We start from the raw sequence: 61023 nt of genomic DNA, 5'->3' as shown, positions 1-61023 counted from the left end.
TTCCGGGTTCATTCTAAGCATAATCGATCCGTCTTCGGATCTTGAATTATCAAATTTTGGTCTTCGGTCTGGTGCGTATCGGTCCGGTCCGGATTTAGACCGATGAACCCCTAGTTGACACCCCTATTAATGTCACCCAAGAACCGGTAATGAATCCCTTATACACCATTTTTTAGCTTACGTTTTGTAACTCTCATCCAATCGTCCACGATAATAGAAAAGGATAGAAATTCATTTCATTATGTTCAATTCTTCTACAAAAAAGTAAAAGTAAAAAAAAAGGCAAACTAAATAAAAGAAAACGACGCAACAAAAACAAGAAAACGTACTCCAATAGTCAAACGTGGAGTGCAGAAATCCGCGGCCCATTAAAGGCACGTGCCATACGCACGCAACCAATTATCAACCCTACGCTTCGCCTTTTAAACCCACACCCTTATTCTCTCTCATGCCACGCTGGCAACAAATTATCCTACCTGGCATAACTATATGCTGACCTGGCATAACTATATGCTGACATGGCAAAGAATCCACACAAAAAGCGCGCGCCATGCAACCTCCCTCCTTACGCTTGCAGCTTGCCCTTCCGTTTCTCAAATTCTACTCTTTCTTGGAAACCTTCTTTTCCATCCATATAAATTCCCAATTAAAATAAAATCCAGATCTATATATTATCACTAATTACTGGCTTTCTCTCTCCTCTTCTTCTCCGATTATATTACCCAATTCAAGATTCTACCTCCTACCCAGATTATCTCTCCCGATTTTATCTCTACCCATCTGAGTTATTTCTTCTGGGTACGTATTAATTAATTCGGGTTCGGGTTGATTTTTGTATTTTCGGACCCTAATTGATGGCGTGTTTGGGGCTCCGTTCAACCGGAGGAGTGACAATCCGGGCGAACCGAGTTGGAGACTGGGTCAAGATACCAACCCCGAGTCAAGTCCAGGTTGCTTCACAGCCAATAAGGGCGAAACCAATGGTGGCGAAGTGCTCTGCTTCGGCGGCGTCAATAGAGATGACGAGAGGTTCGCCGGAGAAATTCGATCATTGGATACAGGAATCAGTTGGGGAAATCGTGAAGAATCTCAAAGAAGCGCCGTTATTCGTCCACGTGTACGGCGGTGCCGCTAATACGACGGTAAAGACGGAAACAGCGGTGGCGGAAAATTGGGGCCACTTGAAAGGTAAATGGGTAAAAGGGGAGGAGCCGTCACCGGAAGGGATCATACTAGTGGAGGAGTTGAAGGAAGAAGACGATGTTGGGATTTTGGAGGGGCAAAACGGGGATTGCACAAAAGCATGGGGGGTTTTAATTCAAGGGAAAGGTGAAGATGGTGGAGTAGCTTGTTATTTGTTGAAGACGAGTAGAGTTGGGTGTGGTAATTTGGGGTTATTTTGTACACATTATTGTTTGGTTAGAGTTAATAGTTTTAGGGAAACGGCTAGATCACAACTTACTAGTTGTTGGTTGGTATAGTTAAATTTGGATTATATCAATTGTGATTATATTGTAATTAATTAATTAAGTGCGTTTCTTCATCTGGGTATCTGTTAATTTCGTCTTCTTCTTCTTCAGTCAACTAATTCTTTAATTGAAATTTAATTATTGTTCAATTCAATCATCCTGAAAAACGTGGTTGATTGAGAGAAATGGGGTTAGTTTAAGTAACCAACTTTTGATCAATTGTTCTTCCTCATATTTCGTAATTATTGTTTGGTTAGAGTTAATAGTTTATTCATCTGGATATCTGTTCATGGCGCCAATTTCGTCTTCTCCTTCTTCAGTCAAAAAATTCTTTAATTATAATTTAATAATTGTTCAATTCACCAACTTTTGATCAATTGTTCTTCCTCATGGCTCGTAATTTTACCCTTTTATCCTCTGCTTAAAGTTCCTTTTTTCTGTAAAATAATCTTCCCAATCTACTGGAAATTTGAAATTTGAAATTTGAGTCGTGATTATTGCTATTAGGTGAGTTTCTTCATCTGGGTATCTGTTAATGTCAGTGTTTTTCACTTGGAAAATTGTTGGGTTTTCCCCTTACTTTGCAATTGGGTGAATTTTTGCATCTGGGTTTATGTGAATTAGTTTGTAGACTGTGGTGTTTGAATTTGATTGAGTTAGGTTTAATTTGTTTGTTTTGAGAAATTAGTTGAGGCTTTTTCAGCTTGATTTGAGAGTTGTAGCTTGTGGGAATAAATTGATTTCATTAGTTTCTTCAATTAATTCAAACCCATTGATGAATATGTTGGTAATTTTGTCATTGAATGTGCAAAAACTTAGGCATACAGGTAACAATAGGAAAACTTCCATTGAGATGTGGGATCAAAATAGAGTAAGGTACTCTTGTATTGATGAAGCTTTACCAATTGAGATAGGGAACATAATGGAGTAAATTTCAGTTAAAATATTGAAAATTTTTAGATAATTATTGTCGCCGGAGACGTTGACAGCGGTGAATTTTCCGGCTGAACAATGGTCACCGGAATTGCTTCATGTTGTTGGTGGTGTGATATAGTTGATCAATAGAGACTAATTTTCATTAACACACAATTTTAATACACGAATTCAGTTCGAGATCTTAATTAATGAGTCAAGCCTGAGCTATTATTGCCTCGGCTTAAAAGCTCGTCAACAGGCTCAGTTTTTTTTTTTGGGGTCAATTATCTTAGTTGTGTTATTGATAATGCATTATACCCCGTTTTATTTCTCTAATACTTCAAGTCAGTAGTCCCCTTTGGTGCAAATTGTTTGTTTGTTATTAGTAGTTCACAAATTATTTAGACAATTGCTTACTCACCCAATTAGAAGTATGTCAAGTAGGTTAGTACTATCTTTATCTTGTCGGGCCGGCTCGTGCTGAAAAGTTCAAAGCAGGGCCCAGGCTCACGGGCTTTCGTGTTGAGCCGGTCCGTCGTACCTAAGCCTAATTTTACGAAATTTAACGTGTTTTGTCGTGCCTTGTCGAGCTTTTTCCATAAAAATGTGACCAAGGGACCACGACTTTGTGCTTGTGTCGGACAGTTCTTTTTCGTGTCCGTGACGGGCCAAACTTTTTTCGTGTTGGTTCAGCCCAACCCGACCCACAACCATCTTACTACGAACTGCAAGGCCCACGAACTCGCCCACCTACAAAAAAAGAAGTTAAATCTTATTAAATTCGCTTGTTAAAATTGTGTGTTAACAAACGTGAAACTGCATAAGTTGCAACCAATATGGAACGTAAACGCAGCATGTTCTGGTAAGGCTATAAGCAAGAAACCAGCTGAGATCCATTCGGTTAATTGGGCCAGTATGTTAGATGAAACTTAGGCCCATGGAAAATATTTCAGGGCCCCAATATTAAATGTGACAACCGGGTCAATATGGGCCCCCGTATGACTAAGTGGTATAGGATTCATATACTTGCTGCAAGCCCAGAACCAATAAGGAGAAAGAGCATTCCATTCGGTCTACTTATAATCTCAACCAAAGTTATACACTAAAATTAATTGGATTAGTGGAAGTAATAACTCAAGTTTATAAGTTAATATCTTATCTAACATTGAGTTTCAACACTCCATTTCCGGGCTTTTCTACATTGTGGGACAACTCACATGTGGTTAATATTGATTTTCAACGAGTATTTACGTGTTTATTAATCTCTGTTCTATAAAAAAAAACTCTTGCAATCTCCTGATTTGGTGTCTCAGTGAAATATCTATAATATCCTTAATGAGTAATTTCGAATCACGGAGTACCTTTATTACCCTCGTTAGTAATACACATAATTATAAAAGATACTATCATTGAGAATTTCTCCGAAAATTATTTGTTAGTGAACTCTCTAATCACAGACACACACACACACAAAAAATCTTTATGGAAAAATCACAAAGAATCAGACTCAATTATCATTTACATGACTAATAAGTTACTCCCTCCGTCCCGGAATATTTGACCTGTTTTCCTTATCGGGTCGTCCCTTAATACTTGACCTGTTTCTAAAAATGGAAATATTCTAACAATATTATATTATTTCTCACTCCACCTCTATTAACCCACCTACCCCCTACTCCATACAAAAAATAATTAAAAATTCAATCCCTACTCTCCCCCATCCCCACCTCTTAACCCACCTCTACTAACTACATTAAAATAATACCCCACTATCAACTACTACCTATTAAAATAAATAAGTCAATTCAAGTCCCTTAAACTCTATGCCGGTCAAACCGGGTCGAGTATTCCGGGACGGAGGGAGTATAACCACGAATTTTGCACCAAGTATATATTCTTATCTTATGAGTTTTGGCTTATTCCACACAAGAAGTTCTGATATAATTCTTAATGAAGTGTCTATTTTCGTTACAAAAACATCTAAATTTGTACTCCCTTTTATATTTATTAAGGGGGTGTGTTAAGATCTGATCCATGAAACATCACGTGTGAGAGTCCCACATTGATAAAAGAGAAGAGAGTTAAACACTTAATAAGGCCAAGGGGCTACTACGGTCTTGAAACACCATATGGTTTTAAGGTGGAACCTCCTACGGTCTTGTTAAGTGGACTCTCTCTCTTGGTGACGGGCGCGGACCAAGCCCGTATTTAACAGGGTGTTTGGTTATGAGAGGTTTGAGAGAAAAATAGCTTTTTGGGGTGAATTAGAGGTTTGACTTTTAGAAAGAGCTATTTGAAAGTGTTTGGTTAGGCGAGGTTTGGGGTGAAAAAGCTAATTTTGAAAAGTTCAATATAGGAGCTTTTTTCAATTAGAGGTTTGAGAAAGTGGATGAAAATGACTATTTTGTCCTACTATTGCCTATAATTACAATAGAGTGAGTTGATTTTAATAAAGTAAGATACAATTATAATAAAAGATAATGACTAATGAGAGTATTACATATCCAAAGAATGTAAAAGATAAAGACGAAATAATAAAATAGGTGAGATTGGGGCCATGCGGTAATGAGGAACGATAAATAAGAGGAAAAAATACCGTAATATATGAAAATTGCACCATTTATAAAATACGGCACGAATTAAAAAATATCCATTTAATAAAATACGGAGGGAATATTATGTAGTAAACTAAAGACACAAATAATACAAGCTTAATTGTCTCTTCTTTGGGTAAAATATAATTATATTTGAGAGTGAAAACATTATATTTCAAGTAAAAATAAAACGGAGGAAATACTGTATTGTTTTATTCATTTAGTATTAAGTTTCTAATCGCCTCAAATTAAGCATGATATTTTAATTTTTTTATAACTTCTATAGGATCGTAATTCATGATTATAAATCATGGTCTAAATTTCCGACCACTTATTTTTACAATTTCTTTATTTAATGAATTTAGTCATGCGTTTCATAGTGTGATAAGTCATCCAAAATGATGACATAGAAGTATAAAACTCTTTACCACTTTAATTTTGGTTACAAATTAAGTCATGCGTGCACCTACTACTCAAGCAAAAGCCCACATACTTATATTTAAGAAAAGGACAAGTTCATAATTAATTACATAGGGTCGGTATTTTTTTTTTTTTCTCTTTGTCAGAAAATAAAAAATAAAAATATGAAAACCACAAAAAATAGTTTTTCAGTTTATTATTGCCAGTTTCAGAATTAACATGCTTAACTTAGATATGACTGTTTTTTAGTTAATAATTTAATCTAGATCATATACTCCACGAGACTCCGTAACTTTTAAAATAAAATAACTGAAAAATGGCAGTAAAATTAAAAGAGTCTTTTAACATTTTTTAAAAAAAGAAGTCAAAAACGTCAACTCTTATCATCTTACACTATCTTTCTAGCCCCCATATAAGGATTCTTCCTTCCCCACAATCCACAATTCCACAATTCCACATACTATAACACATTCTCTCTCCTCACTAACCTTGATTTTAAGTTAATAAGTAGCTTCCAAAAAAATCTCCCCTCCATACATGCACATCCCTTCTCTCTCCTTCCCCTCTTTATCTATGCACAAAGACAAATACACCATTCCTCGAATCGAGGTCCAGCATCCAAAACTATATTGAATATATCTGTGAGAGTTACCAGTTCAGTAAACTATATTGAACATATCTGTAAGAGGTACCAGTTCAGTAAGTACGTACTTTCACTATCCTTATCATAATCGAATATTTTTTTTTTATATAGTTGTATATATATATATATAAGTTGAAATATCATTTTCCAAATTTAATTTGATTGATATATATTAGTATATTTAGGTTGTGATTGTGAAGGTACCACGTAATAAGTAACGTGATGCAAGGTCCTACAAAAACAGAAGAAGCGTGTACCAAAGAAGCGATAGTAATAACAGGTGGAGCTCTTATTAGTGGCGGTTTAATCACTCCTTCAACTAATCAAAATCACGTCGTTGTTGATGATGAGGTCAGTTTTTTGTTTCTTACACTCTAAATAGTTGTTTTTACTGTATTTTTGATCATGTAAATCTCCTTAATTACTCATTAACACTACAAGAAATTGTACTATTAACGACGGGATTTCCCGTCGCGAAAGGCCAATAATCGTTGATTAACGACGGGATTTCCTGTCGCAAACCCGTCATAAAAGGGGGTCGTCGTTAATGAAAATCTCGTCGTAAATCCGTCGTAAACCCGTCGTAAAAGACATTTGCGACGGTTATTCCCGTCATTGTTTGGTTGTTAGCCCCGTCGCAAAAGGCTTTTGCGACGAGATTTTTGACCCGTCGTAATTAGGTTGTCGTTAAAGATACAAATTCTTGTAATGTAAGAAGCATTTCGATAATTATATTTATAAGGGTTATAAATTTATAATGTACTCCGTAACAGTATGATCACCATGTTAGAAAACCTGACATAAATTACATAAAATTTAGTGAATGTTATGGAGTACTTTGTAGTTTACGACTTCATATAGTGTACATACGATGAATGTAGATTGCAGAATACATGCATATATTCATTTATTTTTTTTATGTATATACCAAAAAGAATGTGCATGAACTACTTCATCCCCAAAAAACTTGCCAATGTAAAGATCACAAACAATGCATACAATTTTCATGATTCTTGATAAATTTGAATAAGCTAGATAAGAATGCATAAAATTTTATAATTCTTTATAACAAATTTTATATGTATCTTGTTCAAATGTGCATTGTATACCAAGAAAGAGCTTTTAGTTCATCAACCCTAATTGCACCTGGACCTGGTAAATTTTCTTGTATAAGTTATTATGTTCGATAACCCAGAATCTTTGATTTCTCATAAGGTGTCAGTGGACAGTGGCGTCTTAAAAGTAGCCCCGCAAGTATTTCGTGTACCCTTTTCCATGGCCGGTTGTTTTTGTTCAAACATTAGTTGTTGAATATAATGAATAATGAAGTAATGAAACAGTTGAATATAATGTATTTGGTCGAGTTTTTAGCAAAGGGAGCCCACAAAATGCACGCTTGTTGTTTATAAGGGCATAAGGCCGTCATAATCAAAATTATTTATAGTAGTATTCGCTGCATGCAGATCTTGAATAGTTTTATTAGGGGAATTAATAGAAAAATCAAGCAATATATCAGTAGTATGTAATTTATATGATTATACATAAATTTTAGGAGGGCGTAATAGAAAATACACTGCGAAATTATCTGCTCTGGGGTTAGGCTAACTTAATCCATAAGGAATATCCGCCGCTATATTTCACAACAAGTTAGTTTTGACATAGTGGCTGATCACTTTGTTTCCTCAATCAGTTGGTTGGGAATTCAAATCTCAACATTTAGAAATGAAAAAGGATCATTGGCCAGCAATATACCTTTAATTTGAGCACGCGTAGCAAGAGGGTTAGCAATTGTTATCAACGTTTCATGTGCACCTTTATACACTAACAAAATAATAATCAATACTTGGCATTCATTAATTATAATGTGGAGAAAAAAAGGAACATCTTTTAACAAAATTAAGCCATCTTTTTAGCTAAGCATGGGATGTGACTTCTTTTTATCACTTTGTTATCATGATTTTTACATGAATTTCAACTCATATAACACACGAGAATTTCTTCCCTTTTTGTCAAAATTTTGATTAATAGTGGGATATTATTAGGAAGTATGTGGGACCCCAAAAGGGAAAAACAACTCCATCTATTTTACGCATGATGCTATTTATTCTTTAGGCACACTATCATTAATTCATTTTATCCTACTTTTGACACTAAAAGGGATACTAATTGCTAAATCCCGACTTTCTCATGCCTTTCAAGAATTAACAACATTCAATAGAAAAAGGGAAAAAGTAATTTGTTAACTCATTGAACAACAATAAAGCAAGAAACACGTCTTTTCTCTCCGTCCAAAATTAGCCAGTCTCAAAACGTATTTTTAGACCAAAGCCCGAAAAATCTCAATTTGGACCGAAAAACTTAAAAGGGAATTTCGGTATGGGGTTGGATCATCAGTCCATGTGATGACTCCCCTTACTAGTAAAGGGATGCTATGGGTACTGACGGGGAAAACGAATCACCATGAAACTAGTATCCACTGGTAGCAGCTAAAGAAACCGCTGAGTTCTACGGTGGATCCCACCGATGCTCGCCCTTCTCATTTGCCAATGAACTGGATCCGCTGCCCGCACCAAATTTATGGGGTTGGATATGAATTTTGGTGTTAAAGCCTGGCCAAATCAATTCTTATTGACTTGATTCCTTTACCCGAATTTACTCTCTTGTAATCTGGTCCTATAAGCCTGGCCCGACCTCTAAATCTGGTCCTATAAGTCAATAAGTTCCAATCAGACCTTATAAGTTCCATTACAAGTTCCAATCAAGTCTTATAAATTTACTCTCTTATAATCAGGTCTGGTCAATTCCAATATGTTTCAAATATGTCTTACCAGGTGATTCAGGTTAATCACGTTATTAGTTCCAATAAGTTCAGATTTCATCCAATAAAGAGAACGCACCATGGTCCACTTTCTAAATTGCGCACCACAAGTGATAAGAGTATTAGTTTGGAATGATGCAATGATTTTCAAACTTGATCTACACGCTTAATATAAACTTTTAGAAACGAAATGATCTAAAATCTAAAAAGTGGTACAATTAACAATTTTGGTCCAAGATTAGCGCGTTGGTTTGTGTTTGGTGTTGTACATGTGGCCCAATTGAGGCCCACAAAAGTTTCGAGAAATAGTTTTAAGGCTGCAACTTTGTGAAACATTTGATGGACCATGTAACCCATTATATTGCCTACATAATTTTCAATATTTTAATTAAATTAAAATCTCATATATTGGTCTAATTACGCATGCTCAAATCCCAACCCTACTCATCTTCACCCTTCACTTTTCCACACGAGATGATCTTTAAGTAATCATCAAAGGAAGAAGAATGCCACAATTTGTGTTAATTCTTTGGTTGCTTTGATGTTACCAAATCTATATATTCTTCCCTTCTTTTGAGGTATAATGATTGGATGATGCGACTTGTATATAAACGTATAAACAAACAACTTTATACATACTCTGCAGTATATAAAATGAGGCTTATACTATATACTCCGTATTAACTAACATAAGTTGGTGGGGAACTCACCTTGTGACTTGGAGGTCACAAGGTTGAGCCCCATCAACTGCGAAATGTTTGGGAGTGATTCAAGCGTTGACTTGCGTAGCTAGACTGGTTAACATGTATTTGTGTTTTCTAAACTGGCGAGTGCCCAAAACATAAGATTAGATATGCAATTATTCGTTTTCAGGGATGATTATGTGTAACTTATTCAAAGTTCGATAAAGATGAGCCTGATTTACATTTGTAGTAAGATATTTTTGCACTCGCACCATTTTATCTACATCGAAAAATTTGCACCCATTTCTCAATGAGAACTTCGTATAGCCAATAGGTGTCCAAAAATAACCTTTTTAAAATGAACTTTCAAAAAAGATATTATAAAGAGTTATAATTAGGTGTTATTCAAGAAAGATACATCAAAATTGATATTATAAATTAGTATTACAAAGTCACAATCAAAGATTAATCACGATATAATTTATAATAAGGTAGACAGAGTACGGAATAGATAATTCGATAAATAGTTACCCTCATTGCCTCATACAATCATCCACGACAATGTGAAGAAATAAAAATTCATTTCATTCCTTCAATTCTTCTACAAAATTAAAATAAAAAATAAAAATAAAAAATAAAAAAAACGTGAACAAAATGAAGAAAGTGACGCCACAAGAACAAGAACAAGAAGATGTACAGCTGCTCAAATAGTCAAATGTGGAGCATGCGTCGATAATAACAACTTATTTCGTCGTCTTCATCTATCAATTCTTTAATTAAAACTTTAATTGATTCTTTAATTCCATTCATCTTGATAAACGTGGATGATCGGGAGAAACACTCATCTGTGAAGTGGGGTTTGTTTAAGTTACCAGCTTTTAATTTTCCAGATGGGATCAATATTTCTTCCTCATGGTTCGTAATTTTACCCTTTTATCTCTGCTTAAAGTTCCTTTTCTTTCTGTTCAATAATCTTCGCAATCTACTGGAAAAATTGAAATTTGAGTCGTGATTATTGCAATTAGGTGAGTTTCTTCATCTGGGTTTCTGTTAATGTCGCTAATTTCGTATATTTATGGCTGTTTATTAGCTCAATACAGTGTTTTTCATTCGGAAAATTGTCGGCGTTTAACCTTATTCATCAATTGGGTGAATGTTTGCATCTGGGTTTGTGTTAATTAGTTTAAATATGCTATAGTTTATGTGATTGAGTTTGATTGATTTAGGTTTATTTTGTTTCTTTTGAGAAATTAGCTGTCGCTTTAATTTCAGTTCAATTCGAGAGGTATAGTTTGTGGGCATACATTGATTTCATTAGTTTTGTGAATATTGGATGAAACCCATTGATGAATATGTTGGAATTTTTGTTATTAAATGTGCAGAAACTTAGGCATACAGTTTGATTGCTTTAGGTTTATTTTAGTCATGGCTTTAATTTCAGCTAAATTCAATAGTTATAAGTTCATCAGCATACATTGATTTCATTACTTTCTTCAATCAAATATTTGATAATTTTGTGAATTATTAGATGAAATGAAACCCAATTGATGAATATGTTGAATTTTTTTATTATCAAATGTGCAGAAACTTAGGCATACAGGTAACAACAATAGGCAAACTTCCATTGAAATGGGGGATCACAATGGAGTAAGATATTCTGGTATTGAAGAAGGTTTACCTTCTTCACCTACAACTGATAAATCCAGAAAAATTTCATTACTTCCCCTTATTTTCCTCATCTTCTACGAGGTTTCCGGTGGTCCGTTTGGGGTAGAAGACAGTGTTGGGGCAGCAGGACCTCTATTAGCTCTTGCCGGTTTCTTAGTTTTCCCCTTCATATGGAGTGTTCCCGAAGCTTTAATCACTGCAGAAATGGGAACAATGTTTCCAGAAAATGGAGGTTATGTAGTTTGGGTTACTGCTGCATTAGGTGAGTATTGGGGTTTCCAACAAGGTTGGATGAAATGGCTTAGTGGTGTCATTGATAACGCGTTATACCCCGTTTTGTTTCTCGATTACTTCAAATCAGTGGTTCCTTTGGTAGGTCATGGTTATCCAAGAACAATAGCAGTGTTAGTTTTAACAGCAGGTCTCACTTTCTTGAACTATAGAGGTATGACTATTGTTGGGAGAGCAGCTGTTCTTTTAGGGGTGGTTTCTATTCTTCCTTTTATAGTTATGGGATTGTTATCAATCCCGAGAATTGAGCCTTCAAGATGGTTAGTAGTTGATCTTCATAATGTAAACTGGGGTTTGTATTTAAACACTCTGTTCTGGAATCTGAACTACTGGGATTCAGTAAGTACACTTGCTGGTGAAGTAGAGAACCCAAAGAAAACACTTCCAAAGGCGTTGTCTTATGCTTTAATCTTTGTTGTTGCTGCTTATTTCTTCCCACTTTTAGCCGGTACCGGTGCGATCCCACTTGACCGTAGTCAATGGTCTGACGGCTATTTCGCTGAGGTGGCGAAAATCATCGGTGGAACGTGGCTATGTTGGTGGGTCCAGGGTGCGGCTGCAATGTCAAACATGGGAATGTTTGTTGCAGAAATGAGCAGTGATTCTTTCCAACTTTTGGGTATGGCAGAACGAGGCATGCTTCCCGAACTCTTTGCAAAGAGATCACGGCATGGAACACCACTAATCGGAATACTCTTCTCAGCTTCTGGTGTAATTTTACTATCTTGGTTGAGTTTCGAAGAGATAATTGCTGCTGAAAATTTCTTGTATTGTTTTGGAATGATCCTCGAATTCATAGCATTTGTGGTGATGCGTATCAAGCAACCGAATACACCCCGACCTCACAAAATCCCGTTCGGGACAGTTGGAGCTGTACTGATCTGTATTCCTCCGACCATTTTGATCTGCGTGGTTTTGGCTCTTGCGTCCGTTAAAGTCATGATTGTGAGCCTCATAGCTGTTTCGATTGGTCTGGTGATGCACCCTGCTCTTAAGTATTGCGAGAAGAAAAGATGGATGAAATTTTCAGTAAGTTCTAATCTTCCTGATTTAGAAACAGAAGTTCATGATAATACTCAATCCTTGGTTCAATAGCAAGTTGCAATGAAGAAGAAAAAGAAAGGCTAACCATATTCTTGAATTTTTAAAGTTGGATTTTAAGAATACAGTGGTGTTTATAGCCTTACAAAGGGTGTCAATGTATGTTGTAGCCTTAATGTGTTTTTGCCTTGCTATTTTAGCTTCTGATCGTGACTGGGTTGCTGTGTAAATCATCTTGTTTTAATACTTTAATAGTGATGATTAGTAGGAATTGCAATTGGAAATTCCTAAATCAGGTTTATAGCTTTCTTTCAGTATTGAGTTGTAAGTTTTTCAGTCGTTTGGTAAATTTCTTTCTGCCGTTTTCTTTAGATTGAAAATTATTCAAGGGATGAACTGTTACTGAGAGTTAGGGAGGAGTAAAGATGGTCGTGGCCCGACCCAGCACGAGCATGAAGTCGTGCTTGGGCCGTATTTTTTTTGGAAAAAACACGACACGGAAAAGCACACTAAATCTAGTAAAATTAAGCTTAGGCCGTGGGCTTGAGCCCCTTTTGAACTTTTCAGCCAGCCTGACCCGATGAAAAGTGATTCTAGTGGGGCTAGGCCCGAATCCTGACCCGGCATGGGCCACTACCATCTTTAGGGGTGAGGGGGCTTGGGCTCCGTTTTAAACTTTTCAGCCCAGCCCGACCCGATGAAGAGTGATTCTGGTGGGCATAGGCCCGAAGCCTGACCCGGGATGGCCCACGGCCATATTTAGGGGTGAAGGGGGAGCTATTTACTGCTATATTTAAGAGGCAAAATAAATAAAGTAGAGACAAATTGAAATTGTAATTCTTTAATAACTAACTGTCACATTACAATACTCGATCTAAAATAAATAAAACACAAAGTACTAATAATAACAATACCTAATACTTCCTCCATTCTTTTTTAAAAAATGACACAATTGTACTTTTGGCACAATTCATATAATATACTTTGACCATCAATTGTGATTTATACTTAACAAAAAATATAGTCATGTGGGATCTTGTTATAATCGTCTCATACTATAGTTTTATAATATCAAACTTTTATAATTTTTAACCATTGATAATAAAAGGTATTAATGGTTAAAATCACCTATCTAGCTCCGCCACTGCCGACGAGGATGGCGGAAAACCATAGACGAAAGGTCCGTACATCTACGGACTTCAACATTGTGATGAAGTCCGTAACTGTAAAGACAGTGGACCAAATCACTTGGATCCACATTGTAATCAACAAGGTCCTTGCAACAACAACAAAAAAAAAATTACAGTAATTAGTGAAGATAAATTTAATAATTATAGGAGTAATATAATTGTGCGAGTTAACTACACTCTGCATACCTAAAGAGTAAAGATTCCTTCTCTTTTTTGAAGGAATTACGTTAAATTACTGCTATTAGAAAGGGAACTAAAACTAGTGGGTTTTGGGCCTGGCCCAACCCATATTTCAAATAAAAAAGGGGGCAGATTTTTAGCAACTCAAAATCACAATTGAGTTAAAAAATTTGGCCCCGTTTGAAAATAGGTCAAAATGCCCACTATTTGTAGACCGAAATAGCAAATAGTAAACACAAAAAAATTGACCCAGAGTTTGGTCCGTCCCAACACATTAGAATCTGGCCCAACCTGACCCGTATTTCAAAAAATCGGACGGGTTTGTAGCAACTTAAAATCACAATTGTTGTTTAAAACGTGGCCCGGTTTGAAAATAGCCCAAGAAGCCTACATCTTTTTTACCGAAAAAGCAAATATTAAGCACACAAAATTGACCCGTACTTTAGCCCGGTTCGAAAATAGCCCAAGAATCCCACTATTTTTAGACCAAAATAGCAAATAGTAAACACACAAAAATTGACCCGGAGTTTGACAAGGCCCAACATATCAGATCTTGGCCCGGCCCGATTACATAAAATAAATAAATAAATAACAGAGGGAGGGAGTATTACGTTAAATTATTTTTATTTTTTTTGGTGCAAATAAGCCACAAGGGCGGGGATGAGAATCGATCCCAGGATCACCTGAAACCGGGATGAAAGCTCTAACCAACTGAGCTATCCATCACTCTCATATTACGTTAAATTATTGCTAGAGAGGGAACTAAAAATAGTGGTTTGGGGGTCGGCCCGACCCAACCCATGTTTCAAAAAAAGGGAGGTTTTTTAGCAACTTAAAATCACAATTGTAGTTGGCCCGTCCCAACATATTAGATCCCAGCCCAGCCCAGCCCGACCCGGCCTAACTTTTTTATCACCTCTTAGTTAAATAGTTACATAAAATAAATCTCTATTACAAAAAAGAGGAAGAGAGTATTACATGAAAGCGAGTGGGTGATTGATTCCAAAATCCCTGCTAATGTTTAGCCAACTGGTAAAAGGTACACCCGGTTGTATGCAGCTATACATGCAACCGGGTAGTTTTTATTTTTAACCCATCAAAAAGCACAATTTTATAGTTTAAAGCACATTTTTATAGCTTAAAAGTAGATACATTTCAAAAGAACACATTGTTAGTACAAACGAACATACGAGTGCGAAAAATTCGAGAGGATATGTAAACTGATGTTGGTTGCTCACCTATTAAACTGAAAATGTGCTATTAAACTGAAAAATGTGCTTTTTTTGAGGGATTAAAAAATACAAAACGATCCGGTTGCATGTAGAGCTACATACAACCGGGTGTATCTAATAATTTGTGATGTTCAGCGCGCTACTTGAAACAGCGGCAAACACCATTTGCAGGGACCTCAGTATGAAACTGATCCCTGTGCCGTACCTTCCCTTACAATCGGTCATCCTAAACAGAGTAATAAAAACTTCGGTAGTTAATTCGCAGATTTAATCGCAAAAATCGACCATTAATTCAAAATTTCGTAGTGGAATAGTAGTAATTAAAAAATAGAAACTAACTATGGAGTACTAGTAATTGAATTTGAGCGAGAAAACTATGACATTGTGATTTGTGAGAAAAATCGAATTCGCAAAACATTTTTAATTTCTAAACAGAGTAATAAACCTTCGGTAGTTAATTCGCAGATTTAATCGCAAAAATCGACCATTAATTCAAAATTTTGTAGTGGAAAAGTAGTAATTAGAAAGTAGAAACTAACTACTCGTAATCGAATTTGAGCTAGAAAACTATGACATTGCGATTTGTGAGAAAAATTGAATTCGCAAAACACTTTTAGTATTATTTTTTTACCAAAATTAGGAAAAAAACGCTTGAATTCATACTGATAAATTGATAATTTTATTTCTCTGATCAACAAACGAAACAATTTTATGACATTGTGATTTGCGAGGAAAATCGAATTAGCAAAAATATTTTTAATTCTTTTACCAAAATTGAAGGGGGGGGGGGGGGGGGGGGAACGATTGAATTCATGTTCTTTCGCTGATAAAACAAACGGAATGAATTGAACACTCACAGCAGCAATATTTTCAAATTTGAATGAAAAAACAGATGAAAATTAACAATTACAAGTAGAATTTAGCAAAGGATTACTTTTTTGATGAAACAGAGTGTTTTGAAAATAGATGAATTATTCAAGTGTTTTGAAACAGAGTACTTTTTTTTTTATGCAAAATAAAAGCAAGAAAATATTTGATGAAACAGAGTACTTTTTTTTTATGCAAAATAAAAGCAAGAAAATATTTGATGAAACAGAGTACTTTTTTTTTTTTTTATTTGAAGGCATGAAACAGAGTACTTATAAACAGGGTACTTATTTATAGACCCAATTAAAAATAGTTGATTTTTGTTTTTCTATTTTTTCACCCAGGGAAGCTACCCTTTCCCCGTCCCTACTTGGTTGCCTAACATGTCAAAAAATTGACCCGAACCGAATTCCGTACTCGAAAATATTGGGCCTTGAACAGATTTTATAACCAGTAGCCTGATTTCTCAGAATCCGAACAATCTAAAAGTAATGTGTGAAAACCCGATCTAAATGACCCTACTGATTGAAAATTGTTGTATTTGTAGCAATAGATGAGATTATGAGGAACTTAAGCACAATAAACAAGTTGTTATTACTCCCTCCGTCCCGGAATACTCGACCCGGTTTGACCGACATAAAGTTTAAGGGACTCGAATTGACTTATTTAATTTAATAGGTAGTTGTTGATAGTATGTATTATTTTAATGTATTTAGTGGGAGGTGGGTTAAGAGGTGGGGTTGGGGGAGAGTAGGGGTTGGATTTTTAATTACTTTTTGTATGGAGTAGGGGGTAGGTGGGTTAGTAGGGGTGGAGTGAGAAATAATATAATATTGTTAGAATATTTTCATTTTTAGAAACATGTCAAGTATTAAGGGACGACCCGATAAGGAAAATAGGTCAAGTATTCCGGGACGGAGGGAGTACTATTTTTGGTTGTAATATGATTTTGATTAAAATTATACGTCATTTTGTGGTTGAATTTGATTAAATATAAACTTGTATATGAAAATTTGTTAATTTGTCGCTAAATATACAAAATAATGAAAGTATAATACACGTTTTAAAATCTCTCAACCCGTTGGATCGACTCAAACCTGCAAATTTTAAATCTTGAACAAACATTTATAAACTCGAAGCCGAAAATGACCCGATTCAAATTAACCAGAATTTCTCGAATGCATCTTGATTTTTAAAGAACTTTTTTTATAACTTGACCCGACCTGACCGGCCCGTTTAACATGTCTACCCATACATTAAAATTTAAATATTTTTTACTAAGAATAGTTTGAGTGAAAATTGAAAAGGGTTAAAAATGTGGGACCAAATACATTTATGTGAGAGTATAGTTGTAGTTTCAATAAATATTTACTGTAATAGGCCAATACTTTAAAGAAGATATAAAAGGATGTTGGGCCCAAAAAAATAAAGGCTGAGGGAGTAACAAAGTGGACTCATAAATTGTATCCTAGAATATTTCATCACTTTGTGTTTGTCTTTGTGGGAATTGATACTCACCTTAGAGGGAATAATGACTACTTAATGAGTCCATCACGGAGTAGTTTTATATGTTTTTTTTTTTACCACCCGGTTTACCCTTAGGGATAATCCGGATTCGGGGAGTTTTGAGTGGATAGGTTTCAGTCTCATCCCAATTATTATTGCTGGGATCGAACACGGGTCCTCCCTACCAAGTTTTATATGTTATGACCCAACGTTTTACTTGTTATGATCCAACGTTATTGGGGTAAACGAACCCGTATGTACCTCAAGTGGCTTGTGACTCAAGTATAGCTACTTTTAGTACTAACACAAAATATTTCAGTACCAAAAACGTAAATGATTTATATTGGTACTTCTTATTAATGTATTGGTATACCAATACAATACCAGTCTTAGTACCAAAACCAAATTAATAGGTACCAATACAAGTCACTTGTGTCCCCATATGAACACAAGCCATTTGAGGCATAGAGTTCCTCGTAGAAGGCATAGTGGTGTAGACACCCAGTAGACCGCCAAGCTACAAGTCTTACAACACAAGAGCCTATGGGAGTTGTCGCCTCGAAAAGTCTTTTTTGGAAAACAAATTACATTAATACGTCTCTTCGGGCCTAAACGGGTCCTCCCACGCTAAACCCACTCTGCATGGTGTCGGACAGTGCCGAAAGTTACAAAACTAGGCCCAGGCCACTGGTTGTCGAGGTGAGTCGTGTTTTTTTCCAAAAAAATGTAGCTCAGGCCCGGCCCACGACTTCATGTTTATGTCGGTTGTACTTTTTTCGTGCTCGTGTTAGTGTCGTGCCTGGATTTTTTCATGTCCGGTCGGGTCGTGCATCAGACTCACATCCATCTTTAGTCTAGACTCTAGACCTTGGTAAAAGTTAGAGAGACTATTATACCACTAATTGTTCTATGGCGTTAGGACATAGGAAAAGGAAAATGTGTGATGTAAAACGGGACATCTATAACTCTATAAGCATAGAGTAATAATCGGATGTGAAATATATGTCTTTAAATCAACTTATATTAAAGTTATTTTGTCAATTGATTATAGAGTGCATGGTTGTTACAAATGAAATTTAATGAAGTAAAATTGTTAGATGTCATATTTGTGATTCTTAATTGTTTCTTCCTTATACAGGATAGAGTTGATAGCATTTACCACATTTGTAATTGTCATCGTAAGCATGGCCATGCTATATGTTCTTGTTATTATAATACTTTGTAACCAATTAGCCATTTAAGTATAATAATTAAGGCTATAAGCCTATAACAATTAATGATTCTACTTTGATATGACCTTTATACCAATCACATCTTAACACCTTTCTTTTCATTTAAGGGAACATCGATCTCTATTTGTTCACTACAAAAATTTGTATCTTTTATGACAAACTAATAACGAAGGGTAAAAATCCTGTCGTAAAAGGGCTTTTGCGACGGGGATAATAACCCAACAAAGACGGGAACAACCGTCGTAAATGTTTTTATGATGGGTTAGCGACGGGATTTTCCATTAAAGACAGCCCCTTTTATAACGGGTTCGCGACGGAAAATCCCGTCGTTAATCAACAATTATTGGCCTTTAGCGACGGAATTTCCAGTCGTTAACAGTACAATTTCTTGTAGTGGTTTAAAGTATCTTTCAACTATATAATTCTATACTCCGTATATGACAAGTTCCCATTGCATCATCATCTGACTATTTTTGTTGTCACTTAATTAGTGAGTACTCAGAGTAACTTTTATGTTCCTACACCTAATGTAATTAAACTCGTTGAAATATGAATTTGGACAGAAAATGGCCCTAAATAGTGGATTTTGGGATGAGAAAACTGCTGAAATTAGGGGTAATTTTTATATGAATGGAGAATGGAGTAATTTTTAATTTTAATTTAATATATAATAATCAATTAAAGAATTGTAACAAATTTCATTACTTTATACGGAGTAGTATATATTTACATCCTTGTTTAGAGGGGTAAAAAACCTTACTCCGTACTTGTATCATGATCACGAATTCACGATCATACCTACTTACACTTTTGGTAAAAGAAATGCATGAATTCTTAGGCAACAAATTAAAGAATGAAAATAAAATGAGTTCACTCGTGCAATCGAAAAAAACTTTGTCTATCCACAAGGTAAATTACTCACCACGTCACTAATATGGAATACATAATGATGTTTTTAGGATTATACTTTTTTTAAGTCTCTTGATTCCTCTCTTCTAGGCAGTGGCGGATCCAGGAATTTAATAATAGGGGTACAAAATTAAAAAAAAAATTCCGAACAAGAAAAAACCTAAGAAATTTTTGGGGGAAAAAGTATATGAAACGTAATTCTCTCCACCAGTTTTTAGTCATTGATGTACTTACTTTTCAACATTGATTTATATATTGACTAGATGTTTAGAGTTGTAAAAATGAATTGTTAATTTACAACCGTTTATTGTGTTACTGATCCATTTTTTGGATAAATATCACAAATTGTTAGGTTAAATGCTTTTTGAATTAACGATTATACCTTTTATAAACAGCTTTTTCATTTAATTATTAAAATTTTTATAATATAGGTTACGAAATAAACATATACTCTATACAATGTACTAAAATATTATATTCCATACACATGAGTAGGAATTATTTTCATAAAAGTAAACTTGTGTCAAAAAAATAATATATATATACCCAGAGAAATAGGGAATGCTACCAAAGTCTAACAATATTATTATTATTATAAATCAAATGCTAACAAATTCAAATATTTTACAAATAATTAGTGGGAAGCCGAGATACAATCTGGGCCCCCACCGAACCATTTCTTTTATAGGTAAGAAAAAGGGACCCCACCGAACCACTACATAGCACATGTTAGTCAGCTCAGTTATGCAAGTCTTCGCTTAAGCCACTCGATCCTAACCATTTCGCAGTTGATGGGGTCGACCCTGCGACCTTCAAGTCGAGTTCCCCACCAACTCCACCATGAGACAGTTTGTCAAATACACGGCTTAAATTAAGTAGTTTTACAAGAACTCATTAGACCGTACTTTTTTATAAAGAAAAATGACCTTAGTACAGCTGTACATACAATCAAATTTATGATTGCTATAGGCCGGCATATAATTCCTGTTCATGGAAGATTCTTAAGAAAAGTCTTTAAGATGTAAACATGGAGCTGTATTAAACCATGCAGTTTGACAAAATTAAAGCCCTTTTAATTCTTTGCCTTCTATTTCTATAGTTGGCTTTTATGTGTTAATTTATGTGTCCTATTCAAGGTCCCATATAACAACAATAACACCTTTCAATTTCAACCCCTTTGGAAAAATTGGACCAATTTCACAATTTGTCTTAGTGATGACATCCATGAAGATTGAAGAACTTTCCATACTTGGTACACGTAAAATTTATGATGTGCTCAAATGTTATTGTCACATATTTTTTGGAGGAAATACCGATAGAGATCTTGTATGGTGTTAAAATTGAGGGAATGTGTATAATAAGTGTCAGATTCGAGTCCACCGACTCCTTTACGCGCGCCCCCACACACAAAATAAACTAGGAAAATACTCATTCTAATTCAGTACGGAGTAATTTGAAGAGGTTGAGACAATTTTCTCAATTGAGTAAAAACTATACACAATTTTGCAAATTCACTTATGTACGGATTAGACAAACCTAAACAAGGTTGTCACCGCGATTTAAGGTAGTAACATGAAGAACAACTTATATTAGTCCAATTAAAATCTTTAACAAAAATTATATATAGGATCGAATATTTAAATTCGTGAAAATCCTAGCAAAACTTGAATAACCAAAGAAAATAATACACATACACCGATCAAATGAAAAAATCAAAAGGAGAAAAACCAAAAACTTTTCACAATCAATTCACAATATTAAACCAGATCAGACCAGACCACGCCAAAATGCAAACAAACTGTTCTTGTGTACTCCTAGAAACCTCTATCTAATCTAAAAATCTCTTATGAAGTTATGAGATTGTTTTCTGAGTTGCAAATTTTATACTTTTATACAAGACTACAACACACAATTTTCCTATCCCTACATGAATTTTTTTCCTGTGATTTATTCTTCTCAAAATTTATCTTTGTCAAAACAGAATTTTTCTCTAAAAATCTTACAAATATCAGATGCAGAAGGCCTTAAACTAGGCAAATGATGCAAACAATCCATAGCAATAAAACCCAAATCCTTAACTTGTTGCCTATCAAAACCCTCTTCATCTTCATCTTCATCTTCTTCAACAATCCTCAAATCCGCCATTTTCACCAACTTCTCAACATCAAAACTATCTTTAGTCCGTACAATCGTTGTCAAAAGCACCTGTTTATCCCCTTCTGGAGAAACAATAAAGGCCTCAAACCCAGTAATAAGCTCCAAAAGTATAACTCCATAACTGTAAACATCGTTCTTCTTTGAAGCAATCCCTGTCATTAGATAGTGCGGGTCAATGTAGCCCGGTGAACCCATCATTGCAATACGGGACGAGGAAGCGGGCTTGATCATGGACGAAAAGCCCATTTTGGCGAACCCGAAATCGCAAAGCTTGATATTGAGGTGTTCGTCTAAAAGTACGTTTGAGGATTTGACGTCACCATGGACTATGTGGACGTCACTACTTTCGTGGAGGTATTCTAGTGATTGGGCTAATTGGTAGGCTATTGAAATCCTCTGTTTCCACGTGAGTTGTTTTGGTTTTGGGTTTTGGCACGTGTTGTTGTGCGGTGATGTAGACGGGATTTGATTACGAGGGTGTAACGCTTCTTGTAGGTTTCCTTTTGGTGCGTATTGGAAAACTAGTACTCCTTCATCTGTTCACATGAATTAGGAAAATATATTAGCAAATGTCAAATTTAGTCTAGAAAATCAAATGAATTGGGAAATTATATTAGCAAATGTCAAATTTAGTTTAGTCTAGAATCAAATCAAACCAATGTGATATGTTGTACTAATAAGAAGTCCTATTTTTTCTTTGCCTAATTCTGATTGTTTATTACTTATTCTTGTTAAAATCAGACTATATAAGAAATATTCAAACCAGACTAGACCAAAAAAAATTAGACCTGGCCAGATCATAAAAGAAAAAATACACTCACAAGAAATATTTAGATTAGACAAGACCAGCAAAATTATGACCGAATAAGAAACTAAGAAAATCAAACAAGATTCCACGAGCAGAAGAGAATAACCAAACAAGATAACCAAAATCTTGTTACATTCTAAATGACTTTTTATATATATATATATATATATATATATATATATATATATATATATATATATATATATATATATATATATATATATATAAGAATCAAGTTTATCATTGTAATTACATAAAACTTTGTAATGATTTTGAAACACGACTAATCAACGTAACTTATGATCTTTTAAAATGATCCGACCCAAAACCGAAATTTTAGTACTTGAACATACCATTTTAGTACTTTTTTTTTTTTTGATCGACATAGGACCATTTTAGTACTTGAACGTATTTCATAACAGAAACCAAGGATTTTGACTATACTAGCATGATGAAGTTTTTTTAAGAAATCTCTATTTCACCCTTAAAGACTAGAAATAGCAAAAAAAAAAAAAAAAAAAAAAAAAACAGATTAAACAGAGCCTAATAACCAAAATTTCGTTACATTCTAAAGGACTTTAATCAAATTTATTTGCACAAAAACTTTGTAATGATATTAAAACAAGACTAATCAATGTACTAACAAATTATTATGTTGAAGAACATACCTCTTTCATCACAGAAACCAAGGAGTTTGACTATATTAGCATGATGAAGCTTTTGAGAAATCTCTAATTCACTCTTAAACACTTGATTAAGCCTCTCACTACTATTATAAATCTTAACAGCACCTAATAATGATGAATTAGGGAACTTAGCAAGGTACACATTACTATAACCTCCTACACCAATCACCTCCTTAAACTTCATAGTCATTCTCTCTATTTCTTCCCATGTAAACCTCTTCACCACCTCATCATCAACCGACACTCTTTCCGGGTTGACCCGGTCATCATTTTTGGCCCGTGAGCCCGATTTACACCCAAAACAACCCATGAGAAAACCCATCTTGTTGAAATGAAGATATCAAGAAATGAATCAACCCTTGTTATATTATTAACACTTATATATAAGTTATGAGTCTTGTAATGATAGTTAGTGAGAGTGACCTAAAAGTAAGGGAAGTATTTTGGTGTGTGTGTATATATATATGTCTAGGAGAAAAGGATAATTAAGAAGATAATTTGAGTAATCATGATTAGTGGGAAAAATGGAGGATTAAGGAAATAGAGTAGAAGGAGAGAAGAAGGAGCTAGAGAGAGCATAAAAATACACAAGGAGACATACTAACCACCATATATACAAAATTACAAATAGACATTTTGACTTGGTTTAAGGGAGGCAATTTTTTGAATAGTTTTGTAATAATATTAATTATTTATAGAAAAATATAATTTAAAAATCAATTTTATATCTTTATAGTTTTTTTTTAATTTTATAAACAAAATATTAAAATATTGATTTCATATCTTTGTGGTGTACGGGTATTTAATTAGAAAGATTTGATTGGAAATATGGGGATATTAATTTTGCTAATATAAATTCTTTTGTCCTACCAAACACCACACGAACATCCCCCCCACCACTATCCTCTCTCTTCGATCACCTCTTTTTTTTTTTTAATATAAATTGCTTTTTGTATTTTTTTAGAAAAGTTGGTGTAGATGAGAAGCAACATCAAAGGATCAAATCACTTTTTATTTTATTTTTGTCACATTTTTTAAATTTAATTAACTTTTTTCTTACTTTTGTTTTTGTTTGTTTTGTTGGCCATCCTAGTGGCTTTGAAGAAATGGTAAGGTTAGACCCACCCGTGTAGAATTAATAATATAAAAATACAAGATTCTCATGTAACATAAGGTTTAATTTGGATTGAAGATAATGCAAATAATTAAAGAAAAACATATTTCAACCAACTAAATACACTCTTTGAGAATTTGACTGGTTTATATGCATGAATGCATACGTGTTGAAACCTTAATCTTGTTTTTGTCTGCCGAATTGTTTCCTACAAGCTAGTTTTACCAACCAACCAAAGATTAGTGAATGTTCATGAAAAAAGATTAAATTATATATATACATATTTCCCATAATTAATAAAAAAAATATTCCCATAATTAAATAAAAGGTTTAATTCCTTGGGTTTTTTCTACCTAAAGAAGCATGGATAGGTATGGTTTGTGTCTTCTTATTAGGGGTGCAAATGAGCTAGGACGTTCGCGAACAACTCGCGAACAAGCTCGGTCAAAGCTCGGTCAAAGCTCGTTCATTAAGCAATTGAACGAGCTCGAGCAAATATTTAAGGCGCGTTTGTTAAACGAGCTTTACTCGAACAACATCCCGTTCGGCTCGTTATTGTTCACGAACAGCCCGTTTATATCTCTTTTGTAACTCGTTAGTAGCCCGTTTATAACTCCGTTATAGCTTGTAAAATATTTTAATAGAATAATACAAATTTAAATATAGAATATGTATTATTTTGTATAATGGTAAAGTCTAAATTTAATATGGTAAAAAGTAAACAAATTTTAGGAATTATATATCTAGAAACTCAATAGTCAATGCATATTTGCTTGAATTTTGTCAATTATACATTCATATTTCCTGCTTCCTCTTTTAGTCTTCTCAATCACGACAATCAACAAGAATTTTGCTGGACTTCCAAATTAGCTACTTCTTCATATTTCGTCAATCTTTATGGCCACTATAAGTACTCTTGAATTGAATAGGTTTTCGATCATTTACTAAAACCCGTTTAAAGCTCGTTAAAATTTGAGCTCGAGCTCGAAATACAAACGAGCAAGCTCAAGCCGAGCCCGAGAAAGTATTTTATTAAACGAGCCTGGCTCGAACAAAAAAAATTAAAGCTCGTTCAAGCTCGAGCCTGCTCGAATACCAATGTTCCTTAACAAGCTTAGCTCGATAAGGTTATTACTCGACTCGGCTCGGCTCATTTGCAGCCCTACTTCTTATTAAGACATGATAAACTAATAAACTACTAGTACAAGATGAAGAAACGGTGCAAAGAATCTATCAATAGGTTTAAGGATCTTATTCAACCATTATATACTTAATTGTTGTGATGTAATTTTCAGATTATTATGTCTAACCATCTCAAAATGGACAAGATCAAAGAAATGAACACGTACTTAAGTCATCTTTATAATTGTAGGATGTAACAATTTAGTTTAGACAAAGACTGGAATCATAAATCTACTAATACGTACGTGAGAGCATATGGTAGTGAGAGTTACCTGTCATAATTAGGCCTCGCTCGTTTCATTGTCACCCATAATTGTGTGTGATTATATGTGCAGTTTTCTTTGAGGTAAATGGTATAAAGTATTCGTTTATCCGTCAACTTTTAGATGTTGAATTATTTTCAAGGCCAAACATGCAAATGACAACATCAATAATTAATACGGAGTAGGCCTGGTTATCGGGCGGGGCGGGTCAGGGTCGGTGCGGGTCAAAAGAGGGTCGGGTATTGAAAGGGTCATTTTTAGAGGGTCGATAATGGGGGGTCAAAAGCGGGTCAATAGCGGGTCAATAGCGGGTCATTATTGGGCGGGTCAATAAACGAGCAATGAAAAATGAAAAACAAAAGAGCCATGTGCAAGTACAAGTAAATACGAAGCTATGCATGTAATTTTTTGTATCATTACTATTTTTATTTTCAAAATAATTGTAGTATAAGTTTGACCCTATAATGACCCTGTCTAATAAAGTCCCTGTCCAATAAAAGCCCTATTAACTTGACCCTAACCCTATATCCACTGGACTACCCTGTCCAATAACCAGGTCTAATACGGAGTACTACATAAGACACAAAAGAGTAAACTATTAGTTTATGTTATTGCTCGTTTTTGAAATTTCCTAATGAGCATGGAAAGATCGACCATTACGCAAGCATTTATCTCTATAATTTAAATTATATGAGATTGTTTTGTAAGGAATGTTGATTCAAAATTAATATATATCTAATGGAAACAAAGAACGAATAAGGAGTAAAAAGTATTTTAACTAGTTCTACATTCAAATTAGTTTATATATACTCCCTATAAAATCAAAGTCAAGGGGTTTCTCTACGCTAGACTCTACAAATTAATCAAGAGGTCGAGTAACAACAATTGTGTGAAAGGAATAAACACTTTAGGCCTCGTCCGGTATCACGGTGAGTTTTCTGTTTTTGATTTTTATTTTTTACTTCTAAAAGCATACGTGTTAGATTGAATTATGAACTTAAAAGCTGATAATTATATTGATTTTGAAAACTAACAATAAACACTATAAGAAATGGTATTATTATATAACGACGGGAAATCCCGTCGTTAAAGGCTAATAATTGTTGATTAACGACCGGATTTTCCGTCGCGAACCCGTCATAAAAGGGGGCCGTCGTTAACCCATCATAAAACACATTTGCGACGGTTGTTCCCGTCCTTGTGGGTTGTTATCCCTGTCGCAAAAGCCATTTTACGACGGGATTTTTACCCGTCGTTATTAGGTTGTCATAAAAGATGCAAATTTTTGTAGTGAAAGCTGAATTTAAAATTTTCCGGTTTCTAAGTTTTGTTTTTAGTTTTCTAAAAAAACAAATAACGGGAAAATAAAAACGATAACGAAAGGAGACTTAGTAATTTAGGATAAATTGCAACTTAACTTAGGTAACATGTTATATAGTAGTAGATAATCTTAGCTTCACTCTCAACATTTGAATATTGATGAAGTATTAGATAAGGAAAGGACTAAACAAATGAAGAAAAAGGGTGGTGAACTTGGGTCACAAGCTAATAACTTCGAGATCCATGTACACATGGTGTATTGGTGGGTGGTTAACTTTGTTTCTTCCCAAGTTAAGTGTCAACCATATGCATCTTGTGACCTCGAACTTTTTTATGTTTATAGTATCAAGATTGAAGTAAATTTGAAGCAAAACCACAAGACCTTGACCTTTTTGAAAAAAAATACTTCTTCTTTAATACAAGTAGTAATTTAAATAAATGTTAGAATATGTTATTTGCACATGTTTTAGGAGGAGAAAGCTAGTATAGTGATGAGTGATGACACGCTTTCCAAGATTGGATATAAGAGTGTTTTTTTAAAAAAAAATATTTGGTCATATTAAATAAAATCAGATCAAATGACCTGATATGATCTGATCTGATCCTGCAGGTGTTTACGAGTTTATGTTTTAGGAATGTACACCTTTTTTGTGCCCAAGTAGCCAAGTGACTGATACTACTTCATACATCACTATATAATTATAGTCGTATGTGGCAATCCAATAACATCATAAAAATTAAATTTTTATTCAACTCCAATTGTACGTGTAAGCTAGGTAACATTAGAAAGTACGTACTACATCTGTTTCTTTTTTTTGAGGGAAGAAAGTACTACATCTGTTTCAATAAGTTGTTTATACCTACTATTTGCACTGATTTCGGTGCAATGTTTTACTGTTAATATATTCAATTATATATGGCAAAAAAAAAAAAATATAAAAAGTGATATTTAAAGAAATATATATTTCGAGACGAATTGAATCTAACAAGATATCTCATGATACTTTTCTATAGATATGATAGTGAGCATTTATGATCAAAGTTTTAACGTACTGTTGGGCATATTTTTCAAAGCGTAAAAAGCTTAATAAAATAGAGATAGTATATATTATAGGGTAATAGAACGATCAATACAAAGATGACAAAAACACTTTAACTACTACCACGTAGAATTAATTTTATTAATTTGATTGTTGTATTAAAATTGATGAACACATTACACATCAACAACAAAGTCATGAATGACATATGTTACTATGTTAGACTTCTGATCAAGTTCAAGTTAATAAATTAATAAGTTCTTTAATTAATTACATATTTTGCCAATCCTTATTAGCAAGAAGGCAATGGTAATATAATACTCCCTCCGTCCCGGAATACTCGACCCGGTTTGACCGACACAGAGTTTCAGGGACTTGAATTGACTTATTTAATTTAATAGGTAGTAGTTAATAGTGGGGTATTATTTTAATGTAATTAGTGGTTGGTGGGTTAAGAGGTGGGGTTGGGGGAGAGTAGGGGTTGAATTTTTAATTATTTTTTGTATGGAGTAGGGGGTAGGTGGGTTAATAGGGGTGGAGTGAGAAATAATATAATATTGTTAGAATATTTCCATTTTTAGAAACAGATCAAGTATTAAGGGACGGTCCAATAAGGAAAATAGGTCAAGTATTCCGGGACGGAGGGAGTACATGTTACGTAGTAGTTTGCTAGCTATATGTGCTTGGACCTCGTCCGACACTTTATTTTTAATTTGGACGGCAGCAAATATTGCTTTGTATAGTCTTGACTTGTTGACTTTACTTTCTTCTTTATATATATTACTATATTACTTTTATCAATTTCTTGTATAAATCGTTGAAAATGCTTTAGAAAAGCATGCATATGTACTTGATCAACATTAATTTACACCCTAGCTATATACGAAAAGGTGTAATATTGGTTCAAATAATCTACCTTACGAAATATGTGAGAGGTTAAAAGTTTGTATTCGATTATTAGAGTTGTATTTGACGTGGAGATTTCCCCTACACTTATGAGTCCCCCCCCCCCCCCCCCCCCAACTCTCAAATATTTAACATGTGTTGTTCGATCGAGTTGACACGTGACGATTTTATTTCGCTAACTAGCTAGAATATTTTTCCTTACCATAAAACCACAGCAAAATAATACTATTTCTAATATGTATGGGAGAAGGCCCTTTCCTTTAAAGTATAGAGCTAACTAGTACGTACTTGTGGAAGCGTTGGCATACGGAGATTTATAAAAAATGATTTTATAATAATGTTTCAATACTTCATAAGAGTAAATGTTTTTTTTTTTTAACAATTTAAACATTTTTTTAGGAACAACTTAATTTTTTTAGGAATAATTTAAATGTTATTTAAGGGTATTTTAGTATTTTTATGTGGACAACAAGTCTTCTTTTTTTCCTTATAAAATAGAGATAAATCAGTCATACACTCATACCATACCTAGTTTTAGCCCACTAGAAATTTTCGGCTTATAGTACGTTAGATTTAGACATAAGTTTTGGTCCAAGAAGCCTAATCACACTATCTCGGGACTATGCCGGATTTGACCAACTTTTTAATTTTTTTTATGGACCGTACTTTAATTTGAATTAGGCTTCTGAATTTTGATCACATTTAATATTAATTTGAAGACACGCTTAACGTACGTACTAATTTTGTTCAAAGTGTTACATTCCTAAATTTGCAAAATTATGAGTCTCTAATGAAACCCTATATTAACATCCCCTAACAAGCTTAGCTACGTACTTATAGGTTATATTATACGTTCTCTTCGCAAGAAATTAAACTCGTAATGAAGTATATAATAATCATATAAAAATTACGAAAAGCCATTTAATTTAACTAAATTCGTCGTACCTCACACTTCGTACGTTGTTTATCTCCAATTTATGAAGTGGCGGTGCATGCATGAATCCCATCCATACAAGTATTTATTTATTTATTTATATTTTTAAGTTTCTCCATATATTTTTCTTCTATTTTTTCTTAAGCGTTGCTAGTGTCAAAACATATTGCGACTTTTATGAATACTTTTATAGTTGCACATGTAGAGTTGTCCTGTCCCATATCGATTAAGAATGGATAGGAGATAATAACCAATATGTATACTTATAATTACGCTTGAGAATCTACTCATTCGTCTAATTGATAATTAGTTTTAAGATGGAACCTCCTTTTAGGTTCAAACTTTAAAGTGGATAACTCAAGATCATCTCCTTATTGATAGTGTATGATATATCCAAAATTTTGAAACAGGGTACGCATTTTCTAATGGGCTTAATATAAAGTAAAATAAAATTAGTTCCTTTTTAAAAATATGCCATGCAAATTTTTAATTTTTTTTTTTGACATCGGCTTGATTTGAATAAATAAAAAAATGTTTGTAAAAATTGTATTCCATAAAGCATGCATATACTACTTAATAGCTACGGAGTAATTATCACATTAATAATTATATTTGAAAACGTATTTTCCTTATACGAAGTATTCATTTGTAACATGGGTGGGTTAAGGGGTGAATTTCATATCTATGAATTCTAGAAAATGAATACGTACTACGGTAGTTAAAAGTGTAACCTATGGTCATCTTACCCATGACATCTCATTAATTCATTAAAACTTAAACCACTAGAGTACAAGTCCACTTGTTGTGACTTATTAGTTCATATTTTTCTATTTAATTAATATGTTTTACTAATTGCTTCAGTTTTTGGTTGTCTTTTAAAAAAAAAAATAGAGGGCAGACACTTCTCTACCGGCTCTACCCTACATACAATATACGTCCGCCCCTATTTATTAAATGTATTATATTTCACGATTACATTGTAATCACAAACAATATTTTCTCTATACACATCAATAACAAAATTAATTAACATATTTAATTAGGTTATATTTTTCCTATTCCTATTAGCAAGAAGCTAGGCGACATTAAAACATGTAGGCTTGCTTATGAGCTTGGACCTCGTTCGAAAGTTAATTTTCAATTTGGCCGGCAGCAAACTTTGTTTTGACTTTTGTAATGTTCTTCACTAGTTCATTGACTTTATTTTCATCTTTATACTTTTATCAAAAAAAAATCTTAATCTTGAAAAATGCTTTAGACTAACATATTTATTCGATCAACATATGCGCGTAGTTGGTTATCCAACACCCAATATAATTACCAATTACCAAAAGGTATGTTGCCGGTTTAGGAAATCTACCTTGCAATTCGTTACAATTTTTTTTATTTTTTTAACTCAAGTCGACGAAATATTATATTATATTATTTCAGAAGGGAAGCAAAACGATGCCAAAGACCTCACATAGTGATGTACAACGTCCAAAACCAACAAAAGCCCATCCCTAAATCTACACCAAAATGGTCACCCCCATCGTACCAAAAAACTTGACAAAAAGAGGTAAAATTATGAACCTACATCCACATTTGGACACACCCACCTAAGATAATTACCATACTAAGATTATCATGCATATATATACAAAATATAATTAACAAAAATGACGCCAAGGCATGATCTTGATCTCCATGCGTCTCCCAAAAAGAAACCTTCTTCCATTTCAACTTCAATTGTTGGTGACTTCACCATCTTCAACATCGTCTTCAACTTCAACAATTTCGATAGGCTTCTCAACTGTTGAACCACCAACAACGAAGGGAGTAAATCCCTTTCCTTTTTCTTTGTCTTTATTCTCTGCATCCTTGATTGTATTATCAATAGCTTGTTTGATCGTAGAAACAATTGAACCAAACACAATTTTTGCTGCTGGCAAACTGGCCCTGCATTGTTCAGAATTTCTGCATTTGTAGTTTTTGTTGCTCCCATTTCCAGAACCTGATCACGAGCATTTCTTTTGATAGTATTAGCACATTCTGGGTTTTCCCTTTCAAAATCCCCTTCATAATCTTCCTTAGCACACGAAGGGATTATATAATGTAGCTTGTGCCCAACTGCCATGATCAAAGAATGAGCAGCCAACGAATGAGAAACCTTGTTGCAGAATTTTGGAATATGAGAGAAACTGATAATTCAATTTTGTCTCAACAGTTGAGCCACCTCTCTAAGGACTGGTCCAGGCTCATAGTGGGATTGATCATTAACTTTGGCCAACAGTAACTTGAGATTTAGAGCATCCGTTTTCGCCTCCAATTTATCTATCATAAAGTCCTTAGCAATCATAAGACCTTCACAAAGAGCATAAAGTTCAGAAGCCAATGGAGAGTGGACGTTAAATTTACTGGAAAAGCTCACAAACCAAGAACTAGTGTGTCTCCGAAAGATACCTCCTCCTCCAGCAACTGATCCCGACTTCCAAGCCCCATCAATATTGAGCTTCATGAATCCCTCCTTTGGTGGAATCTAATGCTTTGTAGTGGTTGGATGGATGGTGGTTTGGTCTGTATTCTTACCATGCAAAGCCAAGTTAGTGGTTTTTCAATCTATGAAGAAAGAATTATAAAGCGAAAAGCCACTTTTTATTTTCAAATCAAGCACCGTTTTGTTTCTAGAAATCCAAATATGCCAAATAGAAACTGTAAATATGATTTTCCAAGCCCCTGAATTCTTAAGATTGAAACCAATCAATCCTTCCATGAAGTATTATAAAAAGAGTTGCAATCAAAATTCTCGTTTTTCCAGATTCTTTGAAAAATAAATGACCAAAGAACACTGGATTGTGGGCAGTCTCTGAATAAATGAAGATGATCTTCCATAGAACCAAGGCATCTAGAACACATGGGACTAATATCCCCTATAACATGGTTTAATTTTTCAGCCACTGGAAGAATTTCACGACAACAGTTCCACAAGAGCATTTTATACTTGTAAGGGAATTTAATTTTCCAAATACACCACCAAGAAGAACCATTAGATAAATGTAAAGAATAAGTTTGATTTTGTAAATGAGAAGCTGATTTAATGTCAAAATCTCCCAATTTAGAATAATGCCATCTAATAAAATCTTCCTCGTTGTTATTATAAGAAAGTGGGTAAGCTAGAATTTGGAGTTTAATAGAATTGGGAATAAGATGTTCTATATCGTCCAAGTATCATTTTCCATTTTTAATAATTCTATCCACAAGCCAATGGGCCTTTAATTCCGGAATTTTAACATCCTCTATAGTATAAAGAGGACCTTCCCCGATCCAATGATGGTACCATAAAGAAGTATTCTTACCGTTACAAGTTTGTATCTGACTGTTAGGGTATTTGAGATGGAGATTTCTTGCTCTAACTTTCCTCGACTAAAACCAAGGCTATGCTCAATTCACCTTTCAAAAGAAAAATGTATGTTACAATCAGTACCAAAGATCTGTTGGACTTGACCAGTTTAGGAAATCTACCTCTCAACTTCGCTACAAGTTTGTACCTGACTATTAGGGTATTTGAGATGGAGATTTCTTGCTCTAACTTTCCTCGAGCAAAACCAAGGCTATGCTCAATTCACCTTTAAAAGAAAATGGAAGTTGCAATTAGTACAGATCAGTCATACGGAGCAATAAGTATAGATAAATTATGGTCAATCAGGAAAACTCAACAAACTCATAAAAAAAAAAAAAAAAACTAGTGAATCAATAAAACTTCATTTTTATTGCAATTGGTGTAATCAATTTCAACAAGTAAAAATAAATTTCAATTAGCAAAACTTTATTTTTACCAATAAATCCAGTAAAAATCAGGTGAAGTGAACAACGCAACAGGAAGGATCATTTAAGATATGGTTAATATGGGCCTTTGGGTTTACTAAACACATAAACCCATTGCATACGTGTCCATTCTTTCGCACAAAAAAAAAAACGGAAAAGCAAAAAACAAATTGGGTCGGAGCAGAAGTTGCAGAACAACAGCAAAAGAAAATGGCGAGCAAAAGAGACGATGATATTCACGCAGCTGCAAGAAATGGAGATGTCACCACTGTTGAGTTGATAATCAGTTCTAACCCTATAGCTACCAATTCCAGAGATAAGCATTCCAGAACCCCGTATCCTCTTTATTCAACTGTTTGCAGTTTTTTCTGGGTTGTGATTGAATTTTTCTGCATTAGTTTAACTTCTGTATTCTATTATGTTTAATGGGTATTGTTTGTATTGTTTGAATATGTTTGTTTTGTTCTATTGAAGTTTCTGAAGTGGGTTTTGGAAATTAAGGTTAATTTTTGTTTAGAATTTATGAAATTTTGTACTACTTTGGATATGACCTAGTTGATAAATTGAGCACTTTTAGGAGCTCTGAATCGACTAATAGTATCACCAAGTATAATTTAGTTGAATTGTGCATTTGTAACACAAGAGTAATGATAGAGTATTAGGTCATTTCAGTTTGAAACAGTTGGAAATTTGAAGAACAATCGAATTGAGGGTCCGGGAGAGAATTGGCCCTTCAATCTTGTGAACTAATCGAGACCGAAATTATGGGGTGAAATGTAGGAAGTACTGTAGTAGAAACTTGGGTTTTCTTATAAAGTGATTTAGGTGGATTGTGGACTTCTGTCACTTCTGGTGTTATTCTTTGGTTATGTAGTGATTTGTAAAGCATTTGATATGCTATAAGGTCATTAAGCGGTTCTTTATCAGATTCTTTCTATATTCCTAGTGTTGTATGAGGCGAGGGAGAGAACCTGCCGCCTTATCCATGCCACACGATCAAATTTCATTTGGGTTAGGCATAAAGAGGATAAAACCATGAAGTATTTAACTTTTGTTTTTTGGTTGATTTGGTTGACTCTCATGCCCTATGCCTTTATAAGTTGAAAGTTGAAACATTAACTTCGAGTATAAGAATAGTTGCACTATACGAAGTATATCGTTTAAGTCTTTGCCAAAAAATGTCTGTCCCTTGTATCATTAAACTACAAGATTTTCACATTCTAAAATGCAGTGGTGTAGAGGGACCAAGCTAGGTCAAGTTAGAAAGTCTTTTATGACTGAAGGTTATGGAAGGAGAGTGGGAATAAGAAGTGATGAGAGTTAGCTTGAAATCCAATTCACTCCAATAAACAGGCATATTGACATAAATCATTTAATGCTAGGGCTTCCTCTTTTATGTCCTTCAATATGATGTTTAGTACTTCACTTAGAAGCTAATCTCAGTGAGGGTTATAGCACACATGTGGTTCTAAGATTGAGTTTTAATGTTTTGAAAATCACCCTTCACCTGTCTTCAAGTGGTTGAATAAGCATTGTATAATCAGTATTTGTGTCTTTACTCGTAATGGTCAATGAAACAAATGACAATGTTGCTTTCAGAAACGAGGTCCTTCATTGAATAATGAGCTGAATGATATTTTCTGTTTCATATAAACGAACTTTGCTAATTCCTGGAATTTATGGCTGGTTAGTCTTAAATATAAGTCTCCAAGTTTCTTCTCTGCTTCTTTGACCTAGTTTGTGCATTGAGTTTACCTAGTATCTAATTTTGTCGTAGAAGAATTTTCTTTGAGGTACACAGACCTGCGTGCTAATGGAGCAGCACATTAATATATGAAAATCCCCTTGAGAATGTGGCTCGTGATAGTATTTCTCTACTTTTGCTGGGTAAAATGGTCTGCTACTGCCTTAATATGTAGCAGTAGTTCAAATATCCTTAAAGAGCTTCTGTATGTGGTATCATTGTAACATATAATGGCCTTGTTCAGAGGTCTGTGTACATGCAACTATGTGAGACACGTCCTGAAAGATGTGAAGGTACCCATCTAGGTTACTACCAAAGAGGTAATATAAAGAGGTGGAGGAAATAAAATATGATACGATAAGAGAATGAACAGATGAATTTCAGCTTGATACTCAAGAAGGAACAACAATTAAACTGATGCTTTAGCTTTCAGTTGTACGGTTGACTTTATGTTCCTTTTGAATACGCAAGAGTCATAATGGCTAGTCAAGAGTTAAACTTACACAATATTTTGGAGTCAGTACTTCTACTTAACTGTTCAAGATTGTGTCAAATAGAAATAGTAAAGTACTTCTCTTCTGCTTCCTCCCAACATAACCATTCATTTAACAAGAACGTGCCTGTGGTTAATCGGGTTGTAGGATTGATAAACTGCTCAACAATTTGCATTTTATTCAAAACTAAGAGAACTGACAACTTGCAAAAATGGAGATGGCACCGCTGTTGAGTTGATCATCAGTTCTAACCCTTTAGCTACCAATTTCAGGATTGCAGAACCCTGTCTCCTCTTTCTCTCTCTTTATTCAATTGCGGGCGGTCTTTTGGATCGTGATTGAATTTTTCTGCTTGAATTGAGCTTCAGAATTCCATTATGTTATGGCTATCGATCGAATAAGAATATTTTTGGCTATCTTGGAGTTTCTGAAGTGGTTTTGGAGATTATGTGAATTTTTGGTTGACTCCTATGCCATATGCCTTTACAGTTAAAACATTAACTAAGAGTATAACGGATAAAGGAGGTCAAGCCCTGAACGCAGAGTGTTGTGGGCCCTAAGGGTTTTACTATGTTAGGGAGGTGCACATAATAGAATGCGGGAGAGAAGCGGTGAGAGTTGACCTAATCATCCAATTCACTCCCATAAAAAACAGGCATATGGATATAGAAAATATAGTGCCAGACTGCCAGGGCTTCTTAGTTTTTGTCCTTTCACCTGGCTGCTAATCTCAATGACTCAATGAGGTTTATAGCACACGTGTGGTTCTGAGGTTGAATTGTTGAATAAGCATTGTATAATCAATATCTGTGTCTTTGTTCTTAATGGTCGAAGAGAAAGACGTGATAATGTTGCTTTCAGAAACGAGATCCTTCATTGAATATTGATCTGAAGGATACTGTGATGCGTCAACCTAGCCACCTAGGGCGCCAGTTTGCTGACGTATGCCAGGCGTAGAGGGAAGGGTGTGATGGGAAGTGGTCCAGAAGGCCGTTAGAAAAAGGGCGAGGTGGCAGTGCAGGGAATTACTTAGGTAGGTGCCCCCCCCTACAATTTCTTTTCGAAATTCAGTTGACTCGTGCTTTTGGACATATACTACTCTTGCAAGTGTCATTCATTTAAACGAATTTTGCTAATTCCTGGAACTTTTGGCTGGGTAGTCTTAAACATGTATCTCCAAGTTTCTGCTCTGCTTCTTTGACCTAGATTGCGCATTGAGTTGACTAGTATCTAACCTTGTCGTATTTTGTGCATTGAGGCCACAGATACACTAAAGTAACAGCATTAGAAAATCTCCCTAAGAACGTGGCTCGTGATTTTACATATCTCTGTTTGTTGGATCAAATGGTCTGCTACTTGCTTAATCTATAGAAATAGTTCAAATATCCATAAAGAGCTTCTGTCTATGCTACCCTTGTCTTAAATAATAGCCATGTACAAAGGCTTCTGTACATCCAACTTTTTTAGCCACATCCTTAAAGGTGTGTAGGTGTCTATCTAGGTTACAAACTTACAAGCAAAGAGGTAATGTAAAGAAGTGGAGGAAAGAAAATTTGAGAGGGCAAGAGGATGAACAAATAAAATTCAGTTTGATACAGAAGGAACTGAGCGTACTCAGATGCTTTATTAGCTTTGAGTTTTTGGTTGGCATTGTAGCTTTGTAGATGACCCTTTTGAATACTCAAGACTGTCAAGAGTTAACTAGCGCAATATTTTGGACTCGGTACTTCAACTGAACTGTTCAAGGTTGTGTCAAATAGAATTAGTGAAGTAATTTCTCTTCTGATTTCTCCCAGCATAACCATTTGTATTTAAAAAATAAAAAAAAGTTCCTGCGGTTGATCGAGTTATAGGATAGATAACCAGCTCAACCAATTTGCAGTTTATCCAAAACTAATAGAAATGGACATCGGTAATTGGTCCTTCCCCCCCCCCCCCCCCCCCCCCTGAAAGAAACGGTCCACTTATTATTAAGTAAGGCTGCATATTTCTTAGTAGATTATAGGTCCACTTAGTTGAGGGTAATGGTTTATGTTTCTTGATTATCTCAGATCAACCTTTAGGGCTTCATGGGATCTGCTATCTATTGTTGTCATTGTTCTTATTGGTTCAAAAGTCAGCTCAATCATACTGTTTACTCAAGTATTTGTGGAGGTGTATTAGTTTTTTTATGTCTGTTGTGCTGTTAAGTGTTGTCTTTGCTTACTGTATAATATATTTCACAGCACAAGAGAACTGGATCGATTTCTTGTGCATACCCAGAGTAGCTACGCCATTAAGAAGTCCAATCTTGCAAACTTCTAGAGGTGATCAACCTGCAAGTATTGGAACAGAAGCTGAAATTTTTGGCCTATGACTGTAGTCCTTGCATGTGATCACACAAATGTGGCATTGACACAATTAGCCTTTTGGACCTTATATCATCAGTAAATCTCATCATTTGGTACTCTGTCCTTCTGGAAATAATCGTCATTACCATGTAATAACACCTAAATCTGGATCGAGGTAGCAAAATTTAATTTGTTTTGGCACTTAGTTATGTCATTATGAGCTTATGTTACTTCAAGCTACGCAAACACCTGTTTGCCTCGTTGGCATTTGTATTGAGTTTCACTTATTTCTTTCTGTTTTATAATGTGCTCAAGTTAAAACTCCTGTAAAGGTTTGCTTGACAGTTTTCTACTTTTTGACATCCTGAACCCACTTCCTGTGTGAGTTTAAGGCACCATTCTTGGATTTTTAGTGACTTCCTGGCAATCAACCCAAACATGTTAAGAGTAAGAAAAGCTTTGCCCGTGTGTTACTGAACTTTACTTACTTCTAGGTTCCGTTTGGTTTGGCATAAATCGTTTTCAATGAAAAATGATTTTCTATGGAAAATATTTTTCAAGGAAAAACACAATTCCAAACTAGTTTTCCTTTGTTTGGTTCTTTAAAAGAAAATTAATAGAAAAAGGAAAATGGGTGAAGATGGAGGTAAGGAGGAAGTTGGAAAAGTGGTTTCCCTTCCTTTCAAATGGAAAATGTTTTTCTAACTTTGAGGGAGTTATGGAAAATTGTTTTCCATCCCTTACCCTACCAAACAACGTAAAATGATTGAAAAGGGAAAAATCGTTTTCCATGAAAACGTTTTACACCCTACCAAACGGAGCCTTAGACATCCTAGAACCTACTTCTGTGTGAGTTTAAGACACCCTTCTTGATTTTTAGTGCCTTCCTACCAACAATCAACCAAAACATGTTTAAGAGTAAGAAAAGATTTGCTTGTGTGTTACTGAACTTTACTTCTACTGAAATTTATTTGTGTAAGTTGAACAGAAGTGTATCTTGTTTCCTTTACTTGACTGTGAACATTAGACTACACTTAGCAGCTTGGGCGGGCCACGCGAATGTTATTACCTCTCTCTGCAAGCATAAGGCAGATGTTAGTGCTGCAGCTGTAGATGATATGGCTGCAATCCATTTTGCATCCCAAAAGGGACATTTAGAAGCTGTCAAATCCCTTGTTGCTGCAGGAGTTTCAGTTAAAGCTATCAATCGAAAAGGAATGACTGCTCTGCACTATGCTGTTCAAGGATCTCATATTGAACTTACTAAGTACTTGTTAAAGAAAGGGTTTAATCTACATGCTAAAACAAAAGCAGGGAAAAGTGTAATTGATCTTGCAAGTAAAGAGGAAATTAGGGTTTTACTGTTGGAGCATGAAAAGGCAAAAAAAACAGAAGTTCAGAAAACTGATGCAGCTGAAGTTAAAGATGGGGAAGAAAAGGGTAAAGAGAATGAAGTGAAGGATGCTAATAATGAAGAGAATCTGAAAAGAAAGGGTGAAGAGGATGAAGTTCTAGAGAGTTTGCCAAAGTTGAAGAAAAGTAAAGTGGCACTTAACCATTTACTTGCATCTGATGATACACAAGAAGATGAAGAAGAACAATGAGTTTTCGAAGGAGGTGGATTACTGTATGTTAAACACTTTTATGGAGTTTATATGAGTTTAGCAGGTGAGAAATAGTGCAGTTAGATTGATTGATTTACAAATTTTGGTATTTGATATGTAGTTTAGTTTTGATGGTAATGTATAATTCTGAAGTAGTAGTAATCATTAACTTGGTTTTGAAGGTTATCCTGGCTCTGTTGGCTGAGATTCTGTGAAGAATTCCTCTTGATAATCAAGTAGTAGTAAAGATATATTCATGAATCACTTCTGGGTTTATCATCTTTTTAATCTATTGGTAAAATCTCATTTAGCTAGGGGAAAAGTAAGCATTGTTCAACATTTTAATAAAAGATAAATAAATTATTTTGGTGTGTGTGAAATAAACAACTCTTTATTCATAAACTTGATAAAATATGGTAATTATAAGTAGGATTGATTACAAAATGAGTCTCTAGTAGTTTAGTTTGTTTTAGTTTGTTGTTGTTGTAATTGGTGAATTTTGTTTAAATTAATGCAAATTGAGCTTATGTCAGAAAAGAAATAAAAAAAGTAGGATTGATTACAAAATGAGTCCGCTTGCAAGCTACGAGATTGACTTAATTGAACCTCAAATTATGTTCGAACTTCAGTGAAGATTTTCATGAATTGAGAACCATTCCGATCTTCACCTAACTCTAAGTTTTCAGTGTAATTTCATAAACCAAGATTATTATTTTTGCATAGAATTATTGTCCTGTTTTGTTTCTCAACTTTCTCATTAATGCCAATATGATCATTATAATTATAAACTAAAAAAATATACAGAGTAATATTTTATCTTTTCTCTTCCCAACACCAACAATTTTTGCATATGTTTAACAAACACCAAAAATATACCCCTCTCTTATTTCATCCTTACCCCACCTCCATTTATTTACGATGACATTGTTATTTTAATAAGTATATAATCAAATTATTAGTGACATAATTAATCGTTACGGAATATTAATTAGTTTAGTGAAGTATATTTTGAAGAAGAGACATGTTAGTACGACACATATTCAACATCAAACCTATTTTACACATGTTCTCAATTTGTAATCACTAGACCAAGATCTTATTGGTATGTATTTCATGATAGTACGACACATACTCAACATCAAACCTATTATACACAGACTCTCAATTTTAACCACTAAACCAAGACCTCAGTGGTATGTATTTTATTACGTTGTAAGTTTGTAACTAATCTTGCTATATTACCTTATCAATATTGGATTTATCTTAATTTCTCAAAAATAAAAGAAAAAAGTCCAATTTTAAAAAATATATACTTCGTATTTTATTTTCCCTTTCGTATTTTTGAGAGGCAATAATCGTTAAACAAAACCTTACCCAAATTTCCCCACTTCATTTGTTGAGCAGCAGCAAGAACAGCAACTTCACCACTGCACTTCATCTTCCCCCAAAAAAATCAATGGCTTCCCTTTCTCTCTCCTCCACCCTCTCTCTCTCCTCCACCCTCTCTCCTAACTTCCTCCCTCAAACCCCATCTTCTTCTTCCCCCAAACTTCGCCAATCTCTCCCCAAAACCCCATTTTTCAAACCCATTTCTTCGCCTTCACTTCGCGCACACTCGTCCCTTCAATTACACCCACCAACCCTAAATTCTCTTGGGCTGAATGACATTGGGTTGGGACCCATCATGGGTTCGGCCCAACAGACGCCGGAGAGCGCCATGAGAGGTGCTGAAGCTGATGTGATGGGGTTGCTTTTGAGAGAGAGGATTGTGTTTCTGGGAAGTGGTATTGATGATTTTGTTGCTGATTCTATTATTAGTCAATTGATGTTATTGGATGCACAAGACCATACCAAGGATATCCGCCTTTTCATCAATTCTCCTGGTGGTTCTCTTAGGTATGAGATTTTTTCATAATTCTCACTATGATTTTTGGATTGTTTTAGCTTTAATTTAATGTTGCTTTGGTTTTTATATGCTGGGGTTTTTCTCGGAGAGGATAAATTGTTGTTAATTGTATTTTTGATAGTGTTATTTGCATTGTTGGTATCAAATTGGACATGCCCTTGTTCTGTTTTCGGAACATTGCTCAGTGATAATTGTGGTAATGGTTATAGAATGAATGGGAATGTGAAATTTGTTAAAGGGGTGGAAAATGGGAAGAGTGTTTATTTCTGAGGTAATTAATTGTTGGTTTGTTTGCCTTTTTAGTGAGTAAATTGTGTTAGCTGCACTAATGAGCTCAATTTGAACACACCCTTGTTGTTAATCAATATTTATTTTAAAATGGTTTAATGGGAATGTGAAATTTTGTCAAGGCTACAATTTGGGAAGATTTTAGGTGTCTAATGTGGAAAATGTGAGAGATGATCCCTTGCTTATTCAAAGGAAATGTAAAGCCTAGTATGACATAGCCTCAAAATTACTTCATGTAAGACTGTTTATTTCATCCTATTTTAGGGGTAACTTTTTGGATCGGTGATATGTTTTTGGGGGCTGATATGTTTCTTTGGTTTGGTGATTTTCCATGTCTGTTTGAGGATTAGCTCCTAGTTTAGCTAAGGCTTTTGGGAAGGAAGGCCAAGTAAAATGTGGAGATATTATACATTTATACCTCTTTCTTGGTTTTGCCTAGTTGATTCACACAATCCCACATCCTTTTTGGTGCTTTCTCTCGACTTGTTCGTTAGAGTACTTGCCACTACTTTATTGGATGTTTCTTCTGCATCCTTTTCTATTCTTTACATCTCTGAAGTGATTAAGTCACTGGAGAAGTGTTTGTTCGGACTTTGAAAAGCTTTGGACGTACAAGAGCTTGTTTATAATTGATTGGATTCTGTGTACTTTCCTACAGAATTAAGTTATTTTGGTTGGAGCCCTTGGAGATTTTCATGTAAAGATGTTTCATGGAGAAAGCAGTTTAATAGGATTCATCTCTAGACCGTACAAAATAGTATATTCCTACCCGACCATTAAAGAGGAAAGTTTATGTTACATTTTTTTTTTACCTTGGGGGACATATTGCATAGGTGCTAGGTAAAGATAGGTTGTTTTTGAATTTATCAGTTGGTACCTAAAGTCATGGTTAAGGCGTAAGAGAAATGTAATAAGATGTGAAATGGACCCTATGATCTACTTGAAAGAAAACTATACCTAGTTTAAGCTTGCTCTAAGACCTCATCTTTGGAATAGTATTGAGGTGGAAAGGTAATCTACTAGAAATGAGTTGGTCAGGGAGAATGGCATAGGTGAAACGGAAAGAGGAGGTGAGACATCCCCAAGTCTTACTCATTCAACATGGCATGATTGTCGATGCTACATGAAACTTTAGGTTTTAATTATAAGCTGCTCCCAGTCATCGCTATCTGACTCGTACATGTTACAGAAAATTCAAGTTTGAATGATTGGGCAGTCTTTTAGGAGATTATAGTGTTGGCTGGATTACAGAGCATGAGAGATTGAGAGCTATTGGTTAAGTGGTTAATCTTTGATATGGAGAGTATTTCCCTTCATTGGTTTGACTACATGATTTTTGTCAATTAGCATGTGAGAAGTGAAGCATTTGATATGATTGCTTCACAGTAGAAGTCAGTGTTACACCACTTTAGCATTGTAGACCTTGTCATTTGAATCCAAAATTTGTGTTTACGACTGGATTTTTGTGACTTTTTACCAGTTTCAGCTCAAGGTGTAGATATCTTCATTGAAATTGTCTGCCTACCTATTATCTATCATGGACCCACATCAAAAGTTGATAAAGAAATAATTAATTCCATCCTAGCATGTTATCGGTAGTTGCTTATAAGAAGAGTATGGTAATTACATTTTGCTAAACATATGTTGGGTGTGTATACTGGAGGCTAGCTAAAAGAAAGCATGCAATGGCTTACTTTCCTCTTGCTTTAGTCATTTCACCTTTTCCTCTCAGGGAGCTAATGCGTTCAGTGTATAGCTCTTTAACCTTGGTGCTGGTATGTCGGAAAAATGATTTGTATCATTGTATGCATATTTACATCCCATTTAATGGTAAAAATTCAGCTGCTAATTATAATACTGTCGATTCATGAGTACTTTTTGTGGATATGGTGGGGGTCATGATCATAAGATGCTTTCTACTACAAGAATAGGTTCTTTTTTTGTGGCCGATTAGGACAAGGATCTATATTCACTTTGTTAGAGAGAAAGATAAGGTTGTTCCTTGAAGACATGGGTCTCGACATGCTAGACTTAGGTTAAATTACAAATAATACTTGTATTTGTATGTTCAATTCTCCACTTAACAGCTTTCTTTGATTCTTGAAGTGTACAAAATACTGACAGAACTAAAACCTAAATTCTTTACTTGTTTCATCACTTTCATGTGATATGGGATTTCAGCCTTGTTCTTTACATGGTTAATTGATGATGATGAACATGAACCTAACAAAAACTTGTGCCTCGTTGAATTTGAAACGAAATGCTGTATATTCATCGAATGCATAAATGATGGCTTTTTTGGTCTTGTCTGTTAGTGCGACGATGGCCATCTTTGATGTTGTGAGGCTTGTGCGGGCAGATGTGTCGACTCTTGCTCTTGGAATTGCTGCATCAACAGCTTCAATAATTCTTGGTGCTGGGGCTAAAGGGAAACGTCTTGCAATGCCCAATGCAAGAATAATGGTTCATCAACCTCTTGGAGGAGCTAGTGGACAAGCAATTGATGTTGAAATTCAAGCCCGAGAAATCATGCACAACAAGAATAATATTACAAGAATTATTTCTGAGTTTACTGGCCGGTCATTTGAACAAGTAGAAAAAGATATTGATAGAGATCGTTATATGTCTCCTATTGAAGCAGTTGAGTATGGGCTTATTGATGGGGTTATTGATAAAGACAGCATTATTCCACTTGAACCTGTTCCAGATAAAGTGATATCCAATTTCAACTATATGGAGATCAGTAAAGATCCTAAAAAGTTCCTGACACCAGAAATTCCTGATGATGAGATATACTAGCTGGGGATATTCCAGGTATTATATCTTAAAACAACTTGTTCTTGTCTGGTAAATGACAATTGCTGTTTTATAAAATTTCATATATTTCTGTCCCACAAATTTTGCATAGATTGATTTAACAGACATTCTAAGAAGCTAGTCAAAATTGATGGAACGGTTATGTTAGCCTTATTCTGTACTGTATCAGTTTATTTCCTTTGTCACATGTTTCTAGTTAATTGAAACTCACACTAAGAAGGGTAGCAAAGGGAGAAAAGGTGTTCATTTTTATAAATGAAGTAACTATGCGAACACTTTTGGATATCCTAGAAAGGAACAATAAGCAAACATTATAGGAGTGTTTTATTTAATATCAAGATTCAACATGCAATTGTTATTAGAATTGCTTGGTGTCTTTCTCAACATCAATTGTGGTTGGGGTGTAGACATGAAGAAAAAGTCTTGAAAAGATTATTGTCATCAAATGGTTAGTTAATGATGCTTAGACTATGAAATGACCAGTCTTCTTTTTGGTTGTGCTTTGTCTTGACCTGGAACGAACGATGACTTGCCCTCTGCCTGCAAAGATTATTATGACCAATTGACCATATCCCATATGGGTAAATTTTTTTAGTACAATATTGTATAAACTCAGCATTAACTCTTAAACTAAGTTGGTTTTTCCTGGTTTATCAGAACCCTTTTAAGAGGCATACTCATGTGATAAGGGTGAGGTTGAAAGTTGGGTATGTCAGGACCTCTTGATTAGCTTATTGAAATTATGGGGGATTGGTTGACGAGCTAATAACCGGTACAATAGAAAGGTAACAAAAAATAGGTGATAGGATTAGTTCAGATGTATATATGAAAAAGCTGTTGATTAGAGGATTGGAAGTGAGTAGCCTTCGCTGAATTTCCTACCAGCACAATGGATGCTATGATTGACAAATGAAAACCAGAAGAAAGGAGATTCCTTTACCAGCCAAGTAAATAATGGAATACAAAAGGGGGAAAAAGAAATAGAAGAAAAACGGGTAGGAAGAAGAAAAATGGAGGAGCTAAGGAGCTTACTCGTGGCCTTTTCCATTTCACCTTTCAGGAAAAATGTACGTGTTCAGATAAGTTTTTTTTTTTTTTTTTGAAAGGAAAATTAATTCATTAATAAAGAGTCATACGACATCTACAAGAGAAATATAAATCTAACAAATACATGACAAATTGAATCAAATAAAGGTTTCCTTCATCAAAACTACTGTCGTTGAATGAATTTTGCACTGTAGAACGTCTCCCGTATATAACGCTGGAACATGCAGCCTTTTCAGAGAGAGGGTCTAACGATTTGTTATAGCCGCGAGGATGATTTCCACTTGATTCATCTGAATGTAGTCGAAAAATTGATATCTTTTGCGATCCCGCATAAAACTTTACCAACGAACCAATTCTACATAAATCAACTGAACGACAAACCAAACATACTAATACTAACTCCACCATAGGGAGACTAACGAACAAGGACGAACTCCGCCCATATGGTGAAAACTTATTGAATTTAAGAGAAAATAACTGAATTAAATGAAGGAAAAGGGTCGAAAATAGTCTAATTTCCGAAGAAATTAGACTATTTCCGGCCTACGGTGGCCAAGAAAATAAACCCTAGAAAATAAGAGAGGGAGAGAAGATGATTATATGAAGTAGATAGGAACTGTCAAAAAATAAGTTGTGTTCAGATAAGTTCACAAAGGATAATTAAGCTCAGATTTGTTCAAATAAGGCTAATACTATAATAAGTTAAGGGTCAATAATTCTGACAACCCCATATAAAAGCTTTTAGGTGAAAGAACAAAGCCATACTTTCTCTGTTTCTGGTCTTTTGTATGGATTGTTCTTGCGTGGACCTGGTTCATTATTGTGGACCTAAAGGTAACAACAATTTACTCTAACACCTCTTTCACATACGTAGTGACCTTTATTGTTCACATAGTGAGTACACACCAATTTTCTTAGATATAGTAACCATGTTTTGAATCACAGTAACCCTAACCCTATGTTTTTAAAATAGAGTCGTGACTTAAATCACATTATTCAAGCACATGTACTAACGACACAAATTTGATATTTGTTCTCATAATAATTCTAATAAACACGTCAAAGATATTAGAATCAAGTTGTTGACCTTTTGTTTGTTTTCTATTGGGTTATAACATTTTCCAACTTTTCCCGTTGTAGGAGTGGCAGCCATGAAGAAGGCTTGGTTTTACCTACTCTCACTGCATTTTATTCCACAGAACTCTACTGCAGCAAAAATTTGATAGCAAGTTCATGATGATGCTGCCTTTTTGTTAAAATTGAGGAAGCTTCAGTTGTACAAGTTTATAACACATACTCTGAACTCGTCTTTTGTCTTTTTCTTAATTCCTATGAGATGAGTTGCTGCACCACATAGTTGGTTTCAGTTTAGTGCATAGTTGCTTAGAAAATGAAACATCCTCTTTTAACAGAGTTAATTGTTTTATGTAATGTTACCAGAGATGGGTGCCTATTCTTCGAAAGTGATGGAAATTCAAAGTAGTGGTAGTTTTCTGTTGAACAGACAGTTCATGAGGTATACAGGATTTAAAGCATTTGAACAGAGCCAATGTATTAAAATGACAATTTATATGTGGCAATTGATTGTCTTTACTTACTGGTGTCTACTATTTTTTCTACTTGAATCAACACGGCGTGTGCACCAGCGAGGCTGCGAGCTTGCCTGGCTGATTTCTGGGCAGTTAGGTGCTTCTTAATTGTCAAATTTTTGTGTTGTTTTGTGATTATGGTTCATGGAGAACCAATTAGGAGCAATTCATTTTATGATACCATATATTTTTTTTTTTTTGAGGGAATTTTATGGTACCATATGATTCAAAATTACTCCCTCAGTCCCCCAAGTTCTGAAAATAATAGGTCATTTTTGGTTTTGGGGTCAAAGTTGATTAGGTTTGACTATTAATTCCTTGCCCAATTTAGTTTTAACTTGAGATGTGTAAGTTTTAATTACAAAGTCAAACATGGCCTGTAATTGTGGATGTAAACTAGATTAGTTGGTAAAGTCTTGGCGTGGTAGTAACCAAAGTTTGAGATCGAATCCCGTCTACATCATTTGTCGTCTTTTCCTTTGTGGTACTCTCTACACCCAAAAAAAACATGGCATGTAATTATGGAATTGAAAGAGTGTCATTGAATTATGTCCTGGAATCAAAGGAATACCATTTATTCTGTCATTGAATGGAAGGAGTGTCCTTAGTTTCTATCCTAATTGAAGAATATGATCATCTAGTGGCTTAATATGTTAGCCGGTTTTTGTTCTGGCTCACTATAACGTACATTCCCCCAAGGTAAAGAAACAACAACTCACATTTTGACTGTTCACAACCTTTGATGCCGAACTTTGATTCATGTGTGTTAACTATTCATGCTATGCAGACATTCACCGTCCTATATAACATAACTAATGAATCACCACTTTGCCGTATTATAATCAACATAATAAAGATAAATTATTAGGTCAAACTTTGTAAAAGTTCCCAAAAGTCGTTGACGGATCCTTTTTTCCACACATATCTTATCCCAAACGCCAGTGTAACATTTGCAATCCTATTTCCGATCCAAAATCAAATTTGGGCACCTCAAAGTATTTGCATCTCTATTACATAGACCCTTCATTTTACCTTAAACGTTCGTATTTGTTTCTCAACATTCTGATATGAATATAGACACTTGGACACTTTATTTTGGACCAAAATCATACAATATTTCCATAAAAATAGTCGCGTCGGACACTTAAGCACGTAGCCATATCGGATATAGGTAACCGAGTCCGAATAACATAAATATCCATACTAAGAATTGAGACTTGGGAGAGGGGTGATTGACCATTTGACCTAAGAAAATTGAAGAGAGGGGAAAAAATATATGGAGCTTCAATTGTTCACATTCCCACACTCAAACTTCAAATCATGCATTTCCCTCCATTGAAATTTCTAAGACCCTTCCTTTCCATTTCACCTTACCGTTCTTCATCTCTCTTTTCTTCATTGTTATCAAAAACCCTTGTCATTCGCACTTTTGCTGCTTCTCAAGGAAAGAGCTTACAAAACCCTACTTCCTCCCCTCACTCTCGACCGGCCATTGTTGATCAAGTCCTTTCCTCTCTCAGCTCAGAACCCAGTTCAGCAATTGGGCTCTTTGAATGGTCTGAGAAGGTATTGGGGATTAATCATTCCCTTCATTCTTACACTCGCATTGCTCATATTTTGTTATTTCATCGCTTGTTTCCGAATGCCCACCAACTGTTTGATAAAATGCTTAAGAGGTTTGGGGATTTGGAAGTGTTTGAGGCACTTAATGAGGGTTTTAGGACATATGGGACTAATCCTAATACAGTTTATAGCTTCTTGCTTGCTGGGTTATTTCGAAATTGTAGGTTTGATGGGGGTGTTAGTGTTTTCTTGCAATTGTCGAAGATGGGAATCGATGTTGCTCCTTATGCATTGAGAATAATGCTTGATTCATTAGTTTCTTCACGATGCGTTGATGGGATTATGAATATACTTGATGAAATGTGTTTGCAGTCTGTGAAAAAATTGAAACAAGGGTTCAATGTGTATGAGTTTGTAATGAGGAGTTTTGTTAGTAATCATCTGTTTGAAATGGCGTTGAACTTTCACCGGAAAATGATTGATAGGGGCTTTGTGCCAAATACTGTTGATTGTAATAAGATGCTGAAGATTCTTTGTAAAGAGGATTCTGTAGAATCTGCATCACAATTCTTTCATACTATGCTAGAAATTGGTCCAGGTCCAAACTTGGTGACATTTAGCACCATGATTGACTCATTTTGCAAGAGAAAGAGGTTGAACATGGCGTTTAAGCTTTACAATTTGATGCTGCAGAAAGGTATATCTCCAGACTTGATTGTATATAGTGTTATTATTGACGGTTCTCTAAAGAATGGTAAATTAGAAGAAGGTCATCACCTTTTTACTGAGGCTTTAAAGAAAGGTATTAAGTTGGATGTTGTTGTGTTTGGTTCAATTATGGATTCATATGTTAGAGTAGGAAATATAGGAAAAGTAATTGAAGTATATAGAAGAATGTTTAGTGAAGGAATTTCACCTAGCATAGTTATTAATGGCATTCTCATAAAAGGGTTATGCCAAGATGGTCGTGTTCATGAAGCTACTGGGGTATTTGGTGAATATTTGAAACGTGGTATTGAACCTTCTGTTTTGGCTTACTGTAATCTCATTGATGGTTTCTGCAAATTGGGAAATCTAAAAGAGGCATTCATATGGTACAAGAAGATGTTGGAATGTGGACATGTTGCAGATCTTGTTGTATATGCTGTACTTATTAACGGGCTTAGCAAACAAGGTTATATGGATGAAGCTATTCAGCTTTTTTTTCAAGCCTTAATGAAGGGTATACAGCCTAATGTATATATATTCAACTCCTTACTAGATGGCTATTGTAGATTGAATCAGATGAAGAATATGATGAAGGTAAATAATCTAAGGTCAATGATGAACATAGTTCCTGATTCTGTAACTCAGACTTTGTTTCTGAAATCACTGGTTTTTCAGAAAAGAAACAATGAAGCATTGATTCTCTTCTTCCAAATGGTTAAGCTCAATTCCCCTTTGGATGCTATCACATATTGCACACTGATTCATGGGTTTTGTGAGCAGAAAAACTTAAAGGCAGTCTTATATCTTTTTCAGCACATGCAACAAATTACAGTGAATCTGAATCCTGATATTGCCATTTACAATGTTCTTCTCAGAAGTCTCTTCAATGGTTTCCAGGTTGAAGATGCAACAAACACCTTTCTAAAACTTCTTGCTCATGGACCAGACCCCGATATTGTGACATATAACACTATGATTTGTGGTTACTGTACTTCAGGGAAATTTGACGAGGCAATTCAGCTATATGAAACCCTCCCAATCAGAGGAACTGTAATCACTTACAGTATTCTGATCAATGCTTTCTGTAAAAAAGGCAGAATCAACAAAGCAAAGCTGTTCTTCAGAAGAATGTTAGATGAAGGCCTGAAACCTACTGTTGTTACATACAGTTGTTTAGTTGATGGTTACTTCAAATTTTGTGGCTTGGAAAGTGCATTTGAATTATTTGAAGAGATGTGTCAAAACAAAATTGACCCTAATATCGTCAGTTTTAGCATCATAATGGATGGTTTGTGCAAAAAAGGATTGATTGAGGCGGCATTGAGTACTTTTGATGCTGCTATTTACAGGGGTTTATTACCAGATGTTGTTGCTTACAGTATAGTTATTCATGGGTGTTGCAGAGTTGGGAGATTAGTGGAAGCCAGAATGTTTTATGAAAGGATGTTGATGGAAGGTGTAGTTCCTGATCAAGTTTTAGAGCAAGTAATTGCAGATTATAATATTTCCAGGTCAAAGTAAACTTCGAAATTAAGGTTAACTGTCATGAAAGATGTTTCTTTGTAGAGGCAATATTTGCTGTAATCAAGTTGCATATATATTTAGAAGAAAAAAGTATTTTGTATAGAGCTAACTTTGTGTACATTTAACTTTGTGATAGTACTCTTATCTTACTCAGAATTTTCGGTTTTTAATACGGAATTTATGGGTTACAAGTTAAAGTTGTCACCTTACAGTATCCTTCAATGATATGTGCAACATGATATTGAAGTTCCATCTCAAGTCGATCACTTGGTAATGCCGATACATAAATCTGATGTTTAACAGGTTAACTGTCAACTTAAATGCAACTAACTATGCCCTGAACAGGAGTGGAAAATGTATGATCTCAATCTTCAAGTTCAATCTTGGAACATTTGATACATGAAACTTAGACCGATTAAAAGGTGGGCTGGTTCCGGGTGGGCTCGAACCTTTCTGCCCAAAACCCTCTATTTCAGGCCAAAATAGCGGGATTTTTGGGCCAATTCGTAACTAGCCCAAAACCCACCCAAGACAATTTAAAATGGACCTAAAAGTTTGCTCAAACCGTTATTTTCGGGTCGGCGGGTCAGACTCGTGATTAGCAGGTCTAATGAAACTAAAAACAAACGGAACTTGGATTCTTAAAAAGGCAGACGAATAAGGAGGGGGTGTCATCAAACATCCCCCTTATTTTACCTTTTTAGGTCAAGTAAACGTATAACTGTTAAAGTTTGCGTAATTATAAATGGGAAAATATATGGCCAGAACCATAAATAACGTGGCGGAATAACGGAATAGTTCATTAGAACATGTTTCATACTTTCATTGTTCATAGTTAAACAAAGAGGTGACCAATCAAGGCAATTGAGCCATAGTTAAATGTCATTTTGTTTTTTGACTAAATGGACCTATTTCCAAACAAGTCTTTAGCTCTGTGGCAAAGAAATGCTGACATTTCCATATCCAGTACGGAGTAGTAGGGAAGTACAAGTCTACAAAACCAGTACAAATGAACAGAAATCTTTGATGATTAACACAATAAATTCTGATTATCAAAAAATTTGACCCAAAATTGAAGCTCATTCATTACAAATATAGTGTTGCAAACTTACAACGCCACTATTTCTAGTATGACAAATGAACTTCACCCAAAACTCATGGTTGTATCTCCTCAAAAAAAAAAAAAAAAAATCTCATGGTTATCTGTGTATTAGCTGCCCCATTTCAATCGCCTTTCACGTAACGGATCCTTGGCAAGAAATTGATGAACATGCAGTAGACCTAAATTGTTGACATCATACAAAAACTATATTCAGGAGGAAATAAAAGTGTAAAGTTTTTTCTTAAAAATGCAAGCCAAGTCCACAACTTCTTCATATTCCTTCATCTGCCTCCGCCTTTTCTTGGACAACCTCGTAGCAATATCAATTGCCAAACTCACCATTTCTCCACAGCTTCTTAAAACTTGCAAGACTTTGGCCGAATATATAGGATGAGATGCCATTCGGTTGAGTAATATCAAAGCCTCTCGCATGAGTAAAGTTCTGCATTGCCATTCCCAAATAAGAAGAAAAAAAATTTGAACAATGTGCACAAAATAAAGGGGTGATTCCAAATCAATAACGGCTATTGATGAATGGTACAACTCACATGGCAACATCGTAAATAAATATACTTTCACGATATACATTTAACTTCAATTTTTATTCATTTCAGCTCACATTTTATCCTGTTAATCTCATATTTTATTCATTTAATTCACTTCTTTCGTTTCTTTTTTTATGTCCATCTCCCTTTTTGTTTTCCAACCGATTTATTTACGAAAATGCATGTTATTTACATTATTCATAAATAACAGTTATTGATATATACTTTTCCCAAAAATAAAGTAGGAAGGACTCCATGAGGCAAGCAAGACATATATATGTAGATACAGAAAGCACTTAATTTTCTTTTTATCTAGTCATTGTTACCGTTACCTCTCTCTGGATATATCTGCTGCATGGCAAGATTCAAATGCTTCTGCATCAATTTCTGCAACCAGTACTTGCAGAACTAGTTCCAGAAAATTGACCCTTTTGGAAAGCTTGTGGAACAAAAAACATTCAAATCCACCTTTACCAGAAGAAGCTAAGAAAGATAGCACCATTATTGCATTTCTACGAAGGTTCAGCTCCTGAAATAGTGACATAAATGGAGACCTAAGATCAGACATGAAAGAAAATGACAACTCATTGTGGTAATTGATGTGTTTCTTGAACCAGAAAGCATATGCAGGTTAAATCAAGGATCTCCATATAAAAGATGACTATATCCAACTTCCATATCACACATTTTACTAATGGATAGGAATAATTACCATAGCTGCTTTACATCACTAGACTCAATCAGAAGAGTCGGAACCAAAACTATGGCCTACTTGACCAAGGATGCAATTCTAGTTTACAACCAATGATAAAAAATGCACCGTACAGATTCTACAGTTTCCAATTTAAGAGTAATCTTCAAAGTTAGAATGAAGAGGATCAACCAAAACAAAGCACAAGTTCTTTAAGAAAAGGATGTATGCACTCTGCAGTGTCAATTACTTCTTTTTTTTCGTCCGAATGTATCAATCGTTTCTAATGCATTGTATTAATGATACTATTAATACAAGGAAATAAACAACAGAGACAAGAAGGAGATGGACTAATCAGCAATTCAAGAGTAGACAATTGTAGTTATTGCTATAGATACAAACAACAGCTTCAGAAAATCCAATGTGCATCACAATGAATATAATTGAAGAGATTAAAAACACTCATTCATATAAAAGTTGGAGCATTCAAGAATTGAATGCAATTTAAGTAACACATAGATTTCTCACCTTTGCATCAGACTCAGAGCAATCTGCACATTCAGACAATGCCTCAAGAACGGCACGAGATTCTTGAGAAGTCAAACTTATTGCACCATTGTCTTCTTTACGACTCGAGCAAAAGGTGATTAATATACTTGGACCTTTCAAATAATACAAAACAGAATTACAAGAGGAAGACCAAAGGCATGTATAACAAAGTTTTAGGGGGGGGCAGAAACCATAATAATCATGGACTCATCCAATAAATGCTCTTTCAACATTTCTTCAGCAAATAAAATCCAGTATAATCATAAGAAATCATGGACAGAATAGTGAAAGACCTAGAATCTTCACCATTGGACATGATTGTACAGAAAGCACAAGGTTGTCAAGAGAGCATCCATTTCAGTAATCACACACACACACACAATAATTACCTAAAGAATACCTCGTTTATTTAACAATTATTATTGCATGTGAAAGAATTCCTCGGAATCCTGAAGATATAATATGTGCAAGGAGTTGTAATTGGTGAGAGAAAAAGGTCCTCATTGACAACAAACCAAAGCCAGTTTACCCTTCTTAATATTCCAGTGAAAGAAATAGCAGTCATACTATTACTAGGTGGAGGAAAGAAAAAAGTTGGATGAAAACAAGAAAGCCAAGTGCTGTCAGTAACATGCAGGATATTATATGTGGAGTAATTTGATTTGAATCATTCTCCCCTTCCCCCCCCCCCCCCAGTAAAATAGTAGAAGCTTATAGCTATAGATATATGGTGGGAGCATATATGATGTACAATAAACAAGTGAGTATAAGACATAATAAGAAATCGAATAAACTAATCATCAAAGCACCAAGGAAGTAATTAAAAAACAAAAGAAACTAATCAACAAATCACGAGAAAAAATCTGTATTAGCTATTTCTTAATTTAAGAGAGGGAGAGTTCTTGGGGCCTTGGGGGTTAATGTTGCTTTTATACGCTACATTAAGAAACAAAATTGAGATAGGAGAATCTCATCCAACAGACAAGTTGAAGTTTTATACAAAGTATTAAACTGATCATGTACTCACAGTTCAATAGTAAATATAGAAGATGCACAGCTTCTTTCCGGCAGAAAAACCCAGCTTCCTTTCTTAGCAGTAAAGCAACAGCTTCAAAAACAAGTGGATCTCCAAACCTAATACGTCGTTTACAGATCCACAAATTAGGAAAAACCAGAACCAAATAACTTTTTAAAGCAATATGCATAGTATATAATAGACGAAACTCTTGCATTCTTGTAGTAACTACCTACTATTACCTCCAATCCTAAATGTTGGTTACACTTTCTATTTTCATATGTTCGTTTTTATTGGTCACGCTTTTGCTTTATTCCTACTTCGAAAAATCTTACCCAAACCCACTTGCAACACTCTCTTATTTTCTTTCAAAAACCCCATTTGCTACTCTTATTTTTTCTTTCAAAAACCCCACTTGCTACACTCTCTCTCCTACTTTTTCTTACACATACCCCCCTCTTTGCACTATCTCTTCTATTCGCCTTGGTCAGCGTATCCACAGTAAGTGTAACATTTAGGAACGGATTTAGTACTTGTTTTATTGAAATAATACAGGTTCGAGATTAAGATACGGTAAAAAGTTACACATTAACATTTTAATTGAAATAATATTTGCTCAAATTACAGAAATTGTTAATAAATTTGTGAGGGAACCCTAATTTCAGCATCTTCTTGATTTAAACAGCAGTAAGAGAGAAAATGTTGACCTTATAGTATGATTTCTTTGATTATTTGACAATAAAGCAAAGGATTTGATCACTTATTACTTACTTTGCTCTAGCTGAACAAGGTTCAGTTCTTATTAGAATTATTTTCATGATGGAAACTGCTTCCACCCTTGCTGCACATTCTTCCGTCAATTTAATAGCAATTTGACGCACAGACATAAACAGCTGAAGCCAGTCTACGTGAGAAAGAAAGGAAAATGTTTCATTTTTTTCCACTTCATAGTCATGAATATGCACAGTATCTGATCCAGAGTTGCATCTCTTCACCATGACATTATCCCTGAGCAGAGTACACTGGGAAGATCAAATCAAAGTGCATAAGAAAGTTTGCTACAGACAATATTACAGAGCTTGAACGAAAACACTGTCAAGAAAAACAAGGGAGGGAAGAAGCAGAAATCAATAAGCACTTGAGAGAGGAACAGCGGAGATTAAGGAATAGAGAGATAACTGCAAGCAGTGACAGAGCCATAAAAACCAGATATACTGTCCTCTAACATGTAAACATCTAGCAAATGATAAGAACTGATACTACATTTAACAAATCCTAAGAGTAATACATGATATGTAAGTTTGTGATTCATCTCAGAGAGTTGAGCACGTTTCTTCCCATGAAATCTTCAGTGAAAAATCAACATCCTTCCAGTATAGCTGAATCAATCTTATGTGTTCTACTGGAGAGCATGAGCATTCATATAAGCATGTATTCACTGAACAAAACTCTATCCATTCATGGCCAAAACACATTTTTAACTCGACAAAATTGGAATATTCTAAGAAATAAAGAGTGCACCAATTGGACCCTAAATAAGTTATTAAGATATCAATCTAACCACGTGTAAGAAATGGCAATCAAAACTCATTAGCTTAGCTTATTCAGACAAAATATCATTCTACTCATACTTAATTCATGTAGAAAACTAGACGCACAATACATGCTTCATTGCTTCCAAGAAGATGGATGCTTGAAAATTTATACGACATCTTAACACAAAAAATAATAAAGTTTAAAAAAGAAATGCCGACATTTCCAATGAGTCCATACCTTTTAGGAGACCTTCTATCAATGCTCAACATGTGAAGCAAAGCAATGTACAGAATATGCAAAGACCTGCGAACAACTAGATCCTGCACCAACATGAATTGAAATCACAGAAGGAGAAAATTAATGTCAACAACAACAAAGCTACAAAACGTTTATGTTTGTAAGTCTATAGATGATAATAGCTTGCCCTTAAAAACACTAATCGCATAGGAAGGTACAAGCGTAGAACTTCACTTTCAAGTACACGAAGAGTGAGAACTCCAGAATCACAATTCACAACATCCCTCTTCCAACCTCATCATGAATTTGGGAAGGAAAAAGATGTAAAAATATAGGAGAAACATTGATAACAAGGTAAACAATACACCACAAGAGAGTGCAACATGGAAATCTCCAACGTGAATAGCTAGATAATATTACTAATGCAGAGATAGTAAACAACAACTTACATTTTAAGAGGGATTATTTTGACTCACCATTCTATACTATATACTATACAGAAAATGTCACGCAGCAAGTATAAGAATTTGCAGCCAAAAAAATGAAGAAGAATTTACATACATTTTCAAGAATACATAGATCAAGCAGTACCGCCACAAAAGCATTTATATGAACCGTATCATCAGCGAGCTGCAAGTTAAATAGGAATCAATTAATACAGAGAAAACAATCATACGCAACCACAACCATAGCAAGGAACAATATGTCTGCATATGTGAAACAAAATTAAATTTTTTAGATCCCCATAAATGCTGATCACATCATATGTATATTTCTCCAACATGATACAGGTGACTCATACGGCCACATGAAATATATATCCCTTTAGCCATTTATGGAACATGGAAATTGGAACTTCATACATCAAGCATACAACAGGTATTCCTTGCTTCATTCAGGCCAAGACCAGAAAGAGGGCCTTGTCTGCATTAAGAGCACTATTGTTTCCTTTGCAATCCACTGGACTATCTCTTCATTTTCATTCTTAGTTTTAAATTTTGGGAAGAACTTGAATCTTAAAAGTGACAAATGAGTAAAATTTTGATGACAGAAAGTTCAATATATAATATGATTTATTTATTTTTTAACAATCAATAATGAAAAATGTAATCCATAGGTGGCTAGGTGCTCTTTAAAAGCTTTCTCTTTCACAAACATTAGCAACAGCAAATTTGAGGCTTCGAATTAATACATTAACAACAGATCACATATTGTGTGTAAACAAAGGAAGAGTAACTACAAACACACAACTTGTGAGCATATGGCTCTTTCTTTAATAATCATGAACACCTAATTGTCTCTCCTTCTGCTCAAGTATATGTGTTCGTCCAGAGAATTACTCTTCGTGTCCCATGTACATATTCCTACTTTCTATTTCAAATTACAAACCTAGGGCTTCTACTTACCACTTGTAACATGACAATTTTTAGTAAAGGTGGTTTAGTATTTCATTTTCTTTTGGAATTAGCTGGACATTAAAAATGTTCTCACATCTAATGAAGGTTTTTCTTTTTCCAACCAGACTATTGATAGCAGAACGGAAGCAGTTTATTTGTCGTTATAAAACATGCTTCTAAGTGTGGATTTCCCATAATTGATCTGCAAGGGGATTTTCTACACTTGCATGAGCCAAGATCATTCTTGCAGTGTTTTCCCTATTCAGCCTTATTCTTTGACATTATTAATCTGATTTCAAAATAATCAAAAATGTTCAAAGCATCTAAGATGCAAGTCTTGTTCTTTTAAGTAACCTCGTCTTCTATACACATTTGTCAACGCTACTAATAAACAGTGCAAAACATGCAAATGGTAGCAATATAATGTCAACGCTGTAATTAAAAAAAAAAAAAAATAGTCTGCTCAATACCTTTGTCAACACAGAATATAACTGTGATACCTTGGACGCTTCAGCAGAATTCAGACCTGGAATTTTTTCAGGCATCGGTTCATGAGTCAAGCAGTCGCTATCCATTTTGGAAGTCATATTCAGACCCAAACAACCAAAGAGAACACAGAAGTCACTTGCACATGCCTCAAGTAACTTAGCAACAAAATTTCTCCGTGATCTTTCGCTACTTAACGGGGACCAGATGAGTCGCAAACTAGAAAATCCGTCATGCGTGGATGTAGAGCCACTAGTGCTTGGATTAAGAGATTCATCAACTTCATCTGTTTGGATACCAGCACTTTTTTTCTCTGGTACAACAAGCAACCAAACCAAGCAAAAAGCAAGAAATGTCAAATCTCTGCAAAATGAAGTAGAAGATACAAGGATATTTTTAAGTGTTCTTTAACTTAACCAATGATATCTCATTCTCACCTACTCTTATCCTGGAAGCAGCATGATCAGCAGTAACATTTACATTTTTACATCTTAGTGAAACCCCATTTGTCAATTGTTCTTGCAACTTGCTGCCATTGAAGCAACATTCTAGCTTAGTTCATAATGCACGAAATCGACACAATGGTTAACATACAATTCTATAGACTATATAATGATTTAGCAGAAAGCATATATCAATAATCAAGTTCTAGCATTAGTTCATAATGCACAAAATCGACACAATGGTTAACATACAATTCTATAGACTATATAATGATTTAGCAGAAAGCATATATCAATAATCAATTTCTAGCATTCTAGTGAAAATCCAAGAAATTCCACAAACCAGGTCCTGGGTTTCTTGTTGGTATGTTCAAACTTTAGCTGCTGCTCCTTATCTCTCTGCTTCTTAAGCTCTGAGCATTCTTGTTTCTGCATTGTTTCCATTTTAAAGCTTTAACCCAAATTTCCCAATCCAAATTAACATAAGAAAAAACTTACCCACGATTGAAAAATAAAAATTGACACCATTTATTATTATTTATTGATTCATACCAACAAAAAACAAAAGAACTTCGAAAATGAAAATGCTCAAAAGAAAAATAAATAATAAGGAAAAATAAGGAGATGAAACATACCACATCCAGAAGTTCTTTGGAGACGTAACTCAATTCTGTCTGAAAACATTTAAAAAAATATTAAACGAAATATGTTAAAATCACCGAAACAAAAAGTTAAACTAAAAACACAATAAACCCTAAAATGAGACCTTCAATCGTTCAATTTCAAGGTGTTCATCAGTAATGGGGGGAGAAATCGATCGAGTGGTTCGCTGAGAATTGTTATTATCGTTATATCTAGGGTTTCGCTGAGAAAGTTCTCGAGGAGGAGAAAACGTAATAGTGTCAATAATAGAGGGTTCTGGAAATTGTTGGGGGATTGAGTGGAAGGATGCTGTAATGGTAGATGAAGGTTCGGGATTGAAATGGTGGTTTTGTGGTTGGTTTTGGTGGTTTTGTTGGTGGTTTTGTTGGTGGTTTTGTTGGTGGTTTTGGGTTGAAGAAGTGGCGAGAGTGAACTTGTCGACTTCTTGGAAGAAAGCATCGTCGAAGTTGTCGTCGTCTAAAGTGAAATCCCACGTCGCCATTGCCAATTCAGGGAGAGAGGAGAGGGAAAAGGGAAAGGGGACGTTGTTTCAGTGTAGGACTGTAGTCTGAACTTGGGCAGGAAGAAGGAAGAAGGAAGAAGGAGAGGGATTTTTGAATTCTTTAAAAAAAATTATTTATTTATTTATTTATTTATTTATTTATTTTTATTGACATAGTGGAATTCTTTTCTGGGGACTTGACTAAAGTTGAAAATAATTACTCCGCTAAGCAACATCTATGTGAGGTTTATTAAGTCCAAAAATTGAAATTGAAATTGGATCGACTGGATTGGATTCAGGTTGGTTATTATAAGAGGTTGATAGTTTCATGTTCGAGTAATGAATTATTTTGTATGTTGTGAATTCAGATAAATTTTTATCGTATTGAGTTA

The 61023-nt window shown here is 34.8% G+C and overlaps 7 protein-coding genes across 13 annotated transcripts; 5 read left to right on the top strand and 2 right to left on the bottom strand.

The window, feature by feature from the left end:
• Positions 1-657: 657 nt before the first annotated feature.
• On the top strand, positions 658-1543 carry LOC110801324 (uncharacterized). The gene has a single exon (XM_022006669.2). It carries the CDS (start codon positions 855-857, stop codon positions 1479-1481), a length of 627 nt encoding a protein of 208 aa, XP_021862361.1. The 5' UTR covers positions 658-854; the 3' UTR covers positions 1482-1543.
• Positions 1544-5838: 4295 nt separating this feature from the next.
• On the top strand, positions 5839-12913 carry LOC110801319 (probable polyamine transporter At1g31830). Of its 7 annotated transcripts, none has more exons than XM_022006662.2 (3): positions 5839-6086; positions 6227-6392; positions 11127-12913. In XM_022006662.2, exons 2-3 carry the CDS (start codon positions 6264-6266, stop codon positions 12594-12596), a joined length of 1599 nt encoding a protein of 532 aa, XP_021862354.1. In that variant the 5' UTR covers positions 5839-6086; positions 6227-6263; the 3' UTR covers positions 12597-12913. The 7 variants fall into 7 exon arrangements, with proteins under 7 accessions (XP_021862354.1, XP_056686766.1, XP_056686765.1 ...); XM_056830788.1 differs by having other exon boundaries at positions 6218-6392; XM_056830787.1 differs by having other exon boundaries at positions 5839-6101; positions 6242-6392.
• Positions 12914-21362: 8449 nt separating this feature from the next.
• On the bottom strand, positions 21363-23933 carry LOC110801332 (probable receptor-like protein kinase At1g33260). Its single transcript, XM_022006680.2, has 2 exons — positions 23292-23933; positions 21363-22351 (listed from the first exon to the last, which is right to left on the bottom strand). The coding sequence occupies exons 1-2, from the start codon at positions 23629-23631 to the stop codon at positions 21615-21617; spliced, it is 1077 nt and encodes a 358-aa protein (XP_021862372.1). The 5' UTR covers positions 23632-23933; the 3' UTR covers positions 21363-21614.
• Positions 23934-33999: 10066 nt separating this feature from the next.
• On the top strand, positions 34000-40230 carry LOC110801334 (uncharacterized). Its single transcript, XM_022006683.2, has 2 exons — positions 34000-34207; positions 39468-40230. The coding sequence occupies exons 1-2, from the start codon at positions 34083-34085 to the stop codon at positions 40042-40044; spliced, it is 702 nt and encodes a 233-aa protein (XP_021862375.1). The 5' UTR covers positions 34000-34082; the 3' UTR covers positions 40045-40230.
• A 1156-nt stretch (positions 40231-41386) lies between these two features.
• LOC110801320 (ATP-dependent Clp protease proteolytic subunit 4, chloroplastic) lies at positions 41387-47699 on the top strand. The gene is made up of 3 exons (XM_022006666.2): positions 41387-41940; positions 44554-45052; positions 47243-47699. Exons 1-2 carry the CDS (start codon positions 41501-41503, stop codon positions 45035-45037), a joined length of 924 nt encoding a protein of 307 aa, XP_021862358.2. The 5' UTR covers positions 41387-41500; the 3' UTR covers positions 45038-45052; positions 47243-47699.
• Positions 47700-48916: 1217 nt separating this feature from the next.
• On the top strand, positions 48917-51656 carry LOC110801365 (putative pentatricopeptide repeat-containing protein At1g31840). The gene has a single exon (XM_022006712.2). It carries the CDS (start codon positions 49012-49014, stop codon positions 51481-51483), a length of 2472 nt encoding a protein of 823 aa, XP_021862404.2. The 5' UTR covers positions 48917-49011; the 3' UTR covers positions 51484-51656.
• Positions 51657-52514: 858 nt separating this feature from the next.
• Positions 52515-60742, bottom strand: LOC110801357 (protein SENSITIVE TO UV 2). The gene is made up of 12 exons (XM_022006707.2): positions 60254-60742; positions 60123-60161; positions 59831-59916; positions 59482-59573; positions 59029-59357; positions 57723-57791; positions 57162-57244; positions 56160-56396; positions 55401-55507; positions 54353-54486; positions 53466-53662; positions 52515-53030 (listed from the first exon to the last, which is right to left on the bottom strand). The coding sequence occupies exons 1-12, from the start codon at positions 60629-60631 to the stop codon at positions 52799-52801; spliced, it is 1983 nt and encodes a 660-aa protein (XP_021862399.2). The 5' UTR covers positions 60632-60742; the 3' UTR covers positions 52515-52798.
• Between the last annotated feature and the right edge of the window lie 281 nt (positions 60743-61023).

Source organism: Spinacia oleracea, chromosome 6, assembly GCF_020520425.1.
Source record: "Spinacia oleracea cultivar Varoflay chromosome 6, BTI_SOV_V1, whole genome shotgun sequence".
Taxonomy (NCBI): domain Eukaryota; kingdom Viridiplantae; phylum Streptophyta; class Magnoliopsida; order Caryophyllales; family Amaranthaceae; genus Spinacia; species Spinacia oleracea.
The sequence above is the reverse complement of the archived record's forward strand: the minus strand, read 5'-3'. Positions and strand labels throughout refer to the sequence as shown.

Excerpts from the sequence above, each read along its gene's own strand:
- LOC110801324 (XM_022006669.2), top strand. The coding sequence starts at position 855 with ATGGCGTGTTTGGGGCTCCGTTCAACCGGAGGAGTGACAATCCGGGCG.
- LOC110801319 (XM_022006662.2), top strand. The coding sequence starts at position 6,264 with ATGCAAGGTCCTACAAAAACAGAAGAAGCGTGTACCAAAGAAGCGATA. Across the intron at positions 6,393-11,126 it reads ACGTCGTTGTTGATGATGAG|AAACTTAGGCATACAGGTAA; the intron begins GTCAGTTTTTTG and ends TCAAATGTGCAG.
- LOC110801332 (XM_022006680.2), bottom strand. The coding sequence starts at position 23,631 with ATGGGTTTTCTCATGGGTTGTTTTGGGTGTAAATCGGGCTCACGGGCC. Across the intron at positions 22,352-23,291 it reads TGGTTTCTGTGATGAAAGAG|ATGAAGGAGTACTAGTTTTC; the intron begins GTATGTTCTTCA and ends TCATGTGAACAG.
- LOC110801334 (XM_022006683.2), top strand. The coding sequence starts at position 34,083 with ATGGCGAGCAAAAGAGACGATGATATTCACGCAGCTGCAAGAAATGGA. Across the intron at positions 34,208-39,467 it reads GATAAGCATTCCAGAACCCC|ACTACACTTAGCAGCTTGGG; the intron begins GTATCCTCTTTA and ends TGTGAACATTAG.
- LOC110801320 (XM_022006666.2), top strand. The coding sequence starts at position 41,501 with ATGGCTTCCCTTTCTCTCTCCTCCACCCTCTCTCTCTCCTCCACCCTC. Across the intron at positions 41,941-44,553 it reads TCTCCTGGTGGTTCTCTTAG|TGCGACGATGGCCATCTTTG; the intron begins GTATGAGATTTT and ends CTTGTCTGTTAG.
- LOC110801365 (XM_022006712.2), top strand. The coding sequence starts at position 49,012 with ATGCATTTCCCTCCATTGAAATTTCTAAGACCCTTCCTTTCCATTTCA.
- LOC110801357 (XM_022006707.2), bottom strand. The coding sequence starts at position 60,631 with ATGGCGACGTGGGATTTCACTTTAGACGACGACAACTTCGACGATGCT. Across the intron at positions 60,162-60,253 it reads TTGAAATTGAACGATTGAAG|ACAGAATTGAGTTACGTCTC; the intron begins GTCTCATTTTAG and ends AAATGTTTTCAG. Across the intron at positions 59,574-59,830 it reads AACAAGAAACCCAGGACCTG|CAAGTTGCAAGAACAATTGA; the intron begins GTTTGTGGAATT and ends CTTCAATGGCAG.